Here is a 72089-nt window from a genome sequence, read left to right on the forward strand (position 1 = left end):
GTACTGCAGAAGTATTTCTATTGGCCAAATCTTCGACATGATGTCAAGAAGTACATCAAATCATGCACTGCCTGCGCCATTGCCAAATCGACCATCAAGAAGCAAGGCCTCTATACCTCGCTGCCTACCCCTAGTCGACCTTGGGAATCCATCTCCATGGATTACATGTCGGGCCTTCCTTCTACTAAGCATGGAAACGATTGTGTTTTTATGGTCGTCGATAGGTTCTCGAAGATGGCCATTATGGAGGCCTGCAAGAAGAATATCATAGTAGAAGCCACTGCTAAACTCTTCTTTGAACGAGTGTGTGTACACTTTGGGATCCCACAGTTTATCATCTCAGATCGAGACAGCAGGTTCCTCAGTATATTTTGGTCCAGTCTCTGGTTGATGTTGGACACCAAACTCACTAAGTCCACAACCTTTTATCCTCAAACTGATGGCCGGACAGAGGTTGTGAACAGGATGATCGTACACATTCTGTGCATGTACAACTCAAAGCATCCACGCACATGGGATGAGAGCCTCCCCTATGTTCAGCACAGCTACAACTGGCTCTCCACAGCTCGACCGGCCACAACCCTTTTCAAGTGGGCTTGGGATCCAACCACTATGTCCAATTGATGTGGTCATGCCATTTGCAGCTACTCACACAGATTTGGCTCATGTCTAGTCCGAAACAGATAAGGAAAACAACTTCATTGAGCACATCCAACATATTCGCTAGCAGGTCCATGACATTATGGAGAAATCAAATGGCAAGTACAAATAGTGACATGATCAACATCAGGTGCCACACAAGTTTCAGGTGGGTGACAAAGTTTGGTTGCATTTACAAAAGGAACGCCTTACCTGAGCCTATTGAAAACTCAGAACCACTCCGATATGGTCCTTACACCATTGCCAAGGCTGTGGGAGACAATGCATTTGAGCTCAGCATTCCCCCATTCCTTGGCTTGTACCCAATGTTCAATGTGGATCGCCTTCGACCATACTTTCCACCATTACTAGACACATCCGACATTGTAGAACAACTCCCACCCACAGAGTTAAATCCAGATTGCATGGAACAAGATGTAACTGATCTGATCATGGACACATAGATCAAGCACACTAGCTAGAAAAATATCCAACTGTATCGAATTATCAAAGCAAGCTAACATCTTCACCAGGGCAAGTGGCTCACCAGGGACCAAGTTCAGTAGAAGTTTCCTCATCTCATGGAGGAACTCAAAGCAATGTGGACCATTGCTTCCTAAGGGGGGAGGAATGATCCAGGTGGATATTGCTAGCCACCCGCCAAGTCCACTTGGAACCCCACCATTGTTTCTTTCAACTTTTTCAGTTTCCTTAATTGTAGCACAGTTTACTATTTTTAGCAGTTTTTGGGTCCTGAACTTCTGGAGTTGGTTTGAGGCCCTAAACGACGTTTTTTGGAAAACCTAGGAGAAACATCGGTCCATGGACCGATGATTCTCTTCCCAAAGTTGTAGGTCTTTTATAGATCTTTCTAACGAGATATTGTGCGCATCAAATGGAGATCGTATGCCAAAGTTATGACCCTGGGAAGTTGATGTACCAATTTACCGAAACGGGGCCCACAATTTGGTGTTTCATCTTCTAGGGTTAGGTTTTTGGATGTTTATGGTTTTCCATTATTTATCAACAATAAATAAGCCTTCGAGCCTCATTGTAACACAGTTCAGAGGCATGTAGCCGCCACATCTCTTCTAAGAGATAAGCTACCATCGCCCTAGCTAGTTTATTTCCATTTTTGTTTGTAAGCATATTTCAGTATTTTACAGTAATGAAATGAAGTATTATTTCTACTGCATCTCTATATGTATGGTTATATCTGTAATTTGTTGCATTCCTGTTTATATCTGGATCAAGAGGAGGCCCACTAGAAGGTAAATAAGGAGGCCCCAGTTTACAATCCACATCCTTCAAATGGAGAACAAGTTCAAGAAGCTAGTAATAAAGTTGATGAATATTCTCCAATTTATGATTCATATGATTCAAAGGAGGATGAGACTGTTGCAGATGTTCAAAGGGTACTTACAAACAAGTGGGGAGAAGACTACCAACAACAAATCCTTCAAGAGGAGCCCAAAGTTGAAGAGCCAAGCAATGTTTGTGGCTGCCTGTTGCAGAAAGATTCCTCCCTGGAAACTGTTCAAGAAAGGGAGACAACTACAATTTTTTCTCATCAGTTCCATGATCCAGTAGCTGACTACATGGCATCTTTCTTTGGCCTGCAACAATATACATCAATTCCAAGGTATGTGTCAAATATTTGGTTTGAAGTTCTTATGGGGTGCATGCCTATTTTAGTCACTAATTTTCAAGAACACAACCCCATTAGAAGGTTCATGGAGGAGATTAAAAGAGATGAACATCAACAATCAAGTTGGGGGCAGATATCAATTTTTTTGTTTGAAGATTTTTCATGGTGCATGAGTATTTTGATTTTTTAATTTTAGCAACATGGAGGCATTAGGTTCAGCACCCAAATGCTGACCTGGTACCATTGGAAGGTTGACCTCACTTGGGTGACTTGAGAACTATGCCTAAGTAGGAGTTATATATAAATAAGCTCACTAGTTGAGCATTTAATTTCCAGTTGTTAGAGTTTAAAGTTATGCATTTCAGTTTTATGAGGAAAGGACTCCCAACAAGTAAATTTCCATAGATATTTTCTGATTTTATAGTTCCTTTATATTTTGACTCCATTCCCAATGGTGAAGCTACTAGTTTGCAGGTTCTCAACACCTTGCTAGCAAGGCACTGTCCCCAGTTGGAGCCAATGTTGTCACTTACTACAAAATGTGTTTTTAGTCATATTCCAAGCCACATAAGGACTCAAAGTCTAAATCAGACCCTCTCCATTGGAAAGTGCTCTGAACAAGATTTCCAATGATATGTAGAAGTCCAAAAATCGACCCATGGATCAAAAGATATGGTCTTCTAAAGTTTAAAGGATTCAAGCCTTAGGAAAGAAGGAATATCGGAGGTTCGATATCAGAGATCGCATAACGGAGATTGGTGATCGCACATCAGAGTTGCATGGCATATCAGCACATCACATATCATAAGTCCAATATATCAGAGATATCATATTGACAGTCACAAAATCGGGGATCCAATGCATCAGAGCAAGCAGATTAGAGAATCAAGCATATCGCAACATCGATAATCACATATCAAAAATTCTGAAAAGACAACCTTTTAAAGGGTGCGATAAGGGTAATGTACCAATAGTGTAAAATCGTCAGGGGACTCAAATATAGGTTTACAAAGGATTTCATCAAAAAACCAAGGGCAGATGGGCCCTTTTCTCTCTCCTCTAGCAGGACGCATGATGGCATTTGATTGGTTTCGATAAGCTACACGTGGTGACATATGACTGGCTTCAATAATGACATGTGGCATCTGACATTAGCATGATGTGGTGGTACAGAACAACACGTGGCAGTCTGTTATGGAATTTTGAGGGGGCCTAAGGGGGAAAATATGGGTGATATGTGTCGCCACTCATGAGGTGCCATGCGGAAGAGATGACATCAAATCGGAGGTCGCATATCAGAAGTGCAGAATATCGCAACTCAAATATTAATCCTTCGATTAGAAACCTTTGATTCAAGGGGATTCGATATTTGGACTAACACACGACTGCTATAAGAACTTAAAGAACTAGGGGTGCAAATCTATTTACAAAGGAAAAACGGTCCCCGACAGGAGTCTAGATGCCCTAAGGCCTTAAGGCTAAGTGACAGGTCACAATGCCTGGTCTTATGGGATACACTTTTCAAGGGGCTAAACAAAAGGGGCCAAGGAACATGAGAACTCTCTGTTTTGTAATGTTTTTAAGAATAAAAGTTCCAATAAGCTAGAAGCTCCCATATAGCATTATGGCAATGTTATTGGGCATATTAGGCTTCGATATTGTAATACAAAGAATTTATGTGATGGATGAGTTGACATCTTTGATTCCACGACACCACCAAGGCCACCACAGTTGATCGCCCTCGGCTCTAGAAAGTGGGAAGTTTGAGTGGTTAAGGTGGAAAGCGACAAGCGAAATGATTGAATCATTGTGGTAAAGATGTGGTCTAATCAGAGGCCATGATAGGAAAGACAGGGAGATATTTTCCTTAGCCATCATTCCATTTTCCTTTTGTCTTTTGTTATGTAATTTCTTACATTTTAAAGAAGGAATCAAATCCTTTGTAATCATTTAGAAAATAGAGCCATCGCACGCCAAGACAGCTTGTTGATCAGACAACAGGAGCTTAGGCTAAGATGTTTTTGTAATTGTTTTTCAATCTCTCCCTCTCCTTATAAAAAGAGGGAAGAAACACTTAACAAAAGTTCCTAAATTCTGCATCCAAGAGGCTCGAATTATGTGGTTTCACATTGGTTTTATTTTTCTATTCACAAGGGGCTTGAGCTATAGATTTATGAATGTAAATGTACTAGTGATTTGGACTGCATATTGAAGATTAATGAAACTATTCTATTGATTCCTATCAGAACGATGTGCATGTATGTCTTTCCTCCTCTGAAATAGTGTAATGAAGTTGCTAGTATCACTCTCATTCATGGTTGTATATTTGCTGCTAAGTAGTAACAGTACCTGTGTTAACTACATATTTACTTATGTACCTGTAATGTGCACATATTTACTTAATGTTATTTTGTGACAAATGTATTCATGATGCATAGATCTTGGGACCTTAATTAGCACTCCACTCTTTCTGCATCTTCATCTCCTCATCCTTCCATTTCTATACTAGATATTGTTTCCTAGGATTCTGTGCTATGTCCAACCCTCTGCATCGATTTCCCTCCTTTCCTTCCTCCTATTCACCTATACTAAAACAACAATGTTAAGCTGCCTATTGTTGTGTGTCGGCCACCAGAACCAAGACATTCATCTTTGAGATTAGCCATATCTACCCCTTGAGTATTTAGATTTATGTATTTTCTTGAGTTTACCTTGATGAAGGACTATTGAACCAAGCCTTGAATTATCTTTTCCAATTACGTGACACATGGAGTGCCACAGAAAGTCATTAGATAATATTCAAAAGCACTCATCTCTTTAGATGCCGAAGGCGCTGGTCTCCAATCAACCTAGAGGCTCTCTATAGGAGGCTTCTATATCTTCTAAATAAATTGTGCGATAGATGATAGAAAAAGATACAACACAATTATTATACGTTGCACCATCGCACTGCTCCCTTTCCATGTGCTGCATTACTCACCTCCCATGCGCCACGACACAATGCTCTCCTCAACGCATTGTAAGCCATTTTTGTTGACTGTTCACCTTCCTTGTAACGATTAAAGGGAGGGTAAGATTTCCTTTCTACTCTGCACAAAGAATGGTGAAACCAATCACCCTGGATGGTCTTGCATGATTTCTAGATCCAATCCTTCATAGTTTTCTTCAAAAACCCATTCTTTTCCGATTTAGAGTTGTGCATTTTATTTTAACAACCACAATCATGAGTTATGATTTGAGGGAGGTTTGTTCTTTTTCTTGTGACTACTTACTCCTCAACACTATGAGGAATGTTGTGCAAAAAATGTTCTACAGGAAGTTTGACAAGGGCGACATTAAGTTATTTAACTTAGGTAATTTGGAAGGATATTAGAACTAGAAAATTCTTTCTTCCATAAATTTTCTCTTGTTTCTATTTTCACCAAAGCATGAATTGAAAAATTATAACTTGGATTTTGGTGAAGAGAGAGAAACAAAAGATGGATTACAATGTGTAACATTTCCTGTGAGATGGACTACATCTCCAAGTTTATCAATTACATTGAGACAATCCAGCTAGTTGGAAGGGAGTGGAAATTCTCATGCTAATGAAAGCAATATGGAATTAAAGAAGAAGATGGAGTGGAACCCACAACTAGAGAGGGGAAAAATGTGCATGTAATCTATTAAATGATGGACTACTTAGTAATTTGAGGTGGAAATATTCAAGCAGGCTAAAATGCACAAGAGAAGTTATCCAAAACTAGCTCTTTTGGTGGTAAGTTGAAATTATCAAAAGGGAAGATCATAGATGGTAATATGTTTAAGAATGGAAAACACCTGTTGTAATATATCAAGAAGGAGCTAGTGAAAAGATAGAGAAATGGATGGACAACATGGTAAAGATGAAAACAATACAAATTATAAAGATCAAAGGAAGCTCGGTGTTGGAAGATAAATGGGTATAAGTTCAAAGACAATGAAGTATATCATGATCATTTGCAGTGTATACTAACAAGGTGCAAAGAGAAAATATAACATTCAACTCCTTGCCATACGAATTTGTAAAGTATGAGGTTAGGGTGAAATGAAAAATTTGCTAGCAGAAAAGCTCATAGAATCTGAAGGGAGATATGACATTATTTTGGATATTTGGGACCTACTATGTATTATGCCAATTACACTATATTTCCAACAATGTTATTGACATGCATGATTACAACAAAAAAGAAGCATTCTCTTGCTTGGCAAGAGATAAGAAAGCGCTATTGGTTGCCTCACTCATCAACATAAGACATTTCATCAATTGTGACTCATTGAATTTATTATCATATTGTTAAATATTATTTTGTCATAATTATGAAAATGTAGAAATACAATAAAAAAACATGTAAAAGATAATAAGAATATTAAAAGTCACTAGGAGTTAAATAGGTCATGAGGTAGTTGAGTAGTCATGAGGAGGGTGAAGAGTCACTTACCCATTTGTATAAATATATCCTCACACCTCTAACTAGAAGGGCTTTGAGCACTTGAGTCTTTTAGCATCAAGGTAGTCTTTAACAATTAGGTAGCTAGGAGCACTATTACTCTTGGTGATTTTAGACTGAGTTGTGGTGAGGCTAGGGACTTATTTTGGAGATGATATGAGCATCCCGCTTTCCACTATTGGATTTTGATGGACTTGTGGTACATGTACTTGAAATTGCAACATTATCAATGAGAAACTCTCTACTCTTGGAAATATTCTCATGCACTTTTCAGGTGTTTGTAATGGCTATCCAATACTTCTATTGTGTGTACATGCTTTCTTTCACATGATTTATATGTTTATGAACTAATTCGTGGTTTATAACTCATATGCTTGCTTATGTATCTCTTCTCTTTCATTCCACACATTACACTAGTTATTAGTTGTGAACTACTTTGAAATCAGTTTCTAGTGCTCTTTTACTCATGTATGTCTTAAATGGTTTTAGTTAATTTATTCCACTTGAGATGTACTTGGTATTATTTTTGTGTTGCTATTATCTTATACTTTTTATTGCATGTTTATCATTTGTGGGATGATTGAGCCTCACTCTTCGGGTACTTCATACTCACCTCACATTAACATCTCTTCATTCAAGATCTAAGAGAAAATACACAAACATGGGGGCAATTGGGCCCACATATCAAACGGGACTCCTATCCCAAATAATGTGTGGTCTAATTGGAACTTCATACTTAGGATATCCCCTTACTGTTGGCAGTGCATTTCTGCCCTATCAATAGGTTATGATTTGTTAGGGATAAATATGACTTTTCTAGTGTATAATTACTATAATTAATTTGGCTATAACATAGTTGGCTATGATTTGATAGGGATAATGAGTTAGTGAATATTTGTAAAGTGAAATTTAATCACTTAAAAATTTAATGTGATTTTAGAATATGTAGGTAACTTTATGATTAATGGAGGTATTAATATGATGTTGTGGTAGATTCTAACTTCATTATAAAATGCATTGTGTTTACCTAAAAATTAATTAAGTGATTTAAAATTGAACATTATAATGTTGGGGTTGATTAGAGATTTTGTGGGAATGAGTAATGATGTGTTGATTTTTTAGAGTAAACTTCAAGTAGACATTTTGATAAGTCGATGTTTCGAATCAGATAATAAGATTCGTCATCAAGACAAAAGACTCAAGGAGAAGATGAAAGGAAAACAAGGATGAAATATAAGATGAGAGGAATGAAAGGAGAGGTTGTTTAGAGAACAAAATAAATAAATCAAGAGACCAAAAAAATTATAATGTTTCTTTACTCTTATATCATTTTGAACTTGTTGGCATCATTTATGAGTTTTGGGACAATAGGCATTGAACTTTTGGAGCATTTTTCATGTCTTAACGAACATGGCTTTAAGTTTTCAACTGAGTATTGTCCCCTAGATCATTGTAGGGTTCATTGAGAGCTTTCAATGGTACATTGCATTAAAAAAATGGAGTCAATATAAGAATGGTATGCTAAAGCAAGCTAACCAAGTCAAATCAAACTAATCTCAAAGATTCCAAGAAAATTCAAGGAGGCATAAAAAACTAAAATCTAGTCTTAGCTCCTTTGATAATTTCAAAAGAGAGAGAGAGGGGAGGTTTAACATCATTATCCAAGTGGAGTTTAGATCTTTGGTAAGATTTAGGTTTTATATATAAAAATTCAAGTACATAGTAGAACAAAGAAGGAAAGGTAATTTCTAAAAGCCTATAAGATGGAATTGTGCCAATTAAACTCCATATTCAATACATATTATTTGTGATATAAGAATATATGTTTCAACAATGGTTTATAATGTTGTTTGAATTTTATGAAGGTAAATTGTGTGCAAGAATGTGAAACATCCAACGTTTCGAGTAAACACTCGACCTGGAGACACCAAAAGTGGTAGAATGGTAATATCAAAGAGTGTAGGGCTATCGTTCCCAATTTTTGTCAAAATTGTTATGCAAGCTTTGATTAGTAGTCAGTCGGATACCTACAACATCATCTTACTTACAAACACAATTAGGTGGTCATTTGTACCATTCTCGACCACTGCTAAAGTTTCCTACCAACCAATCCTTGTTCAGTCAAATCACATTTGTTTTCCTAAACCCCTTAACATGACCCGACCCACACGGATGGAATAGAGGTGGTCTTCTAATTTGATATAAGTAATATTTCGCGAGTATCATCATTAAGTGCTACTTTGAATTTAAAGTGTAAAGTTCGATAGCTGTTGTGAGTGAGGAATTGTGAAAAAGAAATGGTTGTCATGTAAAATAAATAAATAAATAACAAATTAGTTGTGTGAATTAAATGGAATTAACATAAATTAATCATGGTAGAATAAAATAATAAGGAGGAAAGACAAAGTGATATATATATATATATATATATATATATATATATATATATATATATATATATATATATATATATATATATATATATATATATTCAAAAAAGAAGGGGAGTAGGAAGAAAAAAACTTAAAAGAAGGAAAAGAAAAGCATCCATCAAAGAGAAGGGATATAAATGAAGAAAAATAATACATAATTTAAAGATTGAAGGATTAAGACTGGAGAGAAAAATGATAACCTAGCTAATAAAGTAGTTATTTACTTATTTTACATAACAACTATTTCTTTTTCACAATTCCCCTCTCACAATGGCTACCAAACTTTACTCTTTAAATCCAATTGACCACACTCTTTTCTATTACCATTCTACAATTTTTTGTGTTCTTGAAAATGGGTGAAGTATCCACTCCAAATGTTGGACATTTCACATTCTTGCACATAGTTTACCTCTAGAAAATCAAAACAACATTATTTGTGATTTTTGTATAGTAATTTTGATAAAAGAAGAAAGGCATTGTCCTTCACCTTGTCGAAGATTTTTCAAGTTCAAGTTTCTCAATCGTAAATTACTATGTCCATGGTGTTTATGGTGTTTTTTTTTTTGGTGCAAAAAAAAATTGTGTTAGTATAAGAAGCCCAAGGAGTTAGAGAAGTTACATCAAAATATTACTTGTTAGGTGCATGGAAATATGAGACTTACATGTTGGAATATAAAAATATTCATATGCTTTGTTTTGGGATCCTATGGGTGTAATGCGAGGGGAAAAATCCTCAAAACATAGTACAAATAATGGAATCCATTCAATGTAAAGTTGACTAGGTCCACTATATTATTAAATAAGGCCCACTATGGTAGCTAGTATTGAATAGATGTAACGAGGCCTCATTAAATAAGGTCCACTAGGTAGTTAGGAGTTTGTTATGATTAGAGTTCTCTTGATAAATATAAATAATGATAGAGAAGTCCTTATGATATGTGTGAAAGATTAATCTAATTGGAGCCTAGCTCAGTATGAAGTTGCCCCCTCGTGAGTAGGAGTGGAATCTTTCTATAATATAATAAATTGTAATGTGTTTCCCTACCATAAGGGTCTTTATATTAATAAAGTGAGAAGAATTTTAATCTTATTCTTGGATGCTTGTATGCAATTTTGTATTCATATCTAAGTCACATAACAATTGTACCACTAATGCTCTTTCTTGGCTCAAAAAGGGAAAAATTATTTCCCATTTTCCAGGTTTTCAAAGAAAATAAAGGAGGGTTGCAACATTTAATGTTAGAATTTGAAGAAATAGGTCGCAAATATGAATTCCTTGTAAAAAAACACCTAGTTAAAAAAAAAACCCCATATATATTGGAGTTCATGAAGTGAAGATATCGTTGGATTTAAATTAGCTATTTAAGGGATTTTCTTATGATGGACTATAGAGTTTATTCATAATCATCTCCTATTTTGTATTTATTTATTTAATTTGGAGAATCTTAGAAATTTCTTGATTTTATGGAGACTCCTAGGATTTCTCTCAACTTCCTCCAAATATCTAGGAAGGAGTTCTTTCTTTGAGGAATTCGAGAGTTTTCCTCCTCCAAAATAAATAGCCATGTAATTCATTTGTAAAACCAAGTTTTGAGAGAAATTAATTTAATAAATCGTATGTTTGCTTTTATGTTCAATTTGTTCCTCTCGGCTCTGCATCAAGTGTCCTATCTTTTGATAGTGTCCTCTGATTGCATCTAGATTAACACCATTGGATAGAGGATTTTGGGGGGTTTGATTTGTTATAGTATATGTTGTACTTCGAATTTATTTCTAGTGAACTACATCCATTGCAAATTTTCACTCTCAACTCTAATGGATGTGACGAATCGAAATATGGTAATCTTATTGAAAACAATTCTCCATAGTTAGACTCAAGGAATTAAAGATCTAGAAGAAATAATTCCTAAAACTCAAGATACCTATATGCTTGTAACCACACACTCTAACATCATGGACGATTATTGCCGAGAAATATATTTTTGGTATTATTTGGAGAATTTCTAGGTTGATTGAGACATGGATAGTTGTCATTTATGGGATGAAAACTACTTTCATCTTCTACTTGATGACTCCACTCCACCTTATGTAGATAAAATGATGGAGGGAAGTTAGGAGCTTCCATAACTATGAGTTTTCAACTTCCTTATTCACTATTAGTAGTGTGTTGTGTGGATGATTTTTCAAATATAGATAGATTTATAAATTTGGATTTGCATGACCAGTGTATGCATTTGGAGCAACATTTTCAGTCAACTATCAAGTTCATGTATCTTCTAAGGGTAACCAACATCATAACTTGGCCATGGGACCCCGGTTTAAGGTGTAGGTTGGACTACTTCAACATGGTGGCTAGCATGTGTACATAGAACCTTAGTTCTCTAGTGTACTTCAACATTACACTCTATATTCATCCATGGGACCCTAGTATATACTTGTACCTTCTCACAACAAGCATTGAGGGCAATACTTTTCCAAAGGGGGTGGAACGTTGAGATCCTCCCTAGGAGTGTAATGAGGTGGAGAGGACCTATAATAGAGTAACAATAGTGGAGGCCCACTCAATTTAAGGTGGACTATGTTCACTATTATTAAATAAGGCCCAATGTGGTTGTTAGTATTGAATAAATGTAATGAGGCCTTGTTATAGAAGGTTCAATAGGTAGTTAGGAGTTTTTTATGATTATAGTTCTCTTGATAATTATAAACAAGGATGGAGAACTCCATATGAGAGGTGTGGAAGACTATTGTAACCATAGCTTAGCTCATTAGGAGATTGTTCCCTCATGAACATGAGTGGATTCCTTCCATAAAAGGATCAATTGTAAGGAGTTTCCCTACCTTAAGGGTTTTTGTACTAATTAGATAAGAAGAATTTCCATCTTATTCTTGGATGTTTTCTATGTGAGTTTATATATATATATATATATATAATTGAAGTAATATGTGGAAATTCCAAATGCATGGTTTTTTGGAATTTCCACATATTACTTCAATTAGCAAGGATGATTTTCTTGTGCCATAAAGGTACCTAGACTTGACATTGAATGTTGCATCTTTTATATAATTTTGTCTATTTATTTGAGCTTCCCCTACATCTATTTCAAATATAGTTGATCAATCTCGTCTAGAAGCTTAGATGGTTGGTGACATCATCTATCTTGCTCTTAAATCAATCTAGGTCAAGAGGAGCTTAGAGAAGGAACTTATTTGTTGTTATGATCAATCAATGTTTTCTCTTCAATATTTTTGATCTCCAACCTAAGTTATTAAATTTAGTTTCAGAGTATTTGAGTTTATTGTAATAAAAGCATTAAACATAAGCTGTAAAATATTGATATTTTTCTAGTAAGTGAGTGGCTAAAGGTTTATTGTGATGAACTATCTAATAAAATATTTACGACATGTTACAAATCATCAAGTGAGATAAGTAAATGAAAAAATGGAATTAGAAGAAAAACAAACCTAAATAGATAACATATCAAACATAAATAAATAACTCAATTATACACATATTCTTGGTACAACACAAATATATAGAAAGAATGATGCAATAAAAAATAATTACACCAAGAATAACAAGATGAATTTGCAACCTTGTATAATAGAAAATTTGTCACATAGACAATGCTTACATTAACATGTGTTGGACTTATATATATATATATATATATATATATATATATATATATATATATATATAACGAACAAACAAACAAACAGTAACAATAATGCTATGTGTTAGCTAAACACAAACACTAATGAACATAAAATCTCAAATGTATATCAAAGAGAGAAATTTAATATGCAAGTGCCCAACATAATAAATAAATAAAATTATAGAAAAAAAGAGATATTGAATATCTAAATAAATAAAAATAGAATAAATATGATATTTATATAAATTTTTTTTATTATAATGCAAAATATAAGAATGTTAAAATAAACAAAATTGTTTTTTAGGAAACAAATTTAAAATTGTATTTTTACATATTTATATCTATGTAACTTGTGAGATTACAATTAATTTAGATTCATCTTAAATTATAAAAAAATATACTTTAAAAGATTCCACTTTTCTAAATACAAAATTAAAATAAATTTATGATAATATAAAATTGTTATTTTTAAAATTTAAATTATAATTATAAAAAAATTCATCTACCAAATTCATAAACTTTTACACATAAATACAATTGCAATTAATTAAACTATTGCAAAGTAATACAATTGCAATTAATTAAGCTATTGCAAAGTAAACCCAACAGAAAACAAAAATCAATTAATTATTTATGATCTTTGACACGAATATGATCATTTTGATCATTAAAAATAAGAGATGAACCAATTGATTGAGCTATAATATTTTGATGGCCTAGGAAATTTGGAACATTTTGACATGGTTAGAAATCTAGAATTTGGATGAAATGATTAAGTGAAATTTATATGTTTATATAATATAGTTGACACATTGATCGCAGATCAAAGAGTTAATAGAAACAAATGCAACTCAAAAGAGCTAATAGAAACAAATGCAACTCGAGGCAAGAGCTAAGAACTATAAAGTCATATAACAACAGCGGTTGCAAAAATGGGATAGAAACGCATAATAAGAGAATGTGTATTCCAAGATTGAGTGAAGAGGATATCAATGAAGGAAACACGTTCCATTTTTCATGATTGCAACAGTTACTCGAAAATTCACAAGCGATGGATCTCATATCATTTAGGAGCCATAGATCTCATATCATTTAGGAGCCATACTTAATGAGATTAAAGTAGGATATACATTTTAAAGAGAGGTTGGGGAATGTGGAAGGAAATAATCAGCGAAATATATTTGGATAATGAAATATAATCGAAATTTGAATTTCAATATTTTTTCTAAACAATATAGCAGGATGTTAAATTTAAGAAGAATGCTACAATACCATAAATGTCCTAAAACAATGGCAATTCTTGCAAGCACAAGGTACATAGCAAAGGAGTTCAATTTCTTTGGTTTTTTTTAAAATGACATGAAATAAATTATGAACACGGAAATTATGAGGTATGTATCAACTAATGATACCACTGATAGTTGGTAGAAATGGTTTATATTAGTGAGTTGTATTGAAGATGGGCAAAAAATTGGATTATAGATAGAATCAATGTATCAATGCAAGTTGTGAAAGTACTTGTGAAAAACCCTGTGATCGGGACAATTGAGCCGGGTGTGCTATTTATTGGATGAATATGCCATTGATATATAATAGTCCTTTACAAAATGATTGAAATATGGGTTGATATGGCTCTCCTGAAATCCACAAATGATTCATCGTCTTTAACAAGTAAGAAATGAGGCACTTAATTAATTTATCTCCAAGCATAAGCTAATAGGAAATTGAGGGAGCAAACATGATGCAAAAATTACTCACAAAACTATTCGTATATCACTTACAAAGGCAAAATTACAAGCCACATAAAAACTGCTCATGAGATCCAATAGATTCCAAACAAGGAGAATATTGTTGAGAAAGTCTCTCAAGAAAACTCCAACAACCAACAACCCAATCTTACCTATATACTAATGCAACCATTATTCCAAGTCCCCCTTTAATGTTTACATTACATCATTACTAAGATTAATACAAAAATAACAAATTACAATTCATATGTCACATATGTTCATACTCGACATGTATCCCCACTCTAAAGTCTCACGGACAACATTGTTTTCACCACCACAATCTTCGAGCTTCCCATTCAACTCATTTAAGAGATAACCACCTCTAACCATATTTGACGAACTTTGTATAATTAACACTTTTTGATTTCCCGATATTGAACTGTATCTAACAATCAATTATACAACTGAGCTTTCTACACACATGGATCTCATAACATAACCTGTAAATGATGCTCTTGAAGCCCAAAGCACCACAATACCCATCAACATATAACAAATTTACATAATTAAATTAACAATATGTTCTCTTAGCACCAAACAACTTCGAGAACCACTAGTTTAATTATATTTCTCTATTCATTAATCCATTTTACACCTTTTACAAACAAACACAAAATATAGCAACAAACTATTTAACAAAAATATCTTACCACAACAAACTCAATAATCATCAAACTATCAACTAGACATAGAAAAATCACCGCATCCTTCTTTGGCACAAGTCAATCAACTACCATCCTGACATAGAAAAATCACCGCATCCCTCTTTGGCACAAGTCAAGTGGTGGTTTCAATGTGATCACAGTCCACTGCAAATTGATGCGTCAGGTCCAGTTGGTAGAAGTAGTTGTGAATTTAGTGTTATCATCGTCAGATGTCACGAATACTAACAAACAAGGAATCCTGTCACACAAATGACACGGTCTCCATCCATTATTTCAATTCCCGGTGCAAATGAAAATATTCTGATACGAAACGCCCTATTCTCTGTCGATTCACATTCAACTCTCCTTTTCATGCAAGTGCATTGGAGTATACCTAATGCACCAGCATAGCCAACTAAATGGAGTGCCTCCAGAACCGAACTTTGGGAATTGTTGGAAATTTCTGCAATGTCTGATTTCACTTTTGCTAGTTGTCCCTTAACCTCACAGTCGAGAAAAAAACACATTCCTCAGACAATCAATCAACAATACTACCATTTCAGGGAGATGGGTTTTGAGGGCATCGAAAGCGTACCCCATTTGTACACGAAATGTCGATGCCTTAACATTCCCTTTGATGGCTTCCACCGCGTGCACCATCTGAAGATGCACTCCTTTGACGGTAGGGCCAGGTCGACTCGACAACAGCAACAACCTTCAGGTGAATTCAACAACACTTACAGATGCTCCGCAGGTCTCAGTTCGCTCGGCTCTCGCGACGAGCACCACCCAAAATTAGATCTTTGAAGAGGGCAGATCCAAGTGCAGATGTGTAGTCTGAGATGGTAATAGAGATGGCAACCGAATTGAAGTCGTACAGATCTGATCTGGATCAGATGTGGTAGTTGCTCGTTGAATTGGATGCTAGAAGGTTGGGTGGATTCCCATGTTAAGAAACGTGGGTCGAATCCAGCAATGCAACACTGTTCTGGCCAACTGGCAATAGATTCACAACATGCTTTATGAGTATGACAGGTGATATCTGACGGTAAGCCCGTAGCACAACAAGCACCGACCCACTGTTCGCACTGGACCACAGCCTACACTGTAGTGTGGACACTGGCACAATGTAAATTGTGTCCTTAACGTAAGTCCACTACATCGGCTATGAGTTGACGAGGACCGCAACAGATAACACTCCCAGACACACAACGTATAAAATGATGTCAATTGATTCTCCATACCGCGGAAATATCATGATCTGGTGCTATATGATGGCACAACACACATAAATCTCACTCAAACACACTGATATACTAATGTATTTACAATAACAATAATAATCGAGACTTCCTCATCTCCCTGGCTTTCCCATAAGGGAATCACGTGAAAAACGACTCTAATATTGAATAGAAAAGACTCTAATATTGAATAGAAATTGCCGTATTAGATATGGTGTAAAAATTATTCAAAAATTACAAGTCATATAAATAGTGTTTATATCAGAGTCTAAATAAGGAGAATATTGTTGAGAAAATCTCTCAACAAAATTTCAGCAACTCAATCCTACCTATATGCTAATGTAAGCATTATTTCAAGTGATATGTTAGAGAGGTTTACATTGTACTAAAAGATTTTAACTTTTTACAAAGTTATCATCACAATGTTAATATTAGCAATTGCATTGGGAGGTGCAAATGAACGCTGATAGGAGTGAGTGAAAAGAGACTTTAATATCAAATAGAAATTGAACTAGTAGACATGGTGCAAAAATTACTCAAAAATTACAAGCCACATAAATAGTGATCATGAGATCCATTAGATTCCAAACAAGGAGAATATTGTTGAAAAAATCTCTCAACAAAATTTCAACAACCCAATCCTACCTATATACTAATGTAAGCATTATTCAAAGTGATATGTTAGAGAGGTTTACATTGTACTAAAGGATTTTAACTTTTCACAAAGTTATCATCACAATGTTAATACTAGCAATTGCATTGAGAGGTGCAAATGAATGCGGATAGGAGGAGTGGGGGAACGTGGAAGTAAATAATCAAGCAAAATATATCTAGACAATGAAATACTATCGAAACTTGAATTTCAATATATCTTCTAAACAATGTAGTAGGATGTTAAATTTAAGAAAAAGGTTACAATAACATAAATGTCCCAGAACAATGGCAATCCTTGCAGGCACAAGGTACTTAGCAGAGGAGTTCAATTTCTTTGGGTTTTTTTAAAATGACATGAAATAAATTAGGAAATAAAAAATTATGAGGTATCTATCAACTAATGATGCCAATGATAATTGGTAGAAATGGTTTATATTAGTAAGTTGTATTGAAAATGGGACAAAAATCAGATTATGGATAGAATCAATGTATCAATGCATGTTGTGAAAGTACTTTTGAAAACTATGTAATTGGAGAAATTGAGTTGGGTTTGCCATTTAAGAAAGCTTACTTTAGCATCTATGTGAAAAGGTTATTGGATGAATATGTGATTTACATTTAAGAAAGCTTACTTTAGCATGTATGTGAAAAGGTTATTGGATGAATATGTGATTTAGATTTATATACAATAGTCCTTTACAAAAGGATTGAAATATTGGTTGATATGGCTCTCCTAAAATCCAAAATTAATTCATCATTTTTAACAAATAAGAAATAAGACATTTACTCAATTAAATTATCTCAATTAAATTATTTCTAAACATCATGCCACCCACTCTTCTTTTAAAAAATAAACCTAACCACCTACCACCTAAAATTACCTGCCCAAATACGCTTAGACCAGCGAGTGAAAACTATTAGGTCTTATGATATGGAACTTTTTATAAATTTTATAGAGTCTTTGTTTTTTCGTACTCAAATCAAACGTTCATACTAGTAAACTGTGAGAGATCACATTTCGCCACCACCAAGAAGGATGCTTCCAATTTCAAGAACAAAATAGCCATGAAAACCATTTTTCTTTGAAAGTTCATTCACACTTATGAATAAAAACATTTATGGACTCAACAATAGAATGATCCACTCATCATTTAATATACATTTACTTTAATATAAATCATTCCCTTCCATCTCAATGACTCAGTGAGCTTACAATTGTTTTTCATTGACAAAGTCCCTTACCAAACTCCTCCTCTATCCTCGAACCAGTGCCATTCATATCCATTCAAAGCCCATTCAACCTACAATGCATTCTCCCATAAATAATTAAATTCCTACATAAATTCAAATATGAGTTCTTGAAACAATCTGACATTTTCGCAATCCAATCACTTGCCTATGATTTTTCCATTGGCATCAGCTCTTGGATTTCGCATTAGGATTAGGAGAGATGAATCCGATGGATTTCTAAGCGAAAAATCCTAAATTAAGAATTAAGAAAATCTCAGCAGGATGTCACAGGAAGAATACCTGGGTCGATTGGAGAAAAGAGGAATGAACACAAGTTCTTAGAAATGCAATGGGTAACACATGCACTGGCTTTGGCCTGAGCAAGAACGGATTTCTCCCCACGCGTTCCTATAGATGCTGGTGAATGGATGGCCATTTTTTTATTCCTTCAAAGCAGACGTAAATGAGGCTCTATGATTAGTGGGGGTAAATACTTCATGCGTACTGCAATCCCACAGATAAATAATTATCAACCTAATTAATGTTTTTATTTTAATATAAATGGTTAAATAATGTGTCATAACAAGAAAATCAATTAGATAGACAAAGGAAAAGGATATATTTTTTCCACATCTATCCTAACTTTATCGAATATAAAAGAAATCATAATAAAATGAATTTCTTAAAAAATAATCTTTCTCTTTTCCCATATTGATAATATATATATATTTCTCATATTTACCTACGTACAAAAAGAAATTAAAAAAAAAACATTGAATATATAAACCTTTAAAACAAAAACACAACAATAAAGAAGCATCTTCTCGAAAGAAAACATGAAGTAGTTCCTATACAAACAAGAATAGGGGTTATACATTTTCTTTTTTTCTTTCAGTCAAACATTATTGCTAAGAAATGTACAAGTATAAACCGTATATGTCTGGTTACTCAAAATCTTTTGCAGTGACAGGAATGGAAAACAAAAATCTTGTCATGAGTAGAAAATGGACATGATTCACTTGAGGGATATTTTGAAAGTGGAGCATTTTGTTTTCTCATAAATTTACCTATACATATTGATGTGCACATATGGTTGTGAACTGCAAAAATAAGAAACAAGCAAGCACACAAAGCTGACCAACTCATTGCTTATTGTCTTGGCCTAGGGCTAATGGAAGGATCTTCACAACATCCCTTTAAATGAAGATTTACATATGGCCTTGTAAACAACATTAGCCAAGTAAATTCACTCTTAAAAAATATATAAAAGGGAGAAATCTATTGAAATTTGATAAAACTATGGAGTTTTTCATTTGGATACAAAATCCAAGCCAATGTAAGAAAAACCAGAACATGTATTTATAAATTACCTCCATGTTATGAGGTGATACAACTCTGGAGTTTTGAGTTTGGATACAAAATTCAAGCCAACGTAAAGAAAAATTAGAACATGTATTTAGAAATTACCTGCATGCTATGAGGATTGAGATTTCCAATTGCAATGTAGTATTCCGATTTTTATCTACCTTCTGCTCAATGGTCCCATTTCCTGTGAATCTCCAAATGAAATGATATATATATATATATATATATATATAGAGAGAGAGAGAGAGAGAGAGAGAGAGAGAGAGCATGGATTGAGATTTCCAATTGCAATGTAGTATTCCAAATTTTTATCTACCTTCTGCTCAATGGTCCTATTTCCTGTGATTCTCCAAATGAAAAGATTGAATATATATAAGAAAATCTATCATGAATAATCAACATTAAATAAAAAAAAACTAATTGAATATGTCAATTCAATTGGAGAATGTTACCATGTATGCTATTCCATGACAAATATAAGTTGGGGTATGTCGAGTCCTCAATCCATTCATTGAGACCCATTTTAACTATAATAGGTTACAACTAAAATGCACATCACATACATGTAAGCTCCGAAGTTGATCAAATTAAACATTTATGAATATCCTTCTAGTAAGAATGACAACTTAGATCTAACTTCACCATTTAGCTTACATAAACTATTCACACAAAGTGTGTGTCCCTATGCAAAAATTATTTATTGAATTTGAAACCATGAGGTATCTATTTAAATTTATTGAAATGCGATATCAATTTACTAAAACTCTGGGAATATAGAATATCTACAGGGACCTTCTAAGGGAACCAATTCTCCTAGAATCATATCCAGCTAACAATCCAACCCATCCCAAGGTCCAATAGCAACCGTCATGTGGCATGACCATCCTCCTTAGTCAATTCTTTCCATTTTGAACTTTCCTACTCACATACAAACTTCTTACCATTTATGCCTAGTAGGAGGTAATGTTTTAATAGTATACATGAAATGAAGTCCATGTGCATGCTCCTTTATTTATTGTAACTTACAATATATAGAAAATGGAACAATAAACTAGATGCTTTCACTCTACATTTAGTTTTTCAAATTTATTTTACAGTTGGTGCATTCCATCTGCTTACCTCATACACCTATGAGATTGAAGTAGAGAATTACAGATGGTTTTTTTGAGACAAACACAACAAATCTCCAATAGCTTAATGTGCATCGATGCCAAAAGAGAAGTAGAAGCAATGATTTTTGCAAATTACTTCTTTCCCTTTAGTAATATCTTGCATGTTTTTATGCAATTCTCTCCATTTTTAATCAAGCAAGCCTTCCAATAACTATTTTTTCTTCATTGGTTAACAACTTACACTTATTGAAATTTGTGTGCATGTGGCAAGCTTATTTAGGATGCGAGCACTATACAACAAGAAAGCGAGCTAAAGTAGGCGATCGATGCCAAAAGAGAAGTAGAAGCAATGGTTTTTGCAAATTACTTCTTTCCCTTTAGTAATATCTTGCATGTTTTTATGCAATTCTCTCCATTTTTAATCAAGCAAGCCTTCCAATAACTATTTTTTCTTCATTGGTTAACAACTTACACTTATTGAAATTTGTGTGCATGTGGCAAGCTTATTTAGGATGCGAGCACTATACAACAAGAAAGCGAGCTAAAGTAGGCGATCATCAAGATATAGGCATAATTAGAACTCCCCTACCTCTTTTATGCATCTCATATTTCAACTCCGGGTTTGTCAGAATGACCAATTCTGTCAAGTACAAGCACATTGGTCGCCACATAAAACATAAAGAGTGTCCCTATCTCATATAAAACACAAAGAGAATCCCTATAAAACAAATAATCCAACTATTATGTAGATAGGAAATTGTGCACCATATCTTCTACGATCATGATGGTTCACAAGGCCAGGAAAAATGGCCTCCCCTTTTGTAACCCCAACCATTTTCAACAAGATCAAAGAGTTGTCACTTTCAACACGTATGTAAAGCTGAGAAAAGTAATGGTGAAACTAATGACCACGATCTTTGCATTCCACGACATGCATGAAGATATCTATAACATTGCAGATGGGAAGAAAATCACCATGATCATACTTGCCTTCCACAAATACCCGTGCGTTAACGACGTCTTGGAATCTGTAAATATGGGATTCGAAACAGTGAACTAGAGGGTATTGGAGCATGCTCCTTGCTTAGTGGGCATCCTACTAGACAAGGGTTGACTATGGGTTGGTTCCAACTAACACATTCCCAAGTAGACCATCACGTCGTTGATTTTTTATTGAGGCCTAAATTCGGTTCTATGTGTCAGTTTTTTATTTGAGAAAGGAGGAAAAAAATTAACCTTTTCCATTGGTCGGGTGGACAGTGTTTGCACACCAGAAGCCCACAGAGAAAACACCTTTTGACATAATTACTCATTATAATGAAAGATTTACCTAAAACTAATGGTGTCAAATCACGATGGGTAACTCTCAACACTAGTAGAAAATGAAAAATTAGTGACTAGGTGACTAAAAAAGTTAGTCACCATAGCTTTTCCAAGTGAAATACTACAAAAAATGAGCAATCTTAAGTGACCGAACTAAAAACGACTAACATAAATCACTAATTTAGTTGCGGGTTAAAATATGTGATTAGCTAATAAGTAATACAACTAAAAATGACTAGCATGAATGACTAATTTAGTCTAAGAACAAAAATACAACTACCTAACAAATACTACAATAATATGAATACTTTTTTTATGTTAGTCATCTTAACTGTGTCAAGCAATCTAAACTTACAAGTGATATGGGATTGAAATGCTGTTAAAGATTGGTTGAAAGGTTATCTTTCCTTAACCACTTCTTCATCCTCACATGGTGTATAGGTGAGCCAACTTTGCATTATTTATCTCTAATAATTTGTAATTTTAAAAATATATTTTTTAATAAAAAAAATTATTTTATGTATTTTTTAAAAATCTATTCATTGAATCTAATTGGATCTAGTTCAAATTTGAAATTAATTTGAAGAGAAATTTTATTTTTTAAGACTATAATATCAAATAAAAATTACTTTAATTTCATATTAACCGACCTAGATCCATCTTAACCCCAGATCTATCAAGCGCTGAGAGGGATCCAATCTCTTGAGGTGAAAACTTTTTTTTTCTAGTGCAAAACATGAGGAAATGTTTGCACCTCGGGAGATTGGATCCCTCTCGGCCCTTGATAGTTATAGGGTTAATATGGATCTAGGTTGGTTATATAATACTATGTAATATCTATATTTGTATTTGTGTCTCTTTGTTATTCCCTCTCTCTATCTCACCCCCTAAACATACACACACTCTCTCTCCCTCTCTTCCCCTTCTCTTCCTCTCTATCTATATCCTTCTATATATTCCCTCCCGCTCTCCTCTCTCCCTCACTCTCTCTCCATGACTCCCTTTTCACCCCTTCTCTCTCTCCACCGTTCTCCCTCTATGTTTTTCTTGTTCTCTCCCTCTCCTGCCCCACCCAACTCCATCTCTCTCTCCTCATCTCCATCAGCCTTCCTCTCTATCCCTTATCTCCCACCTCCCTCTATCTCTCCCCCCCAAATCACTCTCCCTCCCTCTCTCTCTCTTCCTTCCAACTCTATCACTATCTCCCCCCTTCCCTGTCCTTCTCCATCTCTATGTATCCATCTCTCTCCCTTCCCCTTCACTCCCTATCTCTATCCTCTCCTCTCCTCTCTCCTTAACTCTCTCTCCATCTATCCCTTCTCACTCCTCTCTCTTGCCACCTCTATCTCTCTATGCCTTTGTTCTTTCCTCCCTCTCTCTCCCACTCCAACTCCATCTCTCTCTCCCCTCTCTCTTACTTCCTCTCGCTCCCTCTCTCTCACCTCACTCTCTCTCCCCCCATCACTCTCTCTTTCTCTCTCTCTCCGCCCTCCAACTTTTTCACTATCTCCCTCCCTCTCTCTGCCCCCTCCCCAACTCTCTCTTAAATTTGATCACATTGTATTGTGTTTAAGAAATTATCTAAATTAAAAAAACTTAATTGGTTGTTAAACCTATATTTTGGATCAATCATGTTAAAGAAAATAAAATAATGAAAAGCTTTAAAAAATCATGCACTATATTTAATCTATTATAATTAGTCAATTTGCTTACTCTCATTCCTTGGACCCTTAGCAAAGATGGATCTATGCTGGTTCTATATATATATATATATATATATATATATATATATATATATATATATATATAAAGAACTAACATAAATTTGTCTTAGCTTAATTTTATTAAAACCTTAATTTAATTTCTAGGGGAATATTTTTAGCAGTAGCGAGGATAGAGGGTTTAGATATATCTCAAATTGTAACATTTTCCCTTTTAGATTCAATTAAAAAAATGTTGCAAAATGAAATTAAAATAAAATATTTTTACTATCAATAAGTTATGGTTTTTTGACATATGGTATTGATAAGCCATGATATTGGCCCATGGTATTGTAACAAAGCTGATTTACAAGTTACTATCCATGGTAAAGTGAGGGTGAATATCCATGGTTAAACTTTTTGTCATATTGTTATAAAATATTTTGATTGTGAAATAATTTATGTTTTTTGGGCATGTGGTATTGATAATCCATGGTATTGATCCATGGTATTGTAACAAAGGCTATTTTTTACAAGTTAATAATATCTACCGTAATGTGGGGGTGAATATCCACGGTTAAGAATCTTGTCATATTGTTATAAAATATTTTGGTTGTGAAATAAGTTATGGTTTTTGAACTTGTAATATTGATAAGCCATGGTATTGTAACAAAGCCTATTCACAAGTTAATAAAAAAATCAAAATATAACAAATTGAATTTTATTATTTTTATTAATTTAATTTTTTATTATTAATTGAGGCCATATTTAAATGTTTACACTCATCCCAATATCATTTTTAACTTCTTCTTATTTTTAATTTAGTGTCTTACACAAAAATAAAAAATTCTTATTAAAAATAAATCATTTAACCCAATTGCAATTTATATATTTTATTTTATATTATAAATATTTCTTTTATTTTTTCCATTATAAATATTTCTTTTCTTTTTCATTTCCAGTTTAGCGCTGGGTTCAAATAAAATATTCAGACATTACAACATCGAATTGTATCACTGCATTTTTCTTTGCATTGTTGATATCTGCGTGGAAATACGAGAAGAAGGAAGACCATTAATGTGATGTATGGATTTCATGGGATTAGAACCCCAGATGGAGTTTGCATAGGAAACACCTTAGGAGAGCATCAATGATTAGATGGAGGAAGGGAAAGGTCATCGCAGATGGAGTTTTTGGCCATTTATACATGGGTATGAATTTGGACTCTTGAGAGTTCTTCCTTTTTACTAAAGATGATTTTTGTTCTTATGGGTAAACAATTTCGAGGGTTTGTATGATCAAAGGATAAATTTCATCTAGAGTTGAGGGTTTAATGATTATGATAATGCAAATCTTGATTTTTTTTTCTAGTTAAGACTAACCTAAGTACCCACAGGCGATTTGAACCGGTGACCTATCGCAAGGGGTTCCTTAACAGCGCACCCATTCACCGTCAATCCAAAGCCCCGTGGGCGATAATGCATATCTTGATTGCGGCCAACAATTCATCAAAATATAATGCACAAGTAAGCATTTTGCATGTCCTTATTGTACAAAGGGTTTAATGATTATGATAATGCAAATCTTGATTGCGGCGAACAATTCATCAAAATACAATGGAAAAGTAAGCATTTTGCATGTCCTTATTGTATAGATAAGTTCGCTCCTCCCTAACTTTTCTAGGGTCAAAATGCATGAAATTTTGTTTTCTCTTTTCACCTTTTTTTTAGTGGTTGATTATTTGTGTAATGGAATCTACCATGCCCAAATTCAAAGGGCTTGAGTGATGCAAGAAAATTTTGTGGTAGGATGCAAATACTAGACCTTCCTCAAACTTTCTTACATGAAATTAAAATTTCTTGTAATCATGAACATAAAATATTTTATTTCCATCCTTAGATTATGATCTCAATGGCTACAATTTTAAACCATGTTACTATATTTGAAGTAGAATATACTTAGATCCATTAAACTTTACAACTCTCCAAAGCTTAGGTTAATTTTAGCTAGAAAGAAGGAACTTGAATGACTTTTGCAATTTAGACTCAATGCTTACAGACAACGATTAAAAATGGAAGAACCCAAATGGTCTGATAACTTTTACCCACCCATAAATTTCCAAGACCTTTGCTATTATTCTGAACCTAAACAGAGGGAGTAGAAGAAGAAGAGGAGCCTGGATGAGGTGGACCCTGACTTGCTTGATACTTTTCAAAAGCTGGTCATGCCCTTGACTAGAATAAGAGATTGACCAATGTTGTTGTAGATGTTGCTTTTGACATTATTTTCATTGCTACCATGCATAGGTAGATTCTATAGGTAGTTGAGGTTACCTTTTGTTTGTTATAAGAGGTAATTTAGGAGTATCTTGATCTAGTTATGAAGTAGCTTGGAAGGGTTGTTCCTCCTGTTGATAACTATTATGTTGCATTGTATTTTTTTTAGTGATAGCTCCTTCTATTAAATCCCCAAGCACACTTTTTCACCCATGGAAATATCCACTTATTTCAGGATGAATGAGATGGAGACCAGGTAGTTTGAGAGGAATCTTATTGTTGTAGATGAGAGGAATTTTGTGAGGTGAGAGGAGTTCTGTGACATATATTGAAGGATGCACTGTAGCATTTTATCACACCAATCATCTCCATGCCATAGTAGTGGATCTCTATTGCACCGAGGGAGCAACGATAAAGTATTCCATTGTAAATAATTGGTATGTCGGGGATGAGGAATGCAGATGTGGGATTTATAATTTTATTATGAAAATAGGTTTGTGTGATGGAGACAAATCCAGGGTTTTGTGGACCTAAGTAGAGATTGGTTTGACAATCACCTGGACATACTCAAGCATTGTTTTGGAAGACGATGATGTAATTGGAGAGTTCTGTTATGTTGCCTTGAAAAATAACTATCAATAGGGGGGGACAAAGATGATCCATATAGGGAATAATTGTAGGAGTAGGATTGTTTTTAAAATTATATCTATAGGCAAGTCAAGTAACTACTACAGAGGATTAGTGCAGGTGCAATCAAATTCTCATAATGCTAGGACTTTTTCACAATGTGATTCAATGGTCATTGGTGACTAGGCCACTGCAAATACTTATCGTTACATTCAAGTACAATTTGAGTTGCCTTCTAAAGTCTCTAATTTCATTTATTGATAGTCCTTCTTATGCCCTTGTCTCTCTTAATTTCATTGTGGTTGGATTGGAATGGGTTAAAAAATCAAGCATTGAGTAAACTAGACACCCACATGTCACTACATGTCATTGTGCATACTCTCTCTTTTTGATACAATTAGAAGTGAGCAATATGATGTGTGGAAAACTAAAAATCCTAGCAGGCATGATGAATCCAATCTTAGCATGGAAATCGAAACCAAGAATCATAAAATATCAATAAATTTGTGACACGGAGTAAAAAACACAATAAAAGATTCTATGCCAACATTGTCTATTTAGTGCAAGATACTACTAATATTTCATAATTTTCAGAGATGGTGGATGTCATGAAGATGCCCTCAAGAAAAGTTACTGACTTGAAGATAAGATGGTCAGTGCAACTATTTACTTTAAATAGGCTAAATTTAGGTAATTAAAACAAGTTTAAAAATCACTAGAAACACCACCCCTGTTTATTTTAAATAGCTTAAATTTAGGTAATTAAAACAAGTTTGAAAATCACTAGAAACACCACCCCCACATCATTTTATTTCCAGTTGTACAAGATAATATTGAATAAAATTATGAGAATTCCATTTAAATTGACTGTACATAAAATAAAAAACAAGGTTGATGCTTTTAAAAGCTATATCCATCATTAAATATAAGATATGACAAGGATGGCTCATAATTTTAAAGGCTATATCCATCACCAACTATAAGATAAGAGTTAATGAGATGAGAAAACATTTGTCTTGATATAACATGTAAATGTCATATTACTTATAACTCATGTATATTGTATCTTATTGTGCATATGTTAATTGTATAACTTCAATCTGGGTAACTTTTTACATTTAAATTGTCAAATATGTAGAAGTTACATTACACTAGGTTAAATCCGCACACAAATAAAATATTAGAAATATGGCAGGGGATTGAGTAAGCATTTTCACACTGGTTTAAAATTTCCCCTTAATTGGTGAATAACCAATTCAATGCTATTTTTGATGGAGTATTAAGTTATTAACCAAAGATAAAAAAATGTTAGTCTCTTAAATGACTGAAAAAGGATATTTAGAATGTTATATAGAAGTCACATTTCACGTAGCTATATCTACCCTGATGTAACTATAATATTCCAACTCCATTTTTTATATAGAAGTTACATTTCATGTAGCTATAGAAGTTACATTTACATGTTTCATATAGAAGTTAAATTTTACATAGCTATATCTACCCTAACATAACTATAATACTCCACCTCCATTTCTTTTCACATTTTTCAACATTTTAAAGATTGGTCTATTTTAGTGTGATTATGCAATTAAATAGTTGTTATTGTTTAAGACATCTCCTATTTGCAACATTTTGAATTCTTAAGTGGGACCTTGGGTAGGTTTTTGTTACTACCATATATCATGTTTTAAGTACATGGTGTTTTATAATTCACCAGAGACTTTATGAGCAACCTTGAATTGCATGTTCGTTTCCATTATACATCTAATATTTGCAAATTTTTCCACGTGAAGAACCCAATAGCCCATGTTGAACATGAAGCAAGTACCTCAAAAATTGGGGAATATCAGTTATTCTATTTCCAGAGGGGGATAGGTCCAAATAAGGCAATGACAACTATCATAAATGGCTTTTATCGGGTTGTATTTAATGAAATCCCACTAGAATTTGCTACTAAAGTAAGTCAATTGATGAATTTGAAGCTTGAAGGTAGTGTTGAATAGGTGTTGCAAGGTATTTCTATAAAAATATCTATCTACATGATTCTAATGCCATGACATGGTGTCTCAATAACACTCTTTTCCAGTGATAGGTGCTATATGTAGATAACTTTCTCATGTCCTACAGGTATATCGTATCATTATATTTCTATGAAATCTCAGAATGTGTTCAAAGTTTGTCTCAAATAAGGAAATATGTATGTACTCTTGAATTTATCTATGTTGCAATAAGATCAAGAATAAAGTTTACATTGCAAATAATTGGGATCTACCATGCAAGTTTACTTTACTACATGAAATTCTTGATTTGTTAGATCCCAACTAGTTAGGGTTGAATTTATTTTTGTTGTAATGAGATCAAGAATAAAGTTTTCATTTTAATCAATGAAATCTACCATGTAAGATTTATTCACTACTTGAATTTTTTTATTTGTTAGAGCCCAACTTATTAGGATTATGAAGAGTCCTCTTTCATGACAATATTTATGAATGCTCTATTCTTGCTCAAAGAATTACATATTATAAAAAGGTGGAAAATATATGAGATGCAGCTGAACGGTTTCTGTTTTAAAATGTATGGAGGGAGTATAAAATCATTTTCAGTTGCATTCAAATATTTTGGAGCACTCACTAAAGTGCTTCATTTTCCTCCTATTTAATTCCATTTCTATTATCCCAATGCTTCTAGAAGTCCGTCTCCAAAGTGATTTCTTAACTATCTTGGAGGGAAATTGATTACTTGATTGGAACCCACGGATTACAATTTGATTATGAGTAAGGGATGAGAAAGCTTCATATTCTTCAATAAATTCCGCAAGTTAAAAGCATATCGAATGATTGCCTTTCTGTTTAAATTATATGACAATGACTCAAGAATTTGTTAGGATTTTGAGACTTTTTTCTTTTTTTCTTCTGAAAGTTATGTTCTCAATTAAAGAAATTAAAGAAAAGATGAAAATGATGAAATGGAAGGATTTTCTGTTTTAGTTCCTAAGAATGCCTTGCTAATGTGAAGGGCTTGGTATTTTCTTGACTCAACATTAGTCGCATTTTACTTCCTAACATTTCTTTTAATTTCATTTTTTTGTGTGTTTATATTGATATCCTTGAAGTTGGTGATCTATTGTGTGTGTGATAGGAAGTATTAACTACTAAGAATTCTCAAAGGTGATATTGATGGATGACTAACTTTACATGTCCCTACTTGACACTTTAGTATTACATGATCATGCAAAGAAATTATTAATCAATATTAAAGGGAAAATGATTAACGTGTAATGTTTCTTGGCTTGTCATATAATTACTGCATTTTGGCCCCTAATAATATATTTGAGGCTACTTTTTGGTTGTTACTTGTGGAGCTTCCCTTTGGCTCAGAAAAACATCGAGGATAAATGTCCACTGCATTGGCATTAGACATCATCAAAGAGGAATTCACCAAAACAAGTAGAGGACATGGGAGAAATTGGTACAATGAGTGATAATCGTTGGAGAAACACCAATGCACCATAATTTCTTGTGTATTTAGATTCACTCGAAATTAAATAGTCACAAAAAGTGCCTTTTTTTTGTTTTTTGTTTTTGTTTTTGTTTTTGTTTTTTTTTTTTTTCTGAATATTTTCATGTATAAAAATACTAAAAACGCAATTTCAGACTAATTATTCGAACTAATAGTTATCTAATAGTCATAATTTATAGTTAAATAGTATAATATGATTACTATTATAGGACACAACTATAGGGTCTTATTGTGAGGGGCATTTTTACAATATATGTACACTTCTCATTGTATTAGACAATTATCTCTCTGAGTGTGATATCCATCCAACGAAATTGTTGACACCTAATAATCAGGATTGGGTGAATAACTGTAATTGATGTAAATAAATAATATAAAATATGAAGAGTCACTGGGAGATGAAATGAACAGTCTCTCCCTCATGTATATTGTTGAAAAGTGTGCAACAAGAAATGCTAAATTTAGGAAGTGCTAAAAATAGAACTGCTAAAAATAACACTTCTACAAATAGTAGCTTGGCAAATGAGCATTTTGGCCACCTTGGGTGAGAGGTGAAACTGATAAAAATAACATCTTCTAAAAATAGCATTTCTGGGTCCCTTCCTATTTATAGCAGTCCCTGGTCTATCTATAGGAAGTAAATTCGAATTTGGTCTTACGAGTAGTTTAAAATATTAATTAAGCAATCTCCATGAGTTAATTAGTTATGGAAAATTAAACTTGAAGTCTTTGTGAGAACATGCAATTAGTTGTCCCATGGATTGAGGAATTTATCTTTGATTCTATCCACTGATTAAGGAATTAAGTATGAGTTCTACAATGAGAGAATCAGTTGACCTAGTTTAACTTTGTCAAGTTCAGTTAGATTAATTTAACAAGTTGTTAAATTAATGAGATATAGTTTGTTTATGCTTGCATGTGACAACTATTATTTTCAAATAACTGTGTATTCACTCATGGATAACTGATGCATGTCAGTTCTGTCAGAGACCCAGTTGAGATTAGAGAAGGGACAATGTACTATTAATTGGATGAATATTTTTCCTATAAAGGAAGCTCATCCATGATGAGGATTTATCTCCTTCAGTTTTGTACAATTATTTCAGAGATCAGTGTTGTGTGTGAGGTGAGAATCACACAGGTTGTAGCAGGAGGATCCAGGAAAACTGTGCATAGAAATAGGAGGCTTGGAGGGCAGAGGAGACGGTTTGTGAGAAGCATTTGACTGTCTATGAGCAGCAGAGGGATTGTACTGAGAGCTGGATAGCTTCCGAGCTAAGGCTTTGTGTAATCCGGAAATATTACCACTTGTATGATAATACAGAGATGGGGTTTTAGGCAGGTGCTTTCCCCGGGTAAATTCTTCTGTGTTATGTGTGATTGATTCCTTCTTATCAGTTATATGTGTTCTCATTGATGTTTCTCATGGTTGATTAAGCTTCAGCTAAATTGTTTGTAGAAGTAGATCAAGTGTTTTGCTTTAGTACATTGCATTACTAGGTTGATCTACAGATGGGAAATTTCTACATGGTATCAGAGTTGACTGATTTGTAGAAAAATTCTACATGGTATTGGAGCATAGGTGATCAAGGAAGAACAATATACAAGAAGAGGAGATTTCAAAGTTTTGAGTTTTGGGCTGAGAGTTTGTAGAGCAGATCTAAAAATTTTTGTACAAAATTTTCAGAAAAAAATAGCAGATTTGGATTCCTTACAGAAAAATACCCCAAAAAAAAAATTGGTTGAATTGAAGTTTGGATGAGGGAGATATCGCTGATTTAAAATTAGCTCTTTTTCTAGAAAATTTCGTGACAACGAGAAAGTGGAAATAGATTGGTGTGCTAGCCAAGAACCTGTATGCACTTTGGGTACAAGATGCATGCAAAGCCTTGAGGAGCAAGGCTTACTTGGTGATTGAGAGGGAGAGTAAATTACCTCTCAACATGCAGCGCGAGAAGAAGTCTCAGACAATTGTGGAGGAGCCACGATTGGTGCAGCAACTTCAGGAGGTTGTGGAGCAACCACAATTAGAGAAGCTGAGAGGAGATCGAGTAGAGACATCTACTCATGTAGAGACCTCCAGTAGGGGGAAACTTTGAGCCAGGTGGGCAGAGGGATCACATGCAGGCATACCTCCAGGTAGGAGGTGGGGCGATGTGGAGTGATTGTCCCAAGGAGAAGGGGCAGGATCCTTGAGGTACCCAACCTTTTGGATGAGACCTTGCTACGAGAGCCCCGATGTGGTTTAGCAGGAACTGACGGATTGGGTAGAGACAGATGCGGATGGAGCGGCAGAGAAGGCTACAGTGTAGGGAATCCCATGATAGCGTAGAGCATGCAGGCTGCAACAATGCGAGAGGCACAAGTGTGTTGCATAGTGCAGGGTAGCACAGAGAAGGGTGCAATGGTGCGAGATGCATGGCGATGTTGTAGTAGCGCAAACGTTACAGAGGGAGCACTTGTCAGCAGCAGGTAGAGCTTCAGCATTAGAGTATGTTTCTAGCCCAACAGAGAGGTCAGTTGGGAGTTTTTTTTGTTCCGAGTGTTGCTGTAGCAACCGCACTTGGTAGATGTGTTGCATGCGGAACATTCCAGAGTTACAGGATCGGGTTCGAGAGGAAGCCTTTCTTGTTGAGAGGGAGTGTTGAAAAGTGTGCAACAAGAAATGCTAAATTTAGGAAGTGCTAAAAATAGCAGTTTGGCCAATGAACATTTTGGCCACCTTGGGTGAGAGGTGAAACTACTAAAAATAGCATCTTCTAAAAATAACATTTCTGGGTCCCTTCCTATTTATAGCAGTCCTTGGTCTATCTATAGGAAGTAAATTCAAATTTGGTCTTACCAATAGTTTAAAATATTAATTAATTAATCTCCATGAGTTAATTAGTTATGGAAAATTAAACTTGAAGTCTTTGTGAGAACATGCAATTAGTTGTCCCATTGATTGAGGAATTTATCCTTGATTCTCTCCACTGATTAAGGAATTAAGTATGAGTTCTATAATGAAAGAATCAGTTGACTTAGTTTAACTTAGTCAAGTTTAGTTAGATTAATTTAACAAGTTGTTAAATTAATGAGATATAGTTTGTTGATGCTTGCATGCATGTGACAACTATTATTTTTAGATAACTGTGTATTCACTCATGGATAACTGATGCATGCCAGTTCTGTGAGAGACCCAGTTGAGATCAGAGAAGGGACAATGTACTATCAGTTGGATGAATATTTTTCCTATAAAGGAAGCTCATCCATGATGAGGATTTATCTCCTTCAGGTTTATGCAGTTATTTCAGAGGTCAGTGTTGTGTGTGAGGTGAGAATCACACAGGTTGCAGCAGGAGGACCCAGGAAAACTGTGCATAGAAATAGGAGGCTTGGAGGGAAGAGGAGAAGGTTTGTGAGAAGCCTTTGACTATCTATGAGCAGCAGAGGGATTATACTGAGAGCTAGATAGCTTCCGAGCTAAGGCTTTTTGTAATACAGACATATTTCCACTTGTATGATAATACAGAGATGCTATTTTAGGCAGGTGCTTTCCCCAGGTAAATTCTTCTGTGTTATGTGTGATTGATTCCTTATTATTAGTTATATGTGTTCTTGTTGATGTTGCTCATGGTTGATTAAGCTTTCGCTAAATTGTTTGTAGAAGTAGATCAAGTGTTTTGCTTTAGTACATTGCATTACCAGGTTGATCTACAGATGAGAAATTTCTACATGGTATCAGAGTTGACTGATTTGTGGAAAAATTCTACAAAATTCTACATATATAATAAAGACCAAACTGAATGAATATCATGAATTGTTTTGAGCAGTTACCTCTTGGTCTGATATGGTATCAAAGCCAGCCCTATTTTTAGTTTTATTCTTTCATGTAACTCCTTCTTGCCTCTGTTATGCATTTTTGTAGACTGTCATCTCTGTCAAATCTCTGTAAAATCTCTGTAATATTGTCCCTATGTCCCAAATTTTTGCGCTACATCCACTATCTACCCTCAGTGCGTTACAATTTTTTTGAAGTATGTGTGGCTTGAGCTCTAGTACGATGCAATACAACGACTATGAATGTTGAGACCGTGAACCTTCTGTGTTCGTTTGAATCCTCTGCGTTGGAGCAATGTTGATTATGGTAGATTGAACTCGTTGAATACTATGTTAAATGTTGAACGCAGTTCTATGGAAGACCATGAATGCTGCATAACCATGATGCGGTGAGCGTGGACTGAGACTCTGCTACATAAGTGTGGTCTGGTTTCTAGGATGTAGACCGTGCACGTTGTGTTGAAGACGAAACGACTCTGCTACAGGTTACAGCTGTTCAAATGTGAAACGTCGTGGTTAATATAACTCCTCTTGTGTTAAACATGGTGGCCTCCCCCACGCGGTAATACCACTCATGTTTTTAACGCTTCTTTTTAATATATAACCCGACCATACATGGAACGCTGGTATATCACTCCCTCTGTTGCAATATATATATGACTACGACCGCTCCATGATATATCGCTGTTGCTGCAATGCTGTGTTCTGGCAACAAAATTTTTGTGATTGTTGTTGTTGTTGATGAGATTTTCTGGATGTATACACAATGAATATATTCTTGTGACTTTTGTTGGCAATGTTGTGTTCTGGCATGGTATTTTTGGTTTCAAATTAGGTGAAGATTGATTTATAGTTGTGGGATATATCGTTGTTGCTATAATGTTGTGTTGTTGTTGCATTGTATATGTGTATGTCATTGAATATTAGAGTCAGTGAATGGTGAATGCTATTAAGTTGAATCATATTGCAGTGTATGGTATTACATTTTGTACAATGATACTTCTGTCTCCATATATCAGAATCATTTTGTTTTTTTAAATTTTGCAGAAGAAGGATTTTTTTCCCACAGTACACAAATTTTACAATGCATTCAATCATATCTATTGTGGGAGTAGTTATCACTGGCAGGAGAACTATCCTGAGTGGTCCAGGAAAATAAAACGCACCTTCATTTTCAATGAGTTGTGGAAAGGAGTGTGTGTTGGAGATGAGGACAAAGGGCCAGAATAGCCTACCTCAGACAAGGAGTTCGCCATTTGGGAAAATAAGAACAACAACGCCTATGCATTAATTGCAGCATCTGTAAGTGAATAGGTGAGTCGCCATATTTCAACATTTTCAAATGCTTTCAAAGCCTTACAAAAACTGAAGGAACTCTATGACTCACACTCTGCACTTGAAGTTGTTCAACTCATGATTAAACTCTTCACTCTTGAATTACAAAACAATGATCCTCTTGCTCTTGCATCATAAGTAAAATCTATAATGCATGATATCAAAGTCACTAATGTTGAATTGGATATTCCTCTGATACCTTTTCTCAAGGCACTTTATCCTACTTCAATTGTCTTGATTCATTACAAGCAAATGGAAATCTCAAATATATTACCTTTGACTCTCTTGTAGAAAAATTTGCTGAAAGAGAGAAAGCTTTTGGAAAGAAGACAACCCCTGAATCTTCTGAAGAGACTGTGTGCCTTGCTCATAAAGAAAAGAATCTTGCCCAAGATTCTTCCAAAGGAAGAGGTGGTCGAAGAGGAAGAGGAAGATATTTCAGAGGCAGGGGGCAGACACTATCAAGGAGAAAAGTCAGATATGCACTACATACGCTGCAAAAGAAATGGATCACATGATGCCTCCACATGCAAGTTACCTTGGGACAAAATTGAGCAACAAAGAAACCAACCCAAAGGTAAAACTAATGACACAGATAAGGGTAAAGCACCTGAATTCGCTCATTATGTTGTGGCACAATGTAATATTGGAGTAAATGAAGATTTATTTAATCCTTCACTTGCTTCTGGGAAAAATGATTGGTTGCTTGATTCAGGAGAAACTTGCCACATGACTCATAGAAAAGATTTTTTTGAAGAATTTATTGACAATGTTGATGGAGCAGTATACTTTGCATACCAATCAAAACTCAAGCCATCATGGCTTGGCACAATCAGGCTTAAATTGCCTGGTCTTTCAGACTTCTCAAGCTGTAGGGTACCTCTACTCGTGCACAACATTTCTCATACAATTCTCATTATGAAGAAGGTACACTTCCATCAAGTTTATTATGGCATGCTAGATTTGGACATTTGAACTATGACAACCTCCACTTGTTGAAGAAAAATGGTGTTACTGGTTTGCCTACAATTCCTAGGGAACTTAAGCAATGTGATGCTTGCATTCTAGGAAAGCATAGAAAACAATATTTTCATGATTCACATTCAAGAGCACATAGAAAACTTGAACTCATTCATTTACATTTATGTGGTCCAATTCCTATTCCTTCTACAAATGGAAATAAATATATGATGACATTTATTGATGACTACACCAAAATGTGTTGGGTTTATTTATTGAAGAACAAATCTGATGCTTTTCAAACATTCAAGAACTTTCATACATGGATTGAAAATGATGCACAATCTCATATTGGCTCCATTCACACTGATAATGGAAAAGAATACACTTCAAATGAATTTGAAAACTATCTTTGCCAACATGGGATCAAACATCAAACAAATGTGCCTTATAATCCCTAATAGAATAGTGTAGCTGAAAGAATGAATAGGACAATCTTAAATATGGTACACTCCATGTTGTTCTTCAAAAATGTAAAAATAATGTTTTGGGTTGATGCAGTTCTATGTGCTGTATATATAAAGAATAGATGTCCATCTAATGCTATTAGAAACAAGACTCCCTATGAAATGTGGTATGGGCACGTTCCTTTGGTAAAGCATCTCAAGGTCTTTGGTTCCACCTGTTATGCCTTGATACCAGAGGTACATAGAAACAAACTTGGTGCAAGAAGTCGTAAGTGTATCTTCTTGGGGTATTCAAGCACCTCCAAAGCATATTATCTCTATGATGAAGTCAATAAAAACTTTGTTGTATCTAGAGATGTAATCTTTCTTGAATCATCCAAAACTGACAATGTTGTTGAGCGGCAACTTGATCGCTTGGATAGAATTGCAAATGCAAAATCATTTCAAGAATTTGATAATCAGATTCCACATCTTGAAGGGGGGATTCCTATACTAGATCAACCTGTGGAATCTTCTTCTGAAGAACTCTCTCCCCCGCATGAAACTCCAACAACGAATGATACTTTAAGTCATGTGATTGATAGAATTGGGAGACTCAATCTTGATTCAGTCCCAACTCAATCAACGGAGCAGACTGGACCATCTGAGAAAGGTCCCCCAAAGTGGCTGACAAAGACACTTGAAAGTGTTCATCCTGATGAGGTTGGAAAGACAGGAACTAGAAATTCAAACCAAAAAAAAGGAGGTGATGTAGATGACTTTGATTCACCTCTTGATATGGATGTTTCTTATGATTGTGAATTGAATTTGTCTACAGATTTTGAACCAACTTCCTTCAAAGAAGCTGCTTCTCATGATGAATGGAAAGAAGCGATGCAGAAGGAGTATGATGCCCTGATAAAGAATGGCACTTGTAAGCTGGTTGATCCTAAATTAGGAACCAAACCAATTGGCTGCAGGTGGGTCTACAAGAACAAGTATAAAGCTGATGGCTCACTTGACAAGCACAAAGCGAGGCTTGTGGAAAAAGGTTTTGCACAGAAGGAAGGGATCGATTATGAGGCGACTTTTTCCCCCACAGCAAAATGGGCTACCATCCAGACACTCTTTTCCCTAGCAGCTCAGAACGGTTGGAAAGTCCATAAAATGGATGTAAAAATTGCTTTCTTGAATGGAGATCTAAAAGAGATTGTTTTTATGTCCTAGCCTAAAGGATTTGCTGTGAAAGGACATGAACATAAAGTATGCAAAATTGTGAAATCCTTGTATGGCCTCAAACAAGCACCGCGAGCTTTGTATGAAAAACTAACTGAGCATCTTCTAAAACTCAATTTCAAACATTATAATCTTGATGATGCAAATTTGTTTTTCAAGAAGGTTGGCAAAACAGTTGTATATCTTGTGGTATATGTAGATGATCTTTTGATGACAGGGAACAGTGAAAGCTACATTGCATCCATAAAGAAGGAATTGAGGAAAGGTTTTGAAATGACTGATTTGGGCTATATTCATTACTATCTTAGTATTTAAGTAACTCAACATCCGAAGTCCATATTCCTTTCTCAAAAGAAGTACATTGGAGATCTGTTGAACAGGTTTGACATGACAGAATGCAATCCTCTTACTACTCCAATGGAACAAAACTTAAAGCTCACATCCATTGAAGGAAAAGAATTTGAGGATGCAACAAAGTATAGACAGGTTGTAGGAAGTCTTAACTACCTAACTACTACTAGACCAGACATTTCGTTTGTTGTTGGAATCCTCTGTAGGTTTATGCAAAAGTCTTGTGAGGGACATTGGTCTGTTGCAAAAAAAGTGAGGGACATTGGTTTGCTGCAAAAAGAGTTCTAAGGTACTTGAAGGGAACTCAAGACTTTGGAATCAAGTATACACAGGTGGACGACTTCAGCTTGATTGGATACTCTGATTCAGACTTCCATGGAGACAAGGAAACTGGGGTATCTACTTCAGGTTACGCTATGAGTCTTGGATCAGGAGCTGTCTCCTGGAGATCACGCAAACAATCAGTTCCAACAGATTCCACAACAGAGGCAGAATATGTGGCAGCAGCTAACGCAACAAAATAAATTGTGTGGCTTAGGAAAATTCTTGAATATTTGCAGCTAAAACAAGTACAATCAACTCCACTCATGATTGACAATACCTTGGAAATAAAGCTAGCCAAGAACCCAAAGTTCCATGATCGAACGAAGCACATCAATACTAAATATCATCTGATTCGACATCATGTTGAGGCCAAAACAATCCATCTCCGCCATTGTTCCACTAATGAGCAAATTGCAGACATCTTCACCAAAGTGCTTGGAAGAGAAAATCTTGAATGATTCATAACGATGCTTGGACTCACCAACATCCCTTCAGATTAAGGGGGGAAATGTTGACACCTAATCATCAGGATTGGGTGAATAACTATAATTGATGTAAATAAATAATAGAAAATATGAAGAGTCACCGGGAGATGAAATGAATAGTCTCTCCCTCATGTATATAATAAAGACCAACCTGAATGAATATCATGAATTATTTTGAGGAGTTACCTCCTGGTCTGACAGAAATGTACTCCTAGAGGCCATTGTGGGATTGAAAATTTTTCTCTCAGTGGACAAGTGGTGATATATTTTCTTAAGCCTTAGTGTTCTGCTCTCCTAAGATTTTGACACTACTCACAATTAGCATCTTCATTCAACCAAGTGAGATACTCATCTTGGAAAGTTGAATCATTTTGTCTCCACAATCCAATATGATGTTGGATCAACCCATGATCCTAAGAAAATAGGTCATAATAGTGAGGAACTTTTACTGTGGGCAAAAGAATATGCAAATTTAAGGAACATGACTCTTTTAGAAAAAGCAATAAGGATATTTTTTACACCGATCCTTTTTTTTCCATTTCTTTTCACAAGTTATCTATTACTTGATATTTTTAAAATGCAACTTAGTTGGTATGATTGTGCCTAAGTTTTTGTTGAAGGTTGAATACTAAGTTCCTAAGGTGTTATTTTCTATGGTGATGTTTTATTTTCTTTGTTTATACAGGTCATCTAGCCACATAGTGGCCACACCGAATATTGAGGTATATGTCGTATAAATATTTTATAGTCTACTTTATTTTATATTCAAGTATTCATTGTCTTTCATGTCTTATACTCTGCATTGTATCTTCCTTCATTTTCAGGAGAGGAAGTTAATAATGATGGTAAGAAGAAGCAATTGAAGAAAGAGGAGAACAATAACACTGGAGCGATAAATGCAAAATGGGAGAGAGAAGAGAATCTGTCAAGTGATACCCTTAGAGCCAATATCTTGCATAAGACACTCATAGAGTCTGATGGTAAAGCCTTCAGAGTTGGTGAGTTCACTTGCAATGCTTTGGAAACACAGTGATAATGTTTTGAAATGATAAAACAATATTTCATGTGTAAATTGTAGTCCAACCAATATTAAGTTGGAAACTCATATTGTAATACTTGATATTTTATATAATAAAATTTATATGGTTAAAATTATTTTTATTTGCACTTGATATTATTTAGTCTTGTAATTAACATATGTAACTTTTCATTATCATATTAGATAAACATGCACATTGTATCGCATTTTTTAAAAATTTAGCCGCAAAATCATATTAATTAATTTATGTTGATTAATAATGAACACATAAAAGCAATATAAAACTACTAAATTAGTAGTTTATATTAATTAATGATGAACATGACTAAAATGAATATATGATTAAATTAGTCGTTTATAATGATTATGAATGAAAATAAATTAAATGAATAGAAACTACTAAATCAGTCGTTTATATAATGAACATGAAAATACCAAAAAAAGATAAATGACTACTGCAAATGATAAATTTTTGATTAAAATGATGACTAAAATTTACATATATACAACTATTAGTAGCTAATTTACAGTATCTTATAACACGACTAAAATTTAATCATACTTCTTTTGTCATTAATTCGTTTCAAATGATGACTAAAATTTTCATATATATGACTATTAGTAGCTAATTTACAGTGTCTTATAACACGACCAACATTTTGCTCATATTTCTTTGGTCATTAATTGGTTTTATCGAGGATTCATATAGTAATATATTTTGTTGTATATTTGGTCATTAATTGCGACAATTAATGACTAAACCAATGAAAAATTAATGACCAAATTAATGACTAAATATACTACTAGATGGTAAAATTGAGGAAACCAATTAATGGCTAAGCTAAAAATGACTAAAATTTGGTCGCATTATAAGATACTGTAAATTAGCTACTATTGGTCACCGACTGAAAAATGGTCGTTTATATGCAAATTTTAGTTTTTTTTTAGTAACTAACTAGTCCTTTTGGACTAGTGCAAGTTGTGAATTGTATTAATAAGTGAGAAAATTTATACAAGAAATGAATCTTTGTTTCATTATCGAGGGGTCATTTTATCTTCTTAATTAATTTATTTACAATTTTATTTTAGGACAAAAATCTCAAAGGATTATGTCCAACATTCCCCACTTTAGGCCAAAGAGGTGTTTGTGAGCCCAAGTATCATTTTGAAATTTTCAAACATTTCTCTTACAAGTGCTTTGATGAAGATACCTGCAATTTTCTCATTAGTGGAACAATGCCTTAAATGAATAGTCATGGCCTCTACATGAAATGGAATCAAATGATTGCAGAATTTGAGCTAGAGTTAACTATTTGTGTGACCTCCATGAGATAGTTTTTGATCCAAGACTCATGAGATAGCTTGAAGTCGACACTCCATTTTATTTGTCTCCATCAAAGTCTGAATCAAAATTTCCAATCAAATTGAAGTCATCCACCCATGAATATTTGAGTCCAAAGCCTTGAGTTCCTTTCAAGTACTTAAAGACTATTTTTACAACATACTAATGTCCTTCACGAGCCTTTTTCATAAATCTAGAAAGAATTCCAATAAGAAATGAAATATCTGATCTTGTAGTAGTGAGGTAGATAAGACTTCCCATAAGTTGTCTATACCTAGTTGCATAATCAAATTCTTTCCCTACTTTTGATGTAAGCTTCAAATTCTATTCCACCAGAGTAGATAGGGGGCTGTGTTCAGCCACACCAAACATGTTCAACAATTCTCTTATTTAATTCTCTTGTCATAGGAAAATATGCTTTGGATGTTGAGTCACTTCAATGCCCAAGTAGTAGTGAAGATTTCTCGAATCTATCACATCAAAACCCTTCTTCAACTCTTTCTTTATAATTGCAATGTGATTTTCACCTGCCATGAGTCTATTGTCTGCTCCCCTCATCAGTTTTTTTTTCCTTTAGAAGTTTCCATAGACCTCTCTAGAAACCCATAGTTCTTAGGGTTTTACTTTTATTTGGTCTTCTCATTTCCAATCCCTTGTGTTTTTGGGTGTTATGGGTGAGAACTCTATCATGGCCATTGTTTATTCGTTGCAGTATGCCCCAAAAGAGAATGCACTTTTATCGGGGATTTGGGGGCATGGGTCCTCAAGGCCGACCACAAGCCCAAAGCCCAAGCCCAAGATGCTACAACCATTTTCCACTACGTTACTCACCCTAAATTCAAGAGGAAATCCACTAGATTGAACCCTTGACCACAAATGGTTGAAAAACTTATTTTGATTTAGAAATTCAAGCTAAGGTAGCCAATTAGGTTCATGACCTGAGACACACCAGGGGAATAAAAAGCCAATACCTGAACTCCATCAGCCTTCATTGGCATATGAGGACACTCTTGGGTAGGGTCTCGAAGGAGAAACATGAAGATCATAATTATATAATCTCTTTTCTAAATGGAATCAAGCAGGTGCAACATTACTAACACCCCTGTCTTGCTAGTTTGGATGTTCAACTTGCTCACCTTGAAAGCCATCTAAAATGTGAACTAAAACCTCCTGCACTAGTTGGAACAATTGCTCAAGACCTGACCTCGGTTACTTCATCTGACTCTTGATGTTATGCTTTATCACTTGATAGTTGTTTTTTTACTTTCTATAGTCCAATCTATGGTAGTTGTCATAAGTTTCTCACTGTTAGTTGTTATCATTTTGTATTATATGAACTCTTGTCAATGGTCAACATATATGGTTTCCCTTGAGGCAGATTGAGACAAACATAACATGAACAATGATATTTTTTGTTGGTGTATGAAATTTTTTTGAGGCAATACAATTTAAATTTCACAAAAAATAGATATTAAAGTGGATTTATTTTGAAAATAGGTAATATATTTTATTTTATTCATTTATTGTTGTGTCTAGACGCGCTCTATAGCCCAATATATGAGGGAGATGTTGTCACATAACGTTTCAATAAAAAAAGTTTAAAAATATATGTGGACTAATTATTGAAACATAAAGAATAATATTGAATTTATTGGTTCATTTAAACTTTTTAACAAAAAACACATATATACAATAATATCACGATCATAAAAGGAAATTAATCATGGACAAAATTCAACAAAACAAAAAGAGGATAAGGTTCCTTTAATAATGAAATATGATTATTTCTTCGTAAATTCAGCCTCACGTCATATTGGGACAACAAACTCATTCAAAAATTTACCAAGCACAACATTCCTCATTGGGAAAATATTAGACTAGGTTTTGTTAGTAATGTTTAAAAAAAATAAAATTATTTTCCAAAACATGAAACTAATTAAACACAAGTGAATGTTATTACCAGTAAAATGTTGCATGAAATTGAAATACTTACAAAACTAAAATGCTACTTGCAAAAATTAGTTAAATTGATATCATAAATAAAATGTGTTTGTGTGAGGTCAATTTTATCAAAGTAAAAAATCTTAGTATTTGAGATATGTAAATTAAGTAAATTGATATCATAGTTAAAATGGTTTTTGTGTGAGTTAAATTTTTTTATAATGAAAAACAATACAAAAATTTGATATATAAATTTCTTAAATTGATATCATAGTTAAAATGTTTTTTTGTGAGGTAAAATGTATCCAACTAAAAATTAATTGCATGGAGAAGCACTATACAACCAAGTACGAGGGAGACATTGTCCCATAAAATTACATTTGAAAAAATAAAATAATACTTATATTAATAAATTAAAAAATAATAATAACAAAAAAATATTTCAATGTTGACCATAAATGAAATAATTCAATTTCAAACCAACTTTATATAGAGAGATAAAGTAATTGAAACAAAAAATATTTTAAATTGTTTTTTACCTTTTAGTATGAGGTAGATATGCAACTCTTTTCATTACCCAATATAGAATTAACATATGACATCTAAAAATATTGATATTATAATGCGATGTGAAAAAGATGTGTAATTCATTTTGTTTTAAAGTGACATGTGATATTTTAAAAAATTATATTAATAACAAAAATATAATTTAATGTTAAAAAACATTTCAATATCCATGCTAAGTAATCTAATTGAAGTAATTGAAGGATAAAGTAATTGAAGTTCAAAAAATTCATATATAAAGAGAGACTATATATATATATATATATATATATATATAGTAAATGAAAATAGCATTTTGTGTTTAGGCGACATGTGATATTTAAAAAAAATATACTAGTATTGTACACGGTGCAAAGGAATTCCGACGACGTTAAACAGAGGGCGACGATGTTAAATGAAGAGGAGGACGATTGCATCAAATAGAGGGTTAATTTTTAAAAATGTAAATGTGGAAGATTTCTACAGTATCGGCCTACTAATTTCTACAGTGTTATCTCATAGAACTTCACAATAAAAAACCCCTTCGAGGTAATTAATAACAAAAATATAATTTAATGTTAACAATAAAAAAGTACTTAAATATCCATATTAAGTAAGATAATATTTTTATGCCAACTTGTTATAGAGAGAGATAAACTAATTGAAGTTAGAAATTTTCATTAAAGTAAAACTATGTATATATTATATAAAGTAAATGGACATAACAAATTTCGTAATGTTTAAATATTTTATTAGTGTGTTGCTCAAGATGAAAGATAGAAAGCGGTAGAGCCCATATATTATATAAAATAAAAATAAATAAATTATATCTTAAGATTAAATTTTTTTATTAGTGTATTAGTTAAGATGCATATTTCTAATTCCTTCCATGTTTAGCATGGAGTTGACACATGGCCTGCATGTATACATACATGCATTCATATATACACATATACATAACCATTATAGATCCATGTTAACCTAGATATATCAAGCATCTTGCTTTGCATGGAGTTGACACATGACATGCATGTATGCATTCTTACATACATGTATACACACATACATAACCATCATAGATCCATATTAACCCCAAATCTATTAAGCATCGAGACATATCAAATCTCTTAAGGTGCAAACCTTTTTTCAAGATTTTCATTTTAAAAGAGGTTTGCATGTCAAGGGATATTATCGCTCTTGAAACTTAATAGACACGAGGTAAAGATGGATCTATACTAGTTTATTTATTGTGTTGGGATGAACATTAAGCCTAGTATGGAGAAGGTGTCATGTTAAATCATTAAATCTTAAATTAAATTAAATAAAAAAAAATATTTATACATATTATTCAAATCATCGACATTTGAACTGAAGAATTACAAAATAATTGAAAAATATAAAAAAGGAAGAATACCTTGAAAAATCTACGAAAAAAGATCCCTGAGGGTACCAGACTATAGCACTAGCTTTGCGATCAAAGTTCTTTGACTCTCCATTATTTTGTCGAACTTTTGCAATTTTAACCAAAGTTATGTGAAAATGTTGAATATTCCTATTTTGTGGATAAATTTCTTTTGGATTAATCATAATTTTAGGATTGGGGGATGTTTTGAACCAAGTAATGTGGTTCATCTTCAGGACAAGGTGGAAAAAATCATACAATCTTCATGAATAAATAGTAAGGATGCATCATTGTCCACGGTGAAAACTAGTCGTTGAGGGCTGGCCGTTGAGAACTAGCCGTTAGAGATTAATTAAACATGCAACTAGAAATCCTAAAAATGAATTATTTAATATTTAAAATCTATATTAGTTATAAATTTCCGTAAATTAAAAAATAATTTTCAAATTTCTGGAAATCTTATTTTTTATTTTTCCATTAGCTAAGCGAGCTTACATGTGAAATAATTCCCGTAGTGAAGGGCATTTTATTTTCGGTATTTGTTAGTGCATGACAAATCATTTTAAAATAAAAAAGGCTAATGTTATGAGTGGCCATTCAGCTGGTGACACTAGCACTGCTATTGGTCTTCCCAATGACGTTATTAGCACTGCTATTGGTCTTCCCAATGACTTTAGAAGTAATAGGGTTCTAGATTGCTTAGTAAGTGAGTGGTGTTGGATCAACTGACTTAATTCTTCATAACTATACAGAGGAAGAAATGAGGGGTAGAGGTGGGGGCTGAACAAATCTCTATTTAAAACACCCTGTAGAGTGCAAAGGTGCAGAAGGAAAAAGCTTTTGCTTCCTCTGCACCTCCGCACCAGTAACATTTTTTATATTATTTTTTCTTTATGCCTGTTGGTACTCCAACTTTATCCTACACCTGCCCGATCAATTTGACTTCCATGAACGGGGGTGAATTTTGTGTAAATCCACTGTTTTGAAGCATGGGGCGCTACCGAGTTGAGCATAGATTTCCATGGTTAGTCTTGTCGATGTTACTTATTGATTATCAAAGGTTCAATGCATATTTTCAGCACATTCAAATTATCCGGAACTTGGTGTATATTATCACATGTATCCGATTTAGTAATTTTCATCATCCTCGGTTACAAAAATTAGTAGGACTCGAAAGTCTTGCATCAAACGATGGAAATACCAGATGCGTCCTTTATCGCTAGGGTGGAAAAATATTCCTGAACCGTGTCATAATGGAATTATGATAATTTTCTTCTCTTTGAATTTACATTTGTTAGCATTATACAAATGGATAAGTAATGCAATAAGAATCAAAGAATCACAGTTGGGTAGCAAATTATGTGCGGAGGTGCCGAAGGTGCTCGTTCCCCACACATACTTCCTCTTCCACACTTCTGTATGTTTGTTTCATGCACACAAGTTAGAAAAAGAAATTATTTGTGGGTCATTTATCCTCTTGTTCCAATCCACTGCAGCATAAACATTGGTGAGCGTTATCCATGCATTCAAATCAATTCAAATAAAAGTTGTGTCAGGGAAGAGATTGTTGACTTGAGGTTGAAAGATGGATCAAGAAATTCAGATAATGCAGGAGGATTAATAATTTTGAAGCTTCAGATTTTGGCAACAAGCTGCTTACTCATTTTGTCATCCAGATTTTTGGCATCAAGCTGCTTACTCCCTCGAGTTCACCTGTCGCTTTTTGGTAGGATTTTTCTCAGGCTGCTGCTTGGCATCACGCTTTAGGATTCTTATGATTTGAAGCCTCCTGCATGTCGGCAAGCCTTTTCTCGGCAACCTTTTGGACATCAAGCTACTTCTCTGAATATTTACAAACTTCGAGTCCAACGTTCATTAATTCTGCAGAGCCAAATTCCTCCAAGCTATTCACTAGGCTCATGGGATAATTCCTTACGTCCACATCCATGCACTGAATGCTTCACAACATTTCTTAACTGTCTAGTTTGAATGGGGCATTGGATCAAGTATGCAGTACCATCCGTCCATTCAGATCCTATCTAACGAATCCCATGCCTGAGGAATGTGTTGAAACCATTACATACCATAGGACGATAGTAGATAATTAACACATAAATTATAAATTTTCCACAAAAAAAAATTTAATACCCTGAAACCTGTTATTGCTATGGGGTAGTTGACTGTCGAAGTGCCAATCCATTCAGACGTGTTCGATCCCCATACGGACGGGTCATGCTACAGTGGTTGTAAATAATACGAGGGTGAAAATCGAACCACCACTTCTTGTTAAGTGCAATTAATTTCATTTTTTAGGTTTGTTTATTTTATTTTAAATGTTATTTTTGACATCCACCTTGTATTGCATCTCAACTGTAAGTATATTAAAGGGCAACCTACGTCAACACAATATAACATACAATGCACTTATGTCAACATGATGTACAAAGCAACAATTTAGACGAAAGCATAGTAATTGAGAAAAAAATGAAAGCCAAGTGTTCAAAACTATTTTCACGTTGAAATTTAAGCCATATACTATGCACTCAAATAAATTTTCATCAAAATGTGCATATCGGTCGTTTACGCTCTAGTTATGTTGATTATGGAATAGTTGAACGCAAAAGCGTGAACTTGTTTAATTTCTTTGATCGAGTAATTAGCCATGATCACTAACTTTAAAACACACACTAATATCACAACTCTTCTTTGCATTGGTCATTTTATTCATTAGCGGTTGAGATGGATCATCTAATAAAGCCTAAAACCCTTTCTTTGTGATTTAAATCCTTAAATATTTACAGAATTTGCAAAATGGTGTTATTGAAAGATGATAGAGAGTTTTGCAAAATGGCGTTCTTGAAATATCATAGAGATTCTTCACACTTTTAAGAAGAAAATAAAGAAAAACATCAATTAAATACACTCGTTAGCTAATGTTGATAAGCATCAATTCAATACCCTATTCAGAGTGTAGAGGAAGTTCATTGTGCAGAGAGCGGAGGACCACAATGAACTTACTCTAAAAACTTTGCATTCTACATTTTGCACAACTATATCGTGAGAGCCATTGATCTCCATGCTTAGGGTGGAACAAATGGTACCAATCTAAGTTTCTTGCAGAGGACTTGTGCAAAGTGTTGAGGATTTGGAATAGTTTCTTCCTTCCATGATGGATTGAACACAATTAGATCTTAACAAAGCACCCTTGCCATCGCCATTTATTATTATTTTGTTGGTATTTTTTTATTCACATATGCATATTATCGTTGACGTGTCCATAGGTAGCTAGACAAAAAAACAGTGGATTCAAATATTTTAATAGAAAATATATGCATTTCTCAATAAGACTCTTGGGTATTATTTATTGGATTATGATTTGCACAGCTGCTAAAATGTATATAGAAAGTGCAATTTAATTATATACCATAGATTCATTAAATCCCTTCATCACCACTATCGATTGATCAAGAACATAGCTATCAATTATCATGCCTATATATGTGAGTCATTGGCGATATGTATGCCCTAAAACATGCCCCTGTGAAGAGAAAGACAAACAAATTTGGTGCTTTTCTAGACCCTAGACATCATATTCCAACTCATGATAAAATCACAAATAGCTTGCCTTAAACAATAGGTCGTCCAACCAATTTATGCATCATGAACGATATGATTACTTATTGCAGGGGTGTGACTATTCAGTGTTAACATGGAAGCAGGAGACTGCAACAAGTCATCTGCAATGCTGTAGGTATGGGCAGCTTTAGTAGAAGCAACGTTTCAATGTAATGGACCTTTGGGGAACTTGGGGATAAACTGTACCTTAGGTGGAGGGATCTGTAAGGTACCAGTGTAGGACAAAAAAGGCTCGGTGGAAACTTGGGATTGGGACTTAGTCGCTGACTTAGTGGGTGGCTTGTTGTATTGGCGCGATCGAGTCTGGAGGTTGACTTATTTGGTATTGACCTCATCAAAATTCATCATAAGAATCTGATAATCGTTGTGACTAGATGGTGGAGGTGGGGGATCTGCATGACCTAGTGTAGATTGAGCAATAATATATCCTTAGTGAGGAAACAGATTGGTAAACACTACCGGTTGAGATGAACCAAGAGGAGGAGGAGGAGCTATGGGTTGTGGTCCTCTAGAAACAACTGCTTGAGGTTCCCATACTTGACACATCTGAGGTAAAAGGGGACACTCATGAGTATAATTGCCATGTACGCCGCAACAGGCACAAGGTTTGTTCATACAAAAACCCTTGTTTTGCTTGGGATGTTTGCCCTATTGCTTGGTTGTGGGATTAGCCTAGTTCCCCTGAGGTGCATTAGGTGGTGGACCTTGGCTATGTTGATTACCTTGATATTGATAGTTCTAGTTACCCTTCCCCTTGTTCCTTTTCTTAAGGTTGGGGGGATTGCCTGCACTCTCCTGAGCATACAATTGACCTTATGGAGGAGGTTGTTGTTGTGGCAGAGGTGGAGGAGGCATGGGGGGCTGGGGCGTTGGTGCTGGTGGGGTAGAGCACTAGGTGGCGCATACATATAATAAGGAGATGGGGTAACATTGGAATAAACTGGTGGAGCAACAACTATCCCTGAAATCTGTTTATGCAGATGAGGATATGCATATGACATGCTGGGACTCGGATAAGAGTTTCCATGTGAAAGGTTGGGGGAGGGATAGATGTAAGAGGAATTGGTCCCTCCCTGAGGTTGACAATAGATCATCGGAGGTGGAGCATATGGTTGAATTTGAGGGTATGAAATGGTTCTAATGATACCATCAATGACATGAGATGCCCCTGGTGCATTAGCAACACCAGGCTGAGGCAAATTGAGAATGAAAATATAAACATAACCTGATTAGGCATAAATCAGATCAAATTTCAAGGCTACTTGGAGTGCATCTTCCTCAGATTGGGGGAAGTGTGAAGCGACATCTTTAGCAATGGGGGCCAAAAGCGATCTAAGGAACCAATCCATATAGACATGGTCTTCGAATTCAGGAGCTCTACATATGCTCCTCCTTCTATGCCATTCCTGAACATGGTCGGATAGGCGAGTGGTAGAAGTTTGATAGAAAGAAGTCAATAGTTCGATACTAGTGTCATAACAGAGAGGTAACTGGAAATAGGCAAGAAAATATTTGGCAAGAGTCGCAAAAGTGGAATGAGTGGCTTTGGGTTGATCGACATACCACTTAGTAGCAACTATAGTAAGAGTGCGTTGGAATAGACAAAGACAAATGGAGTCTTCAGTGATAGAATTAGATGAACACCACATATGGAATGATCGAACATGATTTATGAGATCTTCTCCAAGATTACCTTCAAACTTTGGGATGTTTGAAGGAAGTTTAGTAGGCATAGTCAGCCAATTTGGATCATGGAGAAGAGGATCATTGTTGAGCTGACTGAAACCAGGGAGACTCAAACCAACCATAAAAGGAAGTAATGGAGGAGGAGTGACCATATCGGTGGAGCTTCCACTTGTGGGGTTACCCAGGATAGTACTTGGGTTACCACCTTGGTTTCTCGCAACCACGTTGGTGCCTGACATGGTGACAATATGGGGTTGAGAAGACGGGGAATCAAAGGAAGAACTGGAAGAATCACTAGAACCAGAATCAGAATGATGACTCGATGGAGGACTGATAGGATGTACTCTAACTTGACGGGGAGGAGTAATATGTCCTAACAAAAACTGAGCACGAAGGCCTCGAATTCTCCGTGACAAACACCTGGGGGCACAATGATGTCAAGACAATGACGACTTTAAGGACTAAAGGGTGATGATAGGAATAAAAGAGAAACAAACAACAAGCAAACACCTAGTGCAGTGGTGCCAAGTGTAAACTAACTATATTAATGATGCTACTCTAATACAAACAAACACATCCTATCAAAGAAAAAATACCTCTAGCCTATATGTGGTCTAAATCCTCAAACAATCCTAAATCTATTGTTTCAGATGGCCTTCCAAAGAACTTCTTACTTGATGGAATCTCATCCCCACAAGTAGAGATGTCCAGAGAAAGGTAGGGTAGAGAACCAATTGCTTCCCACAGCCAGTCCTATAGGGTGTTTTCCTAATATTGGTCACTATGGTTACCTTCGTCCACAGGGGTGGTCGAGTCTTGAGCTTCTTGGTGATCAACCAACGTACGAGATTCCCTGCCATGAGTTGGGTAGCCCCTAGGAGAACCGCTCACACGATAACTTAGCTTAACCCCCTCTGAATTGGGTGTCTAACACACTCCAATTTGGATTGTGGGATGGTGAAGGATTTTAAGCTCCCTACTATGTCAACTTTTATATCTCAATGTAAGTGATTTATGGGTGTTATTGGAAGCCTATCCCACCGATCCTACACCTAAACTACAAAGATTGTTTAGCCCTCGTGCCCAAGTTGTCTTAATCTATGTATGTTGAATTATTAAAGTGTAGTGTTTCGAGTCTTGGCTTGGTGATGTTAACCAAGCTCACATTCGCTTAGGATGTGAATGTGTGAAAATAATGTGTCAAGTGGATGAGTTAATTGAGCATTTTTTATGCTGCTGTGTGCTGTAGCTGAAAATAAAGTGTTGAAATATTGTAAATAATGCTAAAAATTATAGAAAAATAAAGAGCCAATCAAGCATTCAAAACCACAACTAAAATGGCTATTAATAAGCTAAGTAAGAGAGGGAAAAAAAGCTACTCAAAGACACATAAAATGCCTAAAAGACCTAATTTCAAAGGGACTGAGATATAGAGGCACCAATCTGCTGTAAATGGTGCAGACACACAACAAAAAATAGAGGTGAAAAGTGCTACAAAGGATAGGTATGAAGCTCCAAAACCTAAGATGCTCAAGGGGATCCCAAGGGGGAAAGGAAAAACCCAAACTCTAAATGGAGAAAAGGTGGAATAAACCTATCCAAAAGTGTTGCAAAGTAATGGATCAAACTCTGAAAATCAGTGGTTGAAAATGCTGAAACCCTAAACTCCTCACCTAACTAATCTCTTCCTAGCAACGTAGAGGTGTACTCTAAACCCTAGGGGAATTTTTCCTTCCTCAAAGAGAAAAACCAAGAGAATTTAGGCCCAAGGGGAGATTGAAATAGAGATAATGAACCCCTCCCAGTGTACACACAACACTCTCGATAAATCTGGAAAAATTCTGAAAAATTCTTGGAAAAATTTCAAAACATAGGTAATAACATGGAACATTGGAAAACACAATTATTGGGCTGAAAAGTGCATTCTGAAATGCAGATCTGGGGTTGAAAAGTGTGTTTTTCTCCTAGGACTCTCGGTCGACAGATCTCACATAGATTTTTCCATCTCCCGCTCGGTTGGTACCTAACCTATGGAAAGAACCAGAAAATCACGAGAATTCGGAAATTTGACAAAAAAGGAAAGAAAACTATAAATAGAAATTGAGAGGCTATAAATAGACGTAGAAAACCCTGAAATTTACTGAAACTTCAGTGACCCAAGGACTGAATTACTACACCAGCGGACTCGACATTTGTTAGTGTTAAATTTCTTGGAAGTTGTATTAAAAACACTTCAGTTAAGTCACTAGGTGACACATGGCCTGAATAACAATTTGTGGCTTCTTACGCTTCAAATCTACAATAAAACTAGAAAAACCTGCAGCAAAACAACATATACGATCCAAAACAACAAACAACAAATTATATATCCATTGTAATAACCCAAATGGAAAGACTTTTAAAATAAATAAATCTTTTATTTATAACACCTGGTGAAGGTGATTTACATAAAGGGTTTGCAAATCCCCCTCCGTGGGATGGGTCCTTCAGTGATGTCCTTGATTCTCCAGTTATTGGTTCTCTCTCTCAATGTATGATAAACCCAAAACAATGTGGAGAACTCAAATGAGAGTTCAATCAAAAAGAGACGATAATGGTGATGATGATAATGATCATGGTGAAGAATGAATGGAAAACCCTTCTATTTATAAAAAAGTATTGAGTTAATCTAAAAAATGGGGAATAATAAAATAATATTGACCAAATCAAGATCTGACCATTAGAAATACTTTATCATATTTTTTGGAGAGAGAAAATATATTCAAAATGGTCAAATATCTTTATTTAGAAATGGTTAACAAAAGAAATGATTTATTAATTATTTTGTGAGGATTAAGAATGGTGTGAAATTTAAATAACTATTAAATAGTGATTTAACAATTATATTATTTAACAATTATTCCAATAATATAATTAAGGAATAATAAATAAATAGTGATTTATTTAATTATTCATAGGGGATTTAGTCAAATGTGACAAGGAATAATTATCAAACAATGATTTAATAATTATTCCTAGAGAAAATTAACTAAATAAAGATTTATCTAATTATTCTCATGGGGTTTTTTAATTTTAATCAGAAGATAATTTAATAAAAATGGTTTACTAAAATATTTTCCCATGGTGAAAGTGATTTTACTATGGTAAAAATAATTCTGCATGGTGTATTTCGATCCACCTAGTTAGAAATGACTAGGTGATCATTTTTTGGTGATAACACTAAAGATGAAACATGGTAATATGATTTACTAGATCCTCCCCATAGTTTACTTAAAACTTAGGAATGTTTGATGGAAGTTTGGTGGGGATTGGGGGTGAATTCATATATTAGTGCATTGTGTCATTCACCAATTTTGAAAGATCTAGAAAATTCAAGGTTTCCATAAAAGGAAGGCATGATTGAGCTGCTAGGCTTCAAGCCCCAAGAGGGGGACCCTCTAATGGCCTAAAACTAGGAAAAGTGTAGCCTAGGTTGTGATTGACCCCAGGTTTCCAAAGTTATTTGTAGAAACACATGGGTTCAAATTAAAAAGTCGATCCTCAGGACAAAAGGAAGGGAAACCTTAATGGGATTCCCAAAGGACTAATATGGTATTCCCCCTATCAATGCTCCATAAGGAGGAACCCATTGAAGGAGAATCCAAAAACTAGCCATAAGTACAAACCTTGCCGAACTTCTAAAGGGAGAAAAGACATTACTCCTATGTTGAGTAAAAATTGAAGATGATATCATGCTACCCATTGAACCTCTAGAAGTTGGAAACATTCCACCCATCTACCCTGCAAATCCTTGAAAAGGATTGTCCCCCATAGAGAAACTAGAAAATTGGAAAGGTACACTTCTCAGTGATGGACTCAAAAGAGGAACATGTCCTCTATTGAGTATGAACCCTGCAAAGGAGTTGAGGTGCTTGCTATGTTGGACATAGAAGATGGGAATACAGTGGAAAAAGGGGATGATATTTTGGAATCCCAACTGATGACATCCAAAAAGTGAATGCACTAGCACAAGGAGCAGAAGGTTGGGTTCCCCCACTCATGTCAAGAGTGGAAGAAGGCCCAAAAAATGTAGAAACTAGAGTAGATGAAGAGATGGTGGATAAAGGAGGGGAAAATACCCCTCCACCAATAGCAAATGACAGGATGTGTACATCCCTAATTCTAGTCACAGTGTTAGTGGTACTTATGTTGGACATCAAGAAAGAAGGACAAAATGAAGGAGAATGATGAATATAATATCCAACAAAGGATACCACCCATAGATGGTCTCCGGGTTTAATGTTGAGGTTAGAATCATTTGGAATATCCTCAACCTCAACATAATATAAGCTATCCTAAGAATTTGATATAAATATTGTTTGAACAAGTACACAATCGTTAATATCACAAAGAAACCCTTACAATTCAAGTTCCTCGAATGGTGATCCCTCTAGGGTAGGGTTTAATTCCTTTGTATTGAGTCTGACAGGTTCCAGTGAACTAGTATGACCTAGCCAACACTTTTAAGTGAGGGATTTTCACTCTCAACAAAAATTCTGTGAATCCTTCTTGACTGACAATTCAATCCCCCAACCACCTTGGAAATATAAAATTAAAATGTCTCGACAAAGCCTAAGGCAAGCTAAGATCACATAGAACTAACTAAAAAAGTCCCAAAGCAACAACTGGGAAAAAAAACCTTCGGTATTTATGCTTTGGATGATTAGGACTAGACACCAAAACACAAAAAGGTGGCTATAGGATCTTTTGAAAGAAAGCTGGGATGATGAGGGACCAATTCCGACCAACAAAGTTTTGTGATACAATTACCTTTCCCTCTTGATCTAGCCTTTACCGGTGCAAGTACCCTCACTTCATGAGGAACACTCTAGGATAACTATATCAATGGTACAACGTCTACCTTTGGTACTGCAAGTATTCCCCACTACAGTCACCTAGGTGGAACCTAGGAAATGCAACTAAGTTTCCACCTTGTAATCAAAAGCCAAGGGGTACAATTATGCGCAGGTTTTTGGAAAAGTAAGAGAGGGGTATCTCTCTTTCCTTATCCTAGTATAACATAGTACTTAACTCCTATGTTAGAGGAGCTTCCTTGACAACCTATACGACATTGGAATTTGTAGTCATTAATCAACTTCTATGTTTGTTTGAAGTGGCCTTAGAGAGTTTACTCTCCACAAATATTCCAATACACTAATTAAACCTAAAATGTCTAATTATTTTAATTAGGTGTTTTTTATATTATTATTACTCAAGTGAAATGAAAATTCAACACGTGGTATTTTTAGACTCAAGAAAAGAAGTCAGAGTAAGAAAAAAATAGCTAAATGCATGAATTAGTTCTCTTTCTTCAATGAAAAGCTTGATTTTATTCAATAAGTATAACTTCTACAAACTTTCAATGCAAGTTTGAGGACCTACAATGCAAATTTTTCAAACTACAATGCAAGTCTTAGAACATACAATGAAACTTTTCTTTTTCTTTTTATTTTTGGATGAAAGACAAAAATAACCTTTATAAACTTTCAAAATGAACAAACTAACAACCTCCCAAATCAACTTTCCTTAAATGCAACCGAAGAAAAGAGGATTCAAGCCAATGTAGAAAAATTGCAACAAAGATGCAACCATTGTAACAAATGTGAGAAAATTCAACAAGTGCAGCCAAGATGCATCACGTGCAAAAAAATTGGCAAATGAAAAGGAAATTGAACAAAATCCAATGACGGATTCAAAACTAATGCCAAGAGTACAAACACTTTGACCAAATACTTATGAAGAAACGCTGTTGGGTCCCTATAATACTAGTGATTACCCCATTACTATTGTAGTTATACCCCCTATTTATATTGTTGTGCCCCTATTACCCCCATATTGTTATTTCTGTGCCCCATAGAATCCCTCTATTGTTATTTTTGGTGGCTTTCTATTATTATTGTTAGGTCGGCTGGATTATATTGTGACTCCTTAGACTCCTATATATAGAAAGGAGGTTTTGTCATTTGTATCATCCAAGAATTGTTCATTTATGTAATTTAAAGGAGGTTGCCCCCTCGAAGAGGCTGAATTCTAAGGCGTGGATCTCTCTTTTCTATCTTTTTGTGAGCTGGTTTCATAACATTTGGTATCAGAGCTTTGGATTCTAGGGTTTCGCTGCTCCAAACAGGTCATAGTGGAATTTTCGCTATAACTTTTTTTCTGTGACGTTTCAGAAGTCGCAAAAAATACCCATTTGAGAAGAATTGGCATTGAACCTTGGGTTCGAATTTCAGAGCTTTTCGCGCAATATTTTCGGAGATATGATCTGAGGAAGTTGGCCTTTTTGCAGACTCCTGAATTACATTCAAAACAGGTGACCTGGGGAAAATCATCATAACTCTCTCTCTGAGGATCGGATTGAAATTTAGTAAAAAGGTACAGAAAGAGGACGGACTGTAGTTTCTTGTATATGTGTTTCAGATTCAAAAGTTGAAACAGTGACTCGTGGCACGTCGTACAAATTCGCTCTACTGAACCAGTCTAAAAGCAAGTCACTGTGGGAGATTTCACATAACTCTTCCTTGGAGAATCCAATTTGGCTCAGACTTGTGGCATTGGAAAGAGGACGCAGAAGGCTACTGCAGGTAGCAATTTCAGAATTGGATGATCCGAAATTACAGAGATACATCAGATTCAATATCAGGCTTCTACAAAGTAAAAAAAAGGTGTGTAGTTTTTTTTTTTTATTTTTGCATAAGCTTGGTTTGAAGGAATTCAAAGGGCATAGTAAAGCATTATTATCGGTAACTGATGCCCCGAGGAAAGAAAATGCAAACACCTAGTAAGGGACCTGAAAGCTCTAGCATGACTCATGAAGAAGAGGAAGAAATGCAACATGATATATCAAAATTACAAGACCAAGTGAAACAACTGTCCCTTGCACAAAAGGGAACAGAATCTAAGATGGATGGTCTAAAGAAAGATGTAGAAGCTAAGATGGATGGTTTAAAGAAAGGTGTGGAAGCTAAGATGGATGACTTGAAGATAGATTTGAAGACAGACATGGACGAATTGAAGATAAATATGAATAAGTTGCTACAAGAAATCGTCCCTAAGGGTGAAAGGGTACTAAATGAAACTCATGATGAGAATAAAAGAAATGTTAATCATGATTCCATAGACTCTAATGTTGGATCGAAGACTCACCATGTTCCAAAAATCGATGTGAGGAAGTTTGATGGCAAGGATCCCGCCACATGGATATTACAGATGGAGCAATTCTTCGATCTCAATAATGTGCAAAACACACAAAAGGTACGTATGGCAACTTTATATTTGGAACCAAATCAGTTTGTATGGTATCAATGGCTTTGTTCTCGTAAACAATTTATCACTTGGGCAATTTTTACGGAAGAATTGGTAGCACATTATGAGGATACAAAAAGCAACACTTTTTTTAGCCAATTGGTAAGTCTCAAACAAAAGGGTTCAATAATGGAGCACATTGATGAGTTCCAAAAGTTGAACATAAGGGTAAAAGATATTCCAGAGGAGCATAGGATTGATTTGTTCATAGGGTCTTTAAAGGATAATATCCAACATGATGTGCGCCTTTGGGAACCTGATTCATTAGAGAAGGCATTCAGGTTAGCAAGAAAAATGGAAAGCAAAATTATGGCAACTAGGAAGCATACCATTCACAACTATAAAGACGGAAGTTTTGTTGCCCATAGTCTTCCACAACCTACAAGGTTGACACCACAACAATTGGAAGAAAAAAGAGCAAAAGGGCTTTGTTACAATTGTGATAGCAAATACACATAAGGTCATAAGTGTGCTGAGAAGAAATTATTCTACATAGATTGTGAAGACGAAGAAGAAAAGGAGCAAGAAAGGTCAAAAGAAGAGGATATATTCCAGGAACAAAGCCTAGATGAAGAACAAATAAATCCGACCATATCTTGTAATGCATTGGCAGGAATTACCACTCCTCAAACCATCAAGATAGTAGGACAAATCAAGAAGAAGAAGGTAATAGTGTTGATTGATTCAGGAAGCACCCACAATTTTATTCATTGTAGGGTAGCAAAAGAATTGAATTGCTTCCTATATCCAGCACCAGAGTGTCAAGTGATGATTGCAAATGGAGGAACAATAAATTGTTCTGGAAAGTGCCATAATATCAAGCTATCCATGGGAGAATATGTATTGACTAGCCCAATGCTTTCCATTCCAATGGGAGGTGCTGATGTTGTACTAGGAGTTCAATGGCTACAATCCTTGGGTACAATAGCTTTTAATTTTCAAGAACCTTTCATGAAATTTTCTGTGGAAGGAAAGGAAGTTGAATTAAGGGGTATTGCAGGGAAACCAGGAAAGATAATCAGCTCTAATGGCATGACAAAGCTTCTAAAAAAGGAGCAAAGAGGTGTAATTGCACAATTATGTTCGCTAGATGTTTCCACATTGGAATCATCTATTTCTCCAGATCTCCAAAAAGTCATGGACAATCATTCCAAGGTATTTGAGACTCCCAACGGTCTCCCACCTATGCGTGATCATGATCATGCTATTCATCTGATTCCAGGAAGTGTTCCGCCAAACATCAGGCCGTACAGATATCCATATGTCCAAAAAAGTGAAATTGAACGTATGGTTGCAGAAATGCTAGAGGCTGGTATAATTCAACCGAGTCAAAGTTCTTTCTCAGCTCCAGTAGTATTGGTGTACAAGAAGGATGGATCATGGCGCATGTGTCCAGATTATAGGGAGCTCAACAAGCTCACTATTAAAGATAAGTTCCCCATTCCTGTTATTGATGAATTACTGGATGAATTGCATGGATCAATTTACTTCACCAAGTTGGATCTTCGTTCGGGATATCATCAAATTAGAATGAAGATTGAAGACATTCCGAAAACAGCATTTAGAACTCATGAGGGTCATTATGAATTTTTGGTCATGCCTTTTGGCCTTACCAATGCACCTTCAACATTTCAAGGTTTGATGAATTCAATTTTCAAACCATTCCTTAGAAAATTTGTGTTAGTATTTTTTGATGATATACTAATCTACAGCAAGTCTTGGAAGGATCATGTTGAACATGTTGACAGGGTGTTACAACTATTGGAGGAGAAACAATTATATGCAAAAAGATCCAAATGTTTCTTTGGAGTCCAGGAGGTGGAATATTTGGGTCATATTGTATCTCATGAAGGAGTTAAGGTAGACCCTAGCAAAATTAAAGCCATTAAGGAATGGAAAATCCCCACATCCATAAAGCATCTGCGAGGATTTCTTGGGTTGACAGGGTATTATCGCAAGTTTGTTAAGAATTATGGGAGAATAGCAGCACCTCTAACAACATTATTGAAGAAAGATTCATTTTCATGGACTTCGGAAGCAACAAAGGCCTTTGAACATCTTAAAGAGGCAATGTGCCAAGCACCGGTCTTAGCTACGCCAGACTTCACAAAAACCTTTATTGTGGAATGTGATGCTTCAGGAAATGGAATTGGTGTTGTTCTAATGCAAGATGAAAGACCCATTGCTTTTGAAAGTCGTCCAATCAAGGGAAAGTTTTTAAACAAAGCTATTTATGAGAAGGAAATGTTGGCAATACTCCATGCACTTAAGAAATGGCGACCCTACCTAATGGGAAGACACTTCAAGGTAAAAACGGATCATGATAGCCTTAAATACTTTTTAGAACAAAGATTATCCTCTGAAGAGCAACAAAAGTGGGTCACAAAGATGTTGGGTTATGACTTTGAAATCATCTACAAAAAAGGGAAGCAAAATGTGGTCGCAGATGCACTCTCAAGAAAGGATGAGGATGTGGAAGCATTGTTGTGTGCCATTTCTATTATCCAACCAGATTGGATAAACGAAGCAAGGGAGGAATGGAAGAACGAAGAAGAAGTGTGGGCACTTATTCAAAAGCTACAACAAGATTCCAGTACTTCTGATACATTTAGCTGGCAAAATGATTCGTTATGGTACAAAGATCGCTTATACCTCTGTAAGAATTCCCAGCTAAAACAAAAGATTCTTATGGAATTGCACACTTCTCCCTTAGGAGGGCACTCAGGATTTTTAAAAACTTACCACAGGGTTAAGAAGGAATTTTTTTGGGATGGCCTTAAATCAGATATTCAAAAGTTTGTGGCGGAATGTTTGGTTTTCCAGCAAAATAAAGTTGAAACAATTAAGACACCAGGTCTATTACAACCTTTATCCATTCCAAGCCAACGTTGGGAGGAGGTTTCAATGGATTTTATCACAGGTTTACCCAAGTCTGAGGGCAAGAGTGTCATCATGGTGGTAGTTGACAGACTTACCAAGTATGCACACTTTTGTGCATTATCACATCCATTTAAAGCCAGTACAGTTTCTACTGCATTTATGGAAATAGTTCAAAAGCTACATGGAAACCCAAAGATTATTGTAAGTGACAGAGATCCCATTTTCACTGGAAATTTTTGGACAGAATTATTTTCTTGTCTTGGTACTAAGTTAGCTCATAGCTCATCTTATCATCCTCAATCTGATGGGCAAACTGAGATAGTAAACAAATGTTTGGAAGGATATCTTCGTTGCTTTGTATCTGATAAACAGACACAATGGGTCAAATGGTTGCCTCTAGCTGAATGGTGGTATAACACTTCCTTCCATACAGCAACAAAAATGACCCCATTTATGGCACTTTATGGGTATCAACCACCATCCATCACATCATATTTAAGAGAAAATTCTAAGGTTCAGGCAGTGGAACATCACATCGAACATCAACAACAAGTCCTCCAACTCTTAAAGGATAACCTCGTGTTGGCACAAAATAGAATGAAGCAACAGGCAGATCAACATCGCAGTGAAAGAAGTTTTGATGTAGGTGATTGGGTATTCCTACGGCTACAACCATATAAGAAAATGTCCCTAAAGCAAGCTAAGAAGGATAACAAATTATCACCAAAGTATTATGGTCCGTACAAGGTGTTGGAAAAGATTGGTACTATGGCATACAAATTGGAGCTTCCTGCAGCTTCTCGATTGCACCCAGTTTTCCATGTTTCATGTTTAAAGAAGGTTATAGGTGACAAGCTCCCAATTCAAACAATATTGCCAGAACTTGACGAGGAAGGAAAAATTATATTGGAACCGGAAGCAATCACAGAAACAAGAACTCGACAGCTACAAAATCGATCAATTTCAGAGTATCTTATCAAGTGGAAGAACTTATCCGCTGAAGATTCCACATGGGAGGATGAGAATTTTATGCAGAAGTATCCAGAACTGCTCAAGCGTTGAGGACAACACTTTTTTGAAGGAGAGGGGCATGTTGGGTCCCTATAATACTAGTGATTACCCCATTACTATTGTAGTTATACCCCCTATTTATATTGTTGTGCCCCTATTACCCCCATATTGTTATTTCTGTGCCCCATAGAATCCCTCTATTGTTATTTTTGGTGGCTTTGTATTATTATTGTTAGGTCGGCTGGATTATATTGTGACTCCTTAGACTCCTATATATAGAAAGGAGGTTTTGTCATTTGTATCATCCAAGAATTTTTCATTTATGTAATGTAAAGGAGGTTGCCCCCTCGAAGAGGCTGAATTCTAAGGCGTGGATCTCTCTTTTCTATCTTTTTGTGAGCTGGTTTCATAACAAATGCAAAGTTATGCAAATGCTCACTAAGTTTGTTCTTTTTTTCTTTAATTCAATTTAACAACCAAAATCCAAAAAGAAAGATATAAACAAGAAGTTAAATAAATTCTTGTTTCTTTTTGAAGTTATAATGAAAACAAGAAGAAAGAAAACTTAAAAATTACAGGTTAAACAATCACACAAGGGAAACAAGGGAAAGAATGAAAATCTCACCAAGAGATTAATTAACTAAAAACAAAGGCAAAAATAGCCATAAACACAACCAAAACCACCAACATTTAAGTAAGAAACTTGATGAAATAAGCCAAACCCTAAAGGGAAAATAGAATCCTAAACCCTAGGGTGATTACAAAGAAACTTTAATAAAAAAGGAAAAGACCAAAAAGTTTGCTTTACAGAACATAAAGCATTATTCTCATAGATAAATCCCGATAAACAACACGACTCTTAGAAAAATATTAGACAAACAAGAAAGTGAATAATTTCTTCACCTTTAGGAGGGATACACGACTGTTATCGAAACAAAGCATGTGCATACACGACTGTTCCCTAAACGAAGTGCATATATACATTATTGTTTCCAAAGGAAGTAGCATATCACTATTGTAAAATGCAAAAATAAAAGATAAAGGCCTAGACCTAGAAGATTAGGTTGTGCCAGAGGTGAAAGAAAACTGAAAAAGATTTAAGGATAAAAAATAAAACTTCAAGAAGATATTAAGATTTTCAAACAACCTTAGGAGAGAAAATACAAAGAGTTTCTCCCTGGTGGAGTTGCCAGTTTTGTCGAGGGAAATATTCCCCTAAGGATTGGGTTGAGAACCTTAGCAAACATGACAATAAAAACTCAATAAACTAACCCAAAAATGCATGTAAACAAGACAAATATTAATCTACTATATAGAGGACCTACGTGGAGGTTCGATGGTTGTAGTAGATTTCGTTGACCCTGAACCTTAGGCCTACAACCAACACAAGTGGAAAACAACCAAAAAAGGATTATCAAAACATACATGTATTCATAATATGAGTTTGATAAAGTCTCAATGCATAAAATAGAAATTAATCACATATAACAATAATATTGGAGTGAGAATGAGTTTCTTTATTATTTAATAGCAACAATCAGATACATAAACTTATACTTGCTCCTCGTCACACTTACTGCATAGAACCATCTTCTGAATTCCTCCTACCTAGGCCATTGAATATCTCCTCCTCTAGTCTTCCACTCTAAAATGTGATGAAGAATTGATCATGATATTAGGGAGAGGTAAGGAAGACAATGATACTAGGATTCCTTGAGGGGAAATGCTTATAAGCATGCAGGGAGACATACTTGGATCATAGGAAAGCTTCCAGAGATGAGTTTCTTATGGAAAGTAATGGATTTTCTCAAACTAATAACATCCTTTTATACCACTAAAAATCGGTTGGAGTGGTTGAGGCATGGGCTACAACAAGTGGCTTCTGCTCTAAATGCGCAAGTCTAATTTTTTTGGTACATTTTGTAGGCACACAAGTTGTTTTAAGGAGACTTGTATTATATATGACTTTCTTTTATAAAGGTCATGAACATATGTAGGATGCCAAAACAATAAATGCATATGGATTTTAAAAAGGTGTTTTTTAAAGACTTTTCAGGAAACATCAAATCTTCCATAGGGATTGGGGAAGTAAATAAGCCAATGGAGCATCACAAATGAAAGTGGCAAAATATGTTATAAAATGGGGAAATATATATATATATATATATATATATATATATATATATATATATATAAAGGGAAATATTTAAAATTCTCAAAATTAGCTTGATAATTTCCCCATTTGCTTGGGTCCTTAGTCAAAAGTTTCTCAATGCCTTGAATATGTGCCACTTTATCTTTATAATGTGATGTAATAATCACAACTCTGTTGAATAATAAGCTCTTGATGATGACATAGCACTATGATGTGGCCTAAAAGATGACTAAGATATTCCTCTATAGCAAGGCCAATTATGTATTTAACCATACTTGGCTCTTGATGATGACATAACACTCTGATGTGGCCTAGAAGATGACTATGATATTTCTTTATAGCAAGACCAAGTATGTATTTAACCCTGCTTGTTGCTTGGAAAGATATGCAAGATATTGCTTCAAAGTACTCTCAGTGAGCCTATTAATAGAGACATTAAAAGAATACTATTTCATATGCAACAACTTCTCCAATTATTTGTTTATTCCTTCTTATCTTGATCATTCCTTGCGTTTTTGAGCTTGTTCGAGGTTTTCCATTAAAATACATGTAGAGGCTCAACTAACGAAATATTTTTCTTTAATTTTTTTTAATATGTTATCAACCTTGTATATCTTTGAGTCTAGTTCATCTATAGATATATTATTTCTGAGAACCAATTGATATGTTTCTAACTATATATGCGCGCACACACATATATCTCTAAACCTTAATTAATTAATTTAACTAAGTTCTATTTTGTCTAGGGATTTAGCCATTAAACCAGAGCATGATTTCCTCTCAAATACACTGTTGGAGTTAATTCTTACATTCCATATTTAAGAAGTTGGTTTGTGATGGTTGAGAAATTCTCTCAACCTCTCTATCTAATTTGGGAATAAGTTGGATCTCAGAAACTCTATTTAATAGAGTAATCTGAATGTAAATCTGTGTGTGAGTGTCTTTGCACATACACCATTTGTGCATAATATATGATTGAGTGTTTGTGATTGTGTGATTTTAGTTGTTTCTATCATGGTATCGGAGCTAGATCTGAACCTGTGTTGTGAGGAGGTGCATCTGAATGTTAACCGGGCTATTGCAACCTGAGTATTCTGGACGGAGCTACCTGCGTATGCAGCCGTAAACCATCCTCATCTCCATTGCGGCCGTGAGCTTCCATAGAGGAACAACGATAGTGACAGAAGCGATGCCGTTGCCAACCAATGCGGAGTCAAGACGAGGTCTGTGATTTAATTTGAAGCGATGTTGTGAATGATTATTTGAGCGAATTTCTGAGCTCTATTGTTCAGATTGTAGTTGATGGCTTCGTTAATGCTGGTTGAACGCTTTTTCAAATAAGCCCTGTTTCATTAACTATCAATGCACAGACTTTATCGTTTTTTTATCACTAGAATAGAGCTTCGATAGGTTTGGGATTATACAGCTTGGGGCCGTGATTAGTATTGGCTTGGTAATGAGCGCTAGAGAATTTCGATCCACGCAATAGGGAATGGGTCGATATTCGAAGGAAGTTTTTCAATGCCGGAAGATAGATGTTGCTTCTAATGGGAGATGATGATACAATGACGTCTTTGCATAATGGGATTTTACTCTTCCATTTGTCCCACAGCAGAGTCTGTGGTGCGTCGACCGTGCAACACAGTGTCCATGCCGATCAAAGTCTTGCGGCAGGGCTTCTACGTTTACATTATCATGACTGTTTCGTCCAGGTTGCATTAAAATGGGTAGCAGTGTTGGAAATCAGAATACCAGAGAAAACGGGTTGAGTGGCTTGTTAAATAATAGTATTATAAATTATTTGTAAATCAAATGATGAATTCTGATGATGAAGAGAGTGTGGAGATTAGTTTGAGTGGCCAATGACCGTGGCGTGAACGGCCCATTTTGTTCTGGCTTGAGGAGGCCGTGTTTGGTGCATTTTCCGGGATTTATTAAACTTTTTTAAAATAACCAGCAGTTCAACTATGTGTCTGATGCCAGTACTTAAAGATCAAGTAGCAGTAAGGCTCAATATGGATGGTTGTCCAGATAGTATGGCAGTTGCGGATCTAGGGAAGGATCCCTCATTAGTGGTAGACGTGGTGGTTTCCTAATGAGGTTATGCGATAGATTGGGATGTTGTCCAGTAATTGACTTCGGGAGGTCCTTGATTCGGGAGTTGAGGAAGGGAACTCGGGAATCCAACTTGCCAACTACACCTTTCCGAGGGTTATGAGGCAACTTGATGGAGCATCTACTGATAAGCTTGATTATTTTGTTATTTTCATGTAATGTAATCATTAAGGGGGGATGTTGGAGTTAATGCTTACATTCCATATTTAAGAAGTTGGTTTGTGATGGTTGAGAAATTCTTTCAACCTCTCTATCTAATTTGGGAATAAGTTGGATCTCAGAAACTCTATTTAATAGAGTAATCTGAATGTAAATCTATGTGTGAGTGTCTTTGCACATACACCATTTGTGCATAATATATGATTGAGTGTTTGTGATTGTGTGATTTTAGCTGTTTCTATCATACACGTGATTTTTTCTATAGAAGTAGAGAAACAACAAACACATGTTATGTAGATGAGTTTAAAATCCATTTAAAATGGTATATATGCATGGAAGTTAGAGGTTGTGGCTGGAGCTCCTATGTCGAAGGCTATGTTGTAATGAATTGTTATAGCATAATTACCAACATGTGAGTCTGCTAATATGTTGCAAATTTAAACTATATCATCAATAACTACACTCCAACTCTATTAGCTAATTCTACAATTTCGTTTATATCTTTGACTTTAGCTCCCAAATATTTTGTTGCAGCATTATTTTAATCAATGCCAGCGAGAAAGCAATAGAGATATGAATTGCAACTTCGCCGGATCCCTTTTTCGCTGGACTCCTGGTTGTGCTTTGTCTGGGATTCAAAATCGTCATATAATTTGATTATAATGACTTGCATAAAATATTCAATTTGCTTTTTGTGATAGCTTTCCTTTTTGGAAATTCCAGAATAGATTGGAGCTATTTTCGTCGAATCTCACGAGAAGAACAATATGTTCGTTGCCACTTGAATTATCCCCGTCAAAGCAACCTCATTATAACTTGAAAGATCACTATATGCGTTTGACAAAATATAATGAAAAGAAATTAGGCCAGATCTTAGCAGGTATGTATTAGTTAAGGGCTTCAAGACTGGTCTGATGTGTTGTATATCATATATACGTTTCCTTAAAAAACGATATCCCACATCCACAAGGCAACAATTTAACATACCTTTTATAATTGTCATCATTCACAACCATTGTAACTTCTTTTGCTACTCCCGCTTAGTTGTGCTCCTCTTCGTGCTTTGTAGAGGCGCTGGCTTACTTTGAAAGTTGTGGATGGTGGGCTCCAATAAAAGTATATCCCATAACGTTACATTCACTTTATAAAAAAAATCAAATTATATAAAGAAATAAGAATATTAGGATCTCACATAAGAATATTAGGATGAAAACCACTTCTTCTTAGAGTGCTTCGTGGACAATCACATTAGATCTCAGTGTCATAATTTTTGTCGCAACACTCACTTTCTTAGCCTTCTACGATGTCAAAATTATAGTGAGCTTTGGAGGCTTCTGTCCAAGCTTTTTGAGCATAGGAATAAAGTCTTAAATCAAACTAAATAATTTGTTTCTTTTGGTCAGATAGACCAAAGTTTGGTCTCAGTCATTAACCATCATCATAAAAACTTATCAGCTGACTTACTTTGAAAATTGTGATTGGTAAAACAAAAAAATAATTTTACATTCACTTTATATAAAAATAAAATAAGAGCATTTAAGTCATCAAAATCCTCTTGGGATCACACCACACTTAGGCCATACTAACCTTTAACATAAATAAATAAATTAATATATATTAAAATAAATTAATTTAAGTATTATATAGTAAGAATTAATCTATAATATTTTAATTTAATTGTTTATTTAATTGTTTAATTATTTTAATAATAAACATGATTTAAAGAAATTATTTTTCTAATATTAATTAAGTTGAATTATTAGATAAATAGTTAGTTATACTATTACTTATTTGATGTAATTCACATGCTAGAAATAATCTATTTAGGGACAATAATTGATTTAATAATAACTAATAATAATTAATATATTATTAATCTAATGAAGTTAATTGTGTTAACCTTATTTTAAATAAATTTAAGGATATTATTAATATGATCTTATACTAGATCCCTACTATAATCATTATATTAATATTATTACTATTAGTGTTAAAAGTAAAATGATAGTGGTGTCATCTTCAGTTACTAGATTTAGGAAATTAGTAAATGAAATGAATCTATTATAGTTGTAGAATTAGTTTAAAGGACTGGTAGATAATTAAGATAAATTCATTAGAATATAGATTAGTTATTTAAATATCTTAACCATATAACTTAACCATGAAGGAAAGAAAAGGATTAAATCAAATAAGGAAGAAGGCTAAAGAAGGAAGGTTAAAGGATAACTATGGAAAAATTCTAGAACCAGCTACTAAAAGAGGGAGGGGGAGGAAATGACTAGGAGGTGAGGGCCGGGATCCAGCATTTGCTGATCTTCCAACTGTCATCTCTATTGAGATTGCTTGGCCTCCTTTCGATCTCAATGGCTTCCCTAAATTTACGGGGGTGAAACTGCGAAATTCTAACAATGACATTGGCCTCTTCAATACAAACATGATGTTTGGTCTTCTCTGCATGCTCAGATAGTGCGAAAGACTTAGTTCTCCCGTGCTTAATATCAGTTGCGTGTTCACTAATTCTTTGATTAATGGAGCGCCCAACCTCACCAATATAGGGGGTCCCACAGGAACAAGGAATTTTATAGACCCCTTTCATGTCCTTAGGGTCAATAGGATCCTTCACTGATCGGAGGGACTTACGAATGGTGTTAAGGGGTCTAAAGGTCGAGGGGACATTATGCTTCCTCAGAATCCTCACAATCCTATCAGTGGTCCCTTGAACAAAAGGTAGATGGACCCCTGGGACACCTCGACCCACCTCAACCCACCTCGGCCCGCCTCTGCCCAGCCCCAGAATGGCACCAAATTTGCATTGATTTGGCCAATCCAACATCATTAAGTAAGATGGGGCCCCTCCTTGACCTTCCACAACCTTGAGCCTTGATGGGGCCCCTCCTTGAACCTTGAACCTTGAGCCTTGAACCTTGAGCCTTGAGCCTTCAGCCTTGATGAGGCCCCTCCTTGACCTTCAACAACCTTGAGCCTTGAGGGGGTCCCCTGAAACGGGTCCCCCATCACCCCACCTTCCAACCAAACATCCCCAACCCCATCCAACCTTGTTGGGTTATCTTTGCTCCTCAACCCCTTCGGCCCCGCCTTGACCTTCAGCCCCTTTGACCCCGCCCTAGGCTTATCTTTTTTAATACTTGTTAGTTCTTCAGCCCATACTTAGGCAGAGACCCACCCTTCTCCCCACCCAAGGGGTATCATTTTTTATTTTTTATTTTCAATTTCATTAAAAAAGTGTGATCGAGGGGGCCCCACCTTCTATCATGTGATTTTAGCCGAAGAATTCTCCTAATTTTATATCCACTTTATATAAAAACTTTACATCAAGTGGCTTACTTTGAAAGTTGTGATTGGTAAAACAAACAAATATTTTAACTTTACATTCACTTCATATAAAAATAAAATAATTTTACATCCACTTTATATAAAAACTTTACATGCTTACTTTGAAAGTTGTGATGGGTAAAACAAAAAAATAACTTTACATTCACTTGCTATAAAAATAAAATAATTTTACATCCATTTTATATAAAAACTTTACATCCCCTGACTTACTTTGAAAGTTGTGATTTGTAAAACAAAAAAAATACTAAAGTACATTGATTGGTAAAACAAAAAAAATACTAAAGTATATATTAACTTTATATAAAATTAAAATAATTATACATCCACTTTATATAAAAAAATTTATATCTGTTGGGTTACTTTGAAAGTTGTGATTGGTAAAACAAAAGACTACTAAAGTACACTGATTGGTAAAACAAAAAAATACTAAAGTATACTTAGGGTGCTTAGTTTGAGAGTTGTGATTGGTGGACTCCAATAAAGTATACTCTAGCTTAATTTTACATCCACTTTATTATACAGCTTGAGTGGGCCTAATGGTTAAGAGCATGTTTTTCCTCTTAACAGGTCACAAGTTCAAAACTAGAGGGGGGTAGAGTATGTATGCCTTAGTAGACTTGGAGGTGGGTCCCTTGTCCCACAAACAAGGGGGTCTCATACACAAATTTGGTGTCTGTCTTGGCTATGACCTTAAAAATGGATATTATTATTATTATTTATAAAAATAAAATAATTTTACATCCATTTTTATATATAAAAATAAAATAATTTTACAATAAAAATGGATATTATTATTATTATTTATAAAAATAAAATAATTTTACATCCATTTTTATATATAAAAATAAAATAATTTTACATCCACTTTATATAAAAAGTTTCAATTTATATAAAAATAAATAATTTTACATCCACTTTATATAAAAAGTTTACATCAAGCTGGCTTACTTTGAAAATTGTGATTTGTAAAACAAAAAAATTTTACATCCACTTTATATAAAAAGTTTTTGTGATTTGTAAAACAAAAAAATAATTTTACATTCACTTTATATAAAAATAAAATAATTTTACATCCACTTTATATAAAAAATTTACATCTCTATCATGTGATTTTAACAGAAGAATTCTCCTAATTTTACATCCACTTTATATAAAAACTTTACATCAAGTGGTTTACTTTGAAAGTTGTGATTGGTAAAACAAAAATATTTTAACTTTACATTCACTTCATATAAAAATAAAATAATTTTACATCCACTTTATATAAAAACTTTACATCAGCTGGCTTACTTTGAAAGTTGTGATGGGTAAAACAAAAAAATAACTTTACATTCACTTTATATGAAAATAAAATAATTTTACATCCATTTTATATAAAAACTTTACATCCCTGGCTTACTTTGAAAGTTGTGATTTGTAGAACAAAAAAAATACTAAAGTACACTGATTGGTAAAACAAAAAAATACTAAATTATATATTAACTTTATATTAACTTTATATAGAAATAAAATAATTATCCATCCACTTTATATAAATTTTTTTATATCCGTTGGGTTACTTTGAAAGTTGTGATTGGTAAAACAAAAAAATACTAAAGTATACTTAGGGTGCTTAGTTTGAGAGTTGTGATTGGTGGACTCCAATAAAGTATACTCTAGCTTAATTTTACATCCACTTTATTATACAGCTTGAGTGGGCTTAATGGTTAAGAGCATGTGTTTCCTCTTATGAGGTCACAAGTTCAAAACTAGAGGGGGGTAGAATATGTATGCCTTAGTAGACTCGGAGGTGGGTCCCTTGTCCCACAAACAAGGGGGTCTCATACAAAAATTTGGTGTTGAAAGTTGTGATTGGTAAAACAAAAAACTACTAAAGTATACTGATTGGTAAAACAAAAAGATACTAAGGTATACTCACGGTGCTTAGTTTGAGAGTTGTGATGGGTGGACTCCAATAAAGTATAATCTAGCTTAATTTTACATTCACTTTATATAAAAATAAAATAATTGAAAGGAAAACAAAAAAATATTAAAGTATTCTCCACCTTAATTTTACATCCACTTTATATAAAAATAAAATAATTGAAAGTAAAACAAAAAAAACTGATGATGATGGTGATGGTGGTTAACGTCCACTGAGACCAAATTGGTGTATCCGACCTATAATTTTCTTTCTTAGTTTCTAATTGTCTGGCTCC

The sequence above is a fragment of the Pinus tabuliformis genome, chromosome 9 (genome assembly GCF_031772625.1).
Source record: "Pinus tabuliformis cultivar Carrire ecotype Pingquan chromosome 9, CPIR1, whole genome shotgun sequence".
In the NCBI taxonomy this organism is placed as follows: Eukaryota; Viridiplantae; Streptophyta; class Pinopsida; order Pinales; family Pinaceae; genus Pinus; species Pinus tabuliformis.